Source organism: Arachis hypogaea, chromosome 9, assembly GCF_003086295.3.
Source record: "Arachis hypogaea cultivar Tifrunner chromosome 9, arahy.Tifrunner.gnm2.J5K5, whole genome shotgun sequence".
Classification (NCBI taxonomy): domain Eukaryota; kingdom Viridiplantae; phylum Streptophyta; class Magnoliopsida; order Fabales; family Fabaceae; genus Arachis; species Arachis hypogaea.
The window spans coordinates 78,745,428-78,817,516 of NC_092044.1; the positions used below are offsets into that span (position 1 = coordinate 78,745,428).

Consider the following 72,089-nt stretch of genomic DNA (forward strand, 5'->3'; position numbering starts at 1 on the left):
TGAAGGTGAATGATGAAAGTTTGGAATGTATTGATGTAGAAAATTATGGATCAAAGCAGGAAAGTTTGAAAAAATTTGAGGTAGAAAGCAAAGTCTCTCTCTCCCACCTTTCTGGCGTTAAACGCCCAGAATGGTATCCATTCTGGCGTTTAACGCCCAAATGTTGGCCAATTTGGGCGTTAAACGCCAGAAACCCCTTCATCACTGGGCGTTTTGCTAAACGCCCAGGATGCTGGACACCTGGCGTTAAACGCCCAGAATGGTGCCCATTTTGGCGTTTAACGCCAAAAATGGCACCTTTACTGGCGTTAAACGCCCAGAATGGTGCCCATTCTGGCATTTAACGCCCAAAGTACCCCTTACTGGCATTTTTTCGCCAGCAAGCTCTTTTTCTCTGCTTTTTGCACTGAATCCTTCTGTAACTCTGTGAATTCCTTCAATTTTGATGATTGGCCTTTGAGAATATGTATCAAACTTTGATTAAACAAAACAGATAACCTATGAATGACTGGGTTGCCTCCCAGCAAGCGCTTCTTTAATGTCTTTAGCTAGACCTTTACTGAGAATCATTCAAGCCTCAGTTTTAAGCTTTCTTGCTCAAAATTGCTTTCAAGATAATGCTTGATCCTCTGTCCATTAACAATGAACTTTTTATCAGAATCAGTATCCTGAAGCTCAACATATCCATATGGTGACACTCCTGTAATCACATACAGACCCCTCCACCGGGATTTAAGTTTTCCTAGGAACAGCCTGAGCCTAGAGTTGAAGAGCAGAACTTTTTGTCCTGGCTCAAAGACTCTGGATGACAACTTCTTGTCATGCCACTTCTTTGCCTTTTCCTTATAAATTTTTGCATTTTCAAAGGCACTGAGTCTAATTTCATCTAGCTCATTTAGCTGGAGTAATCTTTTTTCACTAGCTAACTTAACGTCCAGGTTTAGGAATCTGGTTGCCCAATAGGCTTTATGTTCCAGTTCCACGGGCAGATGACAGGCCTTGCCATACACAAGTTGGTATGGAGAGGTTCCTATTGGAGTCTTGAATGCTGTTCTGTATGCCCATAGAGCATCATCCAAGCTCTTTGCCCAATCCTTTCTACGGGCAATTACAGTCCGTTCTAGGATTCTTTTTAGCTCTCTGTTAGAGACTTCAGCTTGCCCATTTGTCTGTGGATGATATGGGGTTGCCACTTTGTGGCTAATTCCATATCGGACCATAGCAGAGTACAGCTGTTTATTGCAGAAATGAGTGCCCCCATCACTGATTAGTACTCTGGGAACACCAAACCTGCTGAAGATGTGTTTCTGGAGGAATTTCAGCACGGTCTTAGTATCATTAGTGGGTGTAGCAATTGCTTATACCCATTTAGATACATAGTCCACTGCCACCAGAATGTAAGTGTTTGAGTATGATGGTGGGAATGGACCCATAAAGTCAATGCCCCATACATCAAACAATTCAATCTCTAGGATCCCTTGTTGAGGCATGGCGTATTCATGAGGCAAGTTACCAGCTCTTTGGCAACTGTCACAGTTACGCACAAACTCTCGGGCATCTCTATAGAGAGTGGGCCAGTAGAAGCCACATTGGAGGACCTTAGTGGCTGTTCGCTCACTTCCGAAATGTCCCCCATATTGTGATCCATGGCAATGCCACAGGATCCTTTGTGCTTCCTCTCTGGGTACACATCTGCGGATCATTCCGTCTGCACATCTCTTAAAGAGATATGGCTCATCCCATAGGTAGTACTTGGCATCTGAAATTAATTTCTTTCTTTGCACCCTGCTGTACTCCTGGGGTATGAACATCACAGCTTTATAATTTGCAATATCTGCAAACCATGAAGCTTCCTGAATGGCAAAGAGTTGCTCATTTGGGAAAGTCTCAAAGATCTTAGTAGAAGGGAGGGACGCCCCAGCTACTGGTTCTATTCGGGACAGATGATCAGCTACTTGGTTCTCTGTCCCTTTTCTGTCTCTTATTTCTATATCAAACTCTTGTAGAAGCAACACCCATCTTATGAGCCTGGGTTTTGAATCCTGCTTTGTGAGTAAGTACTTAAGAGCAGCATGGTCAGTGTACACAATCACCTTTGATCCTACTAGATAGGATCTAAACTTGTCAATGGCATAGACCACTGCAAGTAACTCTTTTTCTGTGGTTGTGTAATTCTTCTGTGCATCATTTAGAACATGACTCGCATAATAAATGACGTGTAGAAGCTTGTTATGCCTCTGTCCCAACACTGCACCAATGGCATGGTCACTGGCATCACACATTAGTTCGAATGGCAATGTCCAGTCTGGTGCAGAGATGACTGGTGCTGTGACCAGCTTGGCTTTCAGGGTCTCAAATGCCTGCAAACACTGTGTGTCAAACACAAATGGTGTATCAGCAGCTAGCAGGTTGCTCAGAGGTTTTGCAATTTTCGAAAAATCCTTTATAAACCTTCTGTAGAATCCTGCATGCCCCAGAAAGCTTCTGATTGCCTTAACATTGGTAGGTGGTGGTAATTTTTCAATTACCTCTACCTTTGCCTTATCCACCTCTATTCCCTTACTTGAAATTTTGTGTCCAAGGACAATTCCTTCAGTCACCATAACGTGACATTTCTCCCAGTTTAACACCAGGATAGTCTCTTGGCACCTTTTCAGGACAAGTGCTAGATGGTTAAGACAGGAGCTGAATGAGTCTCCATATACTGAGAAGTCATCCATGAAGACTTCCAGGAATTTCTCCACCATATCAGAGAAGATGGATAGCATGCATATCTGAAAAGTTGCAGGAGCATTACGCAGACCAAAAGGCATTCTCCTATAGGCAAACACGCCAGAAGGGCAGGTGAATGCTGTTTTCTCTTGGTCCTGAGGATCTACTATAATTTGGTTGTAACCTGAATAGCCATCCAAAAAGCAGTAATAATCATGACAAGCTAGTCTTTCTAGCATTTGGTCTATGAATGGTAAAGGAAAATGATCCTTTATGGTGGCTGTATTGAGCCTTCTGTAGTCAATACACATACGCAACCCTGTAACTGTTCTTGTAGGAACCAGTTCATTTTTTTCATTATGAACCACTGTCATGCCTCCCTTCTTGGGGACAACTTGGACAGGGCTCACCCAGGGGCTATCAGAAATAGGATAAATAATCACAGCCTCTAGTAATTTAGTGACCTCTTTCTGCACCACCTCCTTCATGGCCGGATTTAGCCGCCTTTGTGGTTGAACCACTGGTTTGGCATTATCCTCCAATAGGATCTTGTGCATGCATCTTGCTGGACTAATGCCTTTAAGATCACTTATAGACCACCCAAGAGCTGTCTTGTGTGTCCTTAGCACTTCAATCAGTGCTTCCTCTTCCTGTGGGTTTAAAGCAGAGCTTATGATCACTGGAAAAGTGTCACCCTCTCCCAGAAATGCATACTTCAGGGATGGTGGTAGTGGTTTGAGCTCAGGTTTGGGAGGCTTATCCTCTTCCTGAGGAATTTTCAAAAATTCTTTTGTTTCCTCTGGTTCTTCCTGCTCAGGCTGAACATCCTTGAAGATGTCCTCTAGCTCTGATTCTAGACTTCCAGCCATATTGATCTCTTCCACCAAAGAGTCAATAATGTCAGCGCCCATGCAGTCATTTGGTGTGTCTGGATGCTACATAGCTTTTACAGCATTCAACTTGAACTCATCCTCATTGACTCTCAGGGTTACTTCCTCTTTTTGTACATCAATGAGAGTTCGTCCAGTTGCTAGGAAAGGTCTTCCTAGAATGAGAGTTGCACTCTTGTGCTCCTCCATTTCCAGCACTACAAAGTCAGTTGGAAAGGCAAATGGCCCAACCTTGACAATCATGTCCTCAATAATGCCTGATGGATATTTAATGGAGCCATCAGCAAGTTGGAGGCATATCCGGGTTGGTTTGACTTCTTCAGTCAACCCAAGCTTTCTGATAGTGGATGCAGGTATTAGATTGATACTTGCTCCAAGGTCACACAGGGCTGTCTTGGTGCAAGCACCTTCTAATGTGCATGGTATCATAAAGCTTCTTGGATCTTGAAGCTTTTCTGGTAAGCTTTTCAGAATGACTGCACTGCATTCTTCAGTGAGAAACACTTTTTCATTTTCTTTCCAATCCTTCTTATGACTTAAGATCTCTTTCATGAACATAGCATAAGAAGGTATTTGCTCAAGTGCCTCTGCAAACGGAATCTTTATTTCAAGATTCCTTAGATAGTCTGCAAAGCGGGCAAATTGCTTATCCTGTTCCACTTGGCGGAGTTTCTGAGGATAAGGCATCTTGGCTTTATATTCTTCAACCTTAGTTGCTGGAGGTTTATTCCTTACAGAGGTGGTTGAAGAAGCCTTTTTAGAGGGGTTACTACTAGCACTCTCAGGTGTCTGATTCCCTATTGGCGTTTGAACGCCAGGTTTGGGTGAAGAATGGGCGTTTAACGCCAACTTTTCCCCCTTTTCTGGCATTTGAACGCCAGAACTGGGCAGGGAATGGGCGTTTAACGCCAGCTTTTCCCCCCTTTTTGGCGTTTGGACGCCAAGAGTATTCCTCTCTGGGCTCTTACTGTCCTCAGAGGGATTTTGGACAGTGGTTTGGTTATCCTCTGTCAATTGTTCCTTTATTGGCTTTTTGCTACTTTGAGCAGTGTTATTCAATGTCTTCCCACTCCTCAGTTGAACTACTTGGCATTCTTCTGTTATCTGTTTAGATAACTGCTGTTTTGCCTGATTCAACTGTGATTCTATGTTCTTGTTAGCAATTTTAGTTTCTTGGAGCATCTCTTTAAATTCTGCTAACTGTTTTGTCATCAGGTGTAATTACTGATTAAGCTCAAACATCTGTTCTTGAGGATTAGGATCAGTGGCTACTGCCATAACTTTTTCTTTTGTAGAGGACTCATTGCTAAAGTACAAATGTTGATTTCTAGCAACAGTATCTATAAGCTCTTGAGCCTCCTCAATCGTCCTCCTCATCTGTATAGATCCACCAGCTGAGTGGTCTAGAGACATCTGAGCTTTTTCTGTAAGCCCATAGTAGAAGATGTCTAGCTGTACCCACTCTGAAAACATTTCAGGGGGGCATTTTCTTAGCATACCTCTATACCTCTCCCAGGCATCATAAAGGGATTCATTATCCTCTTGTTTAAAGCCTTGGATGTCCAGCCTTAGCTGTGTCATCCTTTTTGGAGGGTAAAATTGATTCAGGAATTTGTCTGATAACTGTCTCCATGTTTTTATGCTTGCTGTGGGTTGGTTATTCAACCACCTGTTAGCTTGATCTTTTACAGCAAATGGAAATAGTAATAATCTGTAGACATCCTGATCTACCTCTTTATCACATACTGTGTCAGCAATTTGTAAGAACTGTGCCAAAAACTCAGTAGGTTCTTCCTGTGGAAGACCGGAATACTGGCAATTTTGCTGCACCATGATAATGAGTTGAGGATTTAGCTCAAAGCTGCTTGCTTTAATGGGAGGTATACAGATGCTACTCCCATATGCAGCTGTAATGGGGTTAGCATATGACCCCAGAGTCTTTCTAGACTGGTCAATTCCACTTAGGTCCATGATGGAGAAAGGGAATATGATATGGATTCACAAGTAAAGAAAAATATTTTATTTTTTTTAACTAAAAGTGACCGAAAAAAAATTAAAATAAAATAAATGGAAAATAAAATAAAATTTCGAAAACTAAAAGAAAATAAGATCAAAACAAATTAAAAACTAAATCAATTAGTTAATTGAGAAGATTATGATTGAAAATTATTTTGAAAAAGATTTGATTTTTGAAAAGAGGAAAGAGAAAAACAACAAAATGACACCAAACTTAAAATTTTTAGAAAATCAAACACAAATTTTCGAAAACTTAAAGGAAAACACAAAGAAGACACCAAACTTAGAATTTTTAAGGATCAAGACAGGACTAAGGATATGCAAATTCGAAAAATAAAAGAAAACAAACGCATGCAATTGACGCCAAACTTAAAATATGAAATTAAACTCAAATAAAAGACTCTAAATCAACAAAAATAAAACAGTCCTAATCTAAGCAACAAGAAAAACCGTCAGTTGTCCAAACTCGAACAATCCCCGGCAACGGCGCCAAAAACTTGGTGCACAAAATTGCAATAACACTTTTGCAATTCCGCACAACTAACCAGCAAGTGCACTGGGTCGTCCAAGTAATACCTTACGTGAGTAAGGGTCGATCACACGGAGATTGTCGGCTTGAAGCAAGCTATGGTTATCTTGTAACTCTTAGTCAGGGTATCAATAATTGTCAGGGTTGATTGTGAAAAGTAAAAGAACATGAAATAAGTACTTGTTTTGCAGTAATGGAGAACAGGTTGAGGTTTTGGAGATGCTCTATCTTCTGAATCTCTGCTTTCCTACTGTCTTCTTCTTCATGCACGCAAGGCTTCTTCCATGGCAAGCTGTATGTAGGGTTTCACCGTTGTCAATGGCTACCTCCCATCCTCTCAGTGAAAATGTTCAACGCGCTTTGTCACAGCACGGCTAATCATCTGTCGGTTCTCAATCAGGTTGGAATAGAATCCAGTGATTCTTTTGCGTCTGTCACTAACGCCCAGCCTTCAGGAGTTTGAAGCTCGTCACAGTCATTCAATCCTTGAATCCTACTCAGAATACCACAGACAAGGTTTAGACCTTCCGGATTCTCTTGAATGCCGCCATCAGTTCTAGCTTATACCACGAAGATTCTGATTAAAGAATCCAAGAGATATCTACTCAATCTAAGGTAAAACGGAGGTGGTTGTCAGGCACACGTTCATAGGTGAGAATGATGATGAGTGTCACGGATCATCATATTCATCAAGTTTAGGAACAAATGATATCTTAGAATAGAAGCAAGCGTGATTGAATGAAATACAGTAGTAATTGCATTAATCCATCAAGACACAGCAGAGCTCCTCACCCCCAACCATGGGGTTTAGAGACTCATGCTGTAGAAGATACAATGAGAAACGTGTAAAGTGTCATTCCGTAGAGATACAATGTCAAAAGGTCCTATTAATAGTGAACTAGCAACCTAGGGTATACAGAAATGAGTAAATGACGTAAAAATCCACTTCCGGGGTCCACTTGGTGTGTGCTTGGGCTGAGCATTGAAGCTTTCTTGTGTAGAGACTTTTTTTGGAGTTAAACGCCAGCTTTTATGCCAGTTTGGGCGTTTAACTCCAATTTTTGTGCCAGTTCCGGCGTTAAACGCCGGGAATTCTGAAGCTGATTTGCAACGCCGGTTTGGGCCATCAAATCTCGGACAAAGTATAAACTATTATATATTGCTGGAAAGCCCAGGACGTCTACTTTCCAACGAAATTGAGAGCGTGCCAATTGAGTATCTGTAGCTCCAGAAAATCCACTTCGAGTGCAGGGAGGTCAGAATCCAACAGCATCTGCAGTCCTTTTCAGCCTCTGAATCAGATTTTTGCTCGGGTCCCTCAATTTCAGCCAGAAAATACCTGAAATCACAGAAAAACACACAAACTCATAGTAAATCCCAGAAAAGTGAATTTTAAGTAAAAACTAATAAAAATGTAATAAAAACTAACTAAAATATACTAAAAACATACTAAAAACAATGCCAAAAAGCGTATAAATTATCCGCTCATCACAACACCAAACTTAAATTGTTGCTTGTCCCCAAGCAACTGAAAATCAAAGTAGAATAAAAAGAAGAGAATATACTATAGACTCCAAAATATCAAAGAAACTTAGCTCTAATTTGATGAGCGGGACTAGTAGCTTTTTGCTTCTGAACAGTTTTGGCATCTCACTTTATTCTTTGAAGTTTAGAATGATTGGCATCTATAGGAACTCAGAACTCAGATAGTGTTATTGATTCTCCTAGTTAAGTATGATGATTCTTGAACATAGCTACTTTATGAGTCTTGGCTGTGGCCCAAAGCACTCTGTCTTCCAGTAGTACCACCGGATACATATATGCCACAGACACATACTTGGGTGAACCGTTTCAGATTGTGACTCAGCTTTGCTAAAGTCCCCAATTAGAGGTGTCCAGGGTTCTTAAGCACACTCTTTGCCTTGGATCACAACTTTATTATTTATTATTTTTTTTCGTTTTATTTTTTTTGTATTCACTGCTTTTTCTTGTTTCAAGAATCAATTTGATGATTTTTCAGATCCTCAATAACATTTCTCCTTTTACATCATTCTTTCAAGAGCCAACAATTTTATCATTCTTAAAACAACAAATTCAAAAGACATATGCACTGTTCAAGCATTCATTCAGAAAACAAATAGTATTGTCACCACATCAAACTAATTCAACTAGTTTCAAAGATGAATTCGAAATCCTGTACTTCTTGTTCTTTTGTGATTAAAGCATTTTTCATTTAAGAGAGGTGATGGATTCATGGGACATTCATAGCTTTAAGACATGAACCTTAAATTTTATTAATCATGAATTAAGAACAAAACTCAAAAATAGATATAAGATAAGACTAATAGTAATAGAAAACAAAAATTTAAATAGACTCCTAATGATAGAGGTTATCATAGAGTTAGGACTCAACAACCTTGATTTTGAGAAGTGGATACTCCCTTAACTTGTGGGGTATTTGACCCTTCAAGGGAGAGCTTTTGGTGCTTCAACTCCTGTAGCTCACGCCCCTACTTCTCTTGTTCCTTCAGCAATTTGCAGAGCATGCAGTTTTGATTCTGCTGTTCTTCCTTAATTTGTTCCATAGCTTTTTGCAGCTTGGCAACAGATGCTTCTAGACGAGTCCAATAATCAATTTCAGGAAGTTCATGGAGGAACTCCTGCGCCCTCCTTTTGATAGAGTTATCTTGCATTTGTCCTTCCATTGACCTCTTGGTGATTGGGTGCTCAATTGGGATGAATTCATCTACTCCCATCCTCACCCCAGCATCTTTACATAGCAAAGAGATTAAGCTTGGGTAAGCCAGTTTGGCTTCAGTGGAGTTCTTGTTTGCAATTGTATAAATCTCACAAGCAATCAGATGATGAATCTCCACTTCTTTTCCCAGCATAATACAATGAATCATCACTGCTCTCTTGATAGTAACCTCAGAATGGTTACTAGTGGGCAAGATAGAACGCCTTATGAAGTCCAACCAGCCTCTTGCAACTGGTTTGAGATCTCCCCTCTTGAGTTGGTTTGGGACACCTTTTGAATTGGTCATCCACTTGGTTCCAGGGAGGCATATGTCCTCTAGAACTTGATCCAACCCCTTATATACTCTCACCATTCTCCTATTAAAGGATTCAGGATCATCTTGTAGTTGAGGTAATTTGAAGACCACTCTTATTTTGTCCAGATGGAAGTAAATAATTCTCCCTCTGACCATGGTTCTGTAGGTATTGAAAGCAGTTCCAGTCATTCTCTGCTTATCTGTCAGCCACAGATTTGAGTAGAATTCCTGAACCATATTTCTTCCAACCTTTGTCTCAGGGTTGGTTAGAACTTCCCATCCTCTGTTTCGAATTTGCTCTTGGATCTCCGAATATTCATCTTCTTTCAGATCAAATTTAACTTCCGGGATCACTGACCTTAGACCCATTATTTTGTGGTAATGGTCTGCATGTTCTTTGGTTAAGAACTTCTCTTGACTCCAAAGGTCTTTTAGAGAATTCTCTTTCTTGCCTCTTGAATTGGTTTGTTTTCCTTTGGGGGCCATGATCTTGATGAGCCTTAACTTAGTAATCACGGAAAAACACACCAAACTTAGAGGTTTGCTGGTCCTCAAGCAAAAGAAAGGAAAGAGAAGAGATAGAAGGAGAGCAAATTCGAATGGTTTGGGCCACAGCCAAGACTCATAAAGTAGCTATGTTCAAGAATCATCATACTTAACTAGGAGAATCAATAACACTATCTGGATTCTGAGTTCCTATAGAAGCCCATCATTCTGAATTCAAAAGATAAAGTGAGATCCCAAAACTATTCAGAGGCAAAAAGCTAAAAGCCCCGCTCATCTAAGTAATACTGATCTTCATAGATGTTTTTGGAATTCATTGCATATTCTCTTCTTTTTATCTTATTTGATCTTCAGTTGCTTGAGGACAAGCAACAATTTAAGTTTGGTGTTCCGATGAGCGGATAATTTATACGCTTTTTGGCATTGTTTTTAGTATGTTTTTAGTATGTTTTAGTTAGTTTTTATTATATTTTTATTAGTTTTTAGTTAAAATTCACTTTTCTGGACCTTACTATGAGTTTGTGTGTTTTTCTGTGATTTCAGCTATTTTCTGGCTGAAATTGAGGGACCTGAGCAAAAATCTGATTCAGAGGCTGAAAAGGACTGCAGATGCTGTTGGATTCTGACCTCCTTGCACTCGAAGTGAATTTTCTGGAGCTACAAAAACCCAATTGGCACGCTCTCAACTGCGTTGGAAATTAGACTTGCTGGGCTTTCCAGCAATGTATAATAGTCCATACTTTTCCCGAGATTTGATGACCCAAACAGGCGTTCCAAGTCAGCTCAAGAATTCTGGCATAAAACGCCAGAACTGGCACAAGAATGGGAGTTAAACGCCCAAACTGGCACAAAAGCTGGCGTTTAACTCCAAGAAGAGTCTCTACACGAAAATGCTTTAATGCTCAGCCCAAGCACATACCAAGTGGGCCCGAAAGTAGATTTTTATGTCATTTACTCATTTCTGTAAACCCTAGCTACTAGTTCTCTATAAGTAGGACCTTTTGCTATTGTATTTTAATCTTTTGATCACTTTAGATCTTAGGATCATCTTTGGATGCCTAGTCCTTAGATCATGGAGGCTGGCCTCTTGGCCATGCCTAGACCTTGTTCTTATGTATTTTCAACGGTGGAGTTTCTACACACCATAGATTAAGGTGTGGAGCTCTGCTGTACCTCAAGTATTAATGCAATTACTATTGTTCTTCTATTCAATTCAGCTTATTCTTATTCTAAGATATCACTTGTTCCTCAACTTGATGAATGTAATGATCCGTGACACTCATCATCATTCTCACCTATGAACGTGTGCTTGACAACCACCTCCATTCTACCTTAGATTGAGTGGATGTCTCTTGGGTACCTTAATCAGAATCTTCGTGGTATAAGCTAGAATTGATGGCGGCATTCAAGAGAATCCGAAAGGTCTAAACCTTGTCTGTGGTATTCTGAGTAGGATTCAAGGATTGAATGACTGTGACGAGTTTCAAACTCGCGATTGTGGGGCGTTAGTGACAGACGCAAAAGAATCACTGGATTCTATTCCGACATGATCGAGAACTGACAGCTGAATAGCCGTGCTTTGACAGAGCGCGTTGAACATTTTCACTTTGAGGACGGGACTGTAGCCATTGACAACGGTGATGCCCAACATACAGCTTGCCATGGAAAGGAGTAAGAAGGATTGGATGAAGACAGTATGAAAGCAGAGAGACGGAAGGGACAAAGCATCTCCATACGCTTATCTAAAATTCTCACCAATGAATTGCATAAGTATCTCTATCTTTATTTTATGCTTTATTCATAAATCACCTATAACCATTTGAATCTGCCTGACTGAGATTTACAAGATGACTATAGCTTGCTTCATACCAACAATCTCTGTGGGATCGACCCTTACTCGCGTAAGGTTTATTACTTGGACGACCCAGTGCACTTGCTGGTTAGTTGTGCGAAGTTGTGATAAAGAGTTGAGATTGCAATTGAGCGTACCGTGTTGATGGCGCCATTGATGATCACAATTTCGTGCGCCTCACTTGCTCCTTGGCGTGCCAAAGTGTGGGGAGTGAGGGAGAGTAGCGCTCAGTTTGAAAAATGAACTGAGCTTCCCTTCTTTCCTTGTGTAGCGCCCCACCTTGGATTGTGATGCCTTGAGTTCGAACCTTGGGAGAGCCATTTTGGCTTATTTTCTTTGTACAAAGAGTAGCGCTCCTCCCTTGTTCTCCATGGAGCTCCCAGGTTCGAATCCTTGCTAATTCATCTTAGCTTATTTTCCTTGCAAGCTTGGTAGTGTGAGGTTCCTTGTTCGAACCTTGTGGGAATCTTTTTGGCCATTTTTGCTTGTTTTCCTTGCAAGGAGCGTTCCTTGCTTCTCTTGGATCATGAGTTCGAAACTTGGTGGCTTCATTTCTTGGGATTTTGCTTTGAATTTATTTTTGAAGAAGCCCGATAAAGCTCACTTAGTGAACTGAGCTTTATGCTCTTGCCTTGCTTTCTTGCATGCTCAGTTGACTAAGTTAACTTAGCTTTGTGCCTTGCATCCCCCCCTTTTTTTTATTCTTTGTAAAGCTCAGTTCACTCACCCAACCTAGCTTCCCTCTTTTCTCAATGATGCTACACTTTTTCTTCTTCTTTGGGCACGCTCCTTAGTTTGGTCATGGGCCACGCTTTTAAAAGCGTGACCTAAGGCTCCAAAGTGTGCTCCAATTTCAAAGTGTGCCCCAAAGCTCTTTTTTTCTCCTTTTTAACTTATTTTGTGCTTCTTTGCTTCTTTTTCTTCTTATTTTCTACAAGATTTATAAAATTAAAAGATCAAAGAAATATACCATTTAAGCACAAAAACATTCAATATTTAAGCACAAATCATCAATTTCTTGTATGAAAAAGTATAGAAAAACACGACATGGTGACATGTCATCACGCCCTATGGGTGGAAACGGAAGTAGACCAAGGCAGGATAATGGTAAACGATCCCAACAGGCACAGGTGAATACTGCATGTAAGCAGTATGGGAAAGATCATGGTAATAGACCTTGCTTGTTTGGAACATCCAAGTGTTATATTTGTAATGAACCAGGACATATGGCTAAGAATTGCTCAAAAAGGTTTTCTGAGAAATCCAATGCGAACCCAGCAACAAGGTCGAGTGTTTGCTATGACTGCTGATGATGCTATGCAATCAGACGCCCTGATCCAAGGTCAGTGTTATGTTAAAAATCGATTTCTAACTGTACTGTATGATTCGGGTGCATCGCATTCCTTTATTTCTTTAACTGTTGCTCGTGAGTTGGGACTAGATTTTTCTGAGTTGAACTTTGATCTAATTGTCCATACCCCTACATCCCAAAATGCTTTGACCAGTTTAGCGTGCCTCCAAGTACCATTCACTATTAGGAACAGGACTTTTACACATGATCTAATCTGTTTGCCTCTATGTGGTTTAGAAGTTATTCTAGGATTAGATTGGTTATCTAAGTATCATGTTTTCCTTGATTGCTATGAAAAAACTGCTGTTATTCTATCTAATGGTTTAGATATTAAACCATTTTTGTCTCATACTTTATATCTGAATTCTGTAAGAGTTACCTTAGACTGGAGTGATTGCGAGGGGTACGTTCTGTTAGCGGCTAGCTCAAATGACAGTGAATTAAGCTTAGAACGAATCCGAGTGGTGAAGGAATTTCCCGATGTTTTCCCGGATAACATACCTGAGTTTCCTCCTCAGCGAGAGATAGAATTCAGCATTGAACTAGTACCTGGAACTAGACTGATTTCCATAGCACCATACCGGATGTCACCATTGGAACTTGCATAGTTAAAGAAGTAGTTGGATGAGCTACTTGGAAAGAAATTTATTCGTCCCAGTGCATCACCTTGGGGAGCTCCGGTATTGCTAGTAAAGAAGAAGGATGGTGGAATGAGACTTTGCGTAGATTACCGACAGTTAAATAAAGTCACTATCAAGAACAAGTATCCACTTCCATGAATAGATGATTTGATGGATCAGTTGAAAGGTGCAATTGTGTTCTCGAAGATTGATTTGCGATCGGGCTATCACCAGATTTGAGTAAAAGAATCAGATATACCGAAGACTGCATTTAGAACTCGATATGGTCACTATGGGTATACGGTTATGTCGTTTGGACTAACTAATGCTCCTGTGATTTTCATGGATTACATGAATCGTATTTTCCGTCTGTACCTTGATCAGTTCGTAGTAGTTTTCATAGACGATATTCTCATCTATTCGAAGACAAAAAGAGAGCATGAAGAACATGTAAGGACTGTATTACAGATACTGAGGACTCGAAAGTTATATGCTAAACTATCAAAGTGTGAATTTTGGACAGATAAGGTGGCATTTTTGGGACATGTCATATCACAAGGAAGGGATTGATGGATTAAGCAACTTTAGTATGGTGATGAATTTAGTTAAGCTGATAGTTAATAATTTGAATAGAATTTGATCAAACAGCATGTAAATTACCAGAAATCTAAATTGCAGAATGTAAATTAACTAAAACTTAAATAGCAAGGAAGATAAATTGCTGAAACTTAAAATGCAAGAAACTAAAAGAGCTGAAACTTATATTGCAAGAAATGTAATTAACTGAATCTTAAAGTGCAAGAAAGTAAAATTGCAGAATCTAATTACAACGAAACTTAAATTGAATGAATTATAAAGGGAATTGGGTGCAGGGATCCAAATAGTCAGTCAAAACAAAGAAGGAATTTAAATTAGAGAAGTTAAAATTAAAGAAATTCAGAGAAAATGATTCATCAGGGAATGGAGATATTGTAATCCTTGATGAATCAGTTAGGTCTCAACTCATTTCTCAATCATGTTGATAGATCTATGGTAGATTGAAAGTGATTGGATACCAATTCCTTGGTAACCCAATCTCTCTAATTATAATCAACCTGCCAACTCCTTGATCTAGTGATCATGAGAAGAGGTTAACTACATATCTCTCATCTATGAGCCACATTACTTCCCAGGATCTCAATTCCTCCCGAATAGTGTTGATCCAGAGAGTAATGATGGATAGAGGTTTAGTTCAAATGAAGGTGATTCCCCTTCCAAGGCTCACACCCACATTCGCTGAATTAAACCTCCTTCTGGAGTGAATAATCCACGATCAAAGCAGAAGTTATCCAATAGCTACCAAATTGAATTGAGTAGAAGAAGAATTTCATTAATTCATGAGAATTAAATAGATCTCCTCCCTCTAATAAAATTGGGGTTTATTTCATCAATGCTCAAGTGAAATAAAAAAATAGAAAGTTGCAGAGAGGAAATGCAGAAGACAAAATACAAAGGAAAATGAATTCAGATCTATATCTCTAACTAACTTCCTGAAGAGCCAGCCTCCTCTCTTAATCAAATTCTTCTTTATTTATACACTTTCAATTGAGCCTTCAGGTTCTTGGATTGGGCCTCTTGATCCTTATTGGGGTTAATTGGGTTGGCGCCAAATGTGATGAGGAGAAGAGTGTGCCAACTATACATTTCTGAAGTTCAAGCTGGAGTCAACGTTTTCAGCCAAACGTTGAGTCAAACATCTTTGTGAAAAATTGGATTCTGGTTCTGTCATCAACATTTGACTCAACATTGGAGTGCCAATGCTCGCCTATCCAAGCGTACGCGTGCATCACGCATACGCGTGGATGGTGCAAAATACCATTCTATGCGTTTGCGTGACTTGCGCTTCTGCGTGCTTGGGGTCAGAATACTCATCCACGCATGTGCGTACTATACGTGTGCACGTGGATTCAAATCCCAATTTCCAAATTTTAAAAGCCTTGCAAGGGCGTTGGGCTCAGTGTTTGAGTGGCATCGTTCCCTCCAACATTGCTTCATCCACGCATGCGCGTCATGTACGCGTGCGTGTGGATTGTCAAAATATAAGCTTACGCGTACGCGTTGCATGCGCGTGCACGTCGTTAAACTTTTTTCAAAATTGAGATTTTTGGAGCTCAGATCGCGCATGTTGGCATCAGCTTTGGTCTCAACGTTGGAGTGCCAACGTTGCTCTAACCACGCGTGCGCGTAACGTGCGCACCTAGCGTGAGTACGCGTCGCTGCATTTTTTTCCACTTTCTAGAAAGAATTTTTACATGAACAACGTTGGGGGTACCTCCAACGTAGGCACCACCCTTTCAATTGCCTTTCACGTTTGAGGTAGCGTTGGTGGACCAACTTGGCCACCAACGTTACTTCTCCTGCTTGCTTCATCTTTTTCTTTTTCCTCTTCTTTCTTGCTCCTCTCTTGCCTCATTTTCTCCTAAAACCAATCAAACAAAATGCCTCAATGTTTGCTATAATCATGAGGTTCTTGCAATCATTCATAACATTCATCAAAAGTAGCTCAAAACCTTAGGAGATGACTATGTTTACTTGACTTAGGAGATGCATGAATTTCCAATCCAATTGCTTACTTCTTGCTTAAGAAAGTGCATAAAACCTACTAAAAACTAGTGAAAAATGCTTCTGAAACTAGCATAAGATGACTTGTCATTGCAACACCAAACTTAAATCTTGCTTCTCCCCAAGCAAGTAGTGAAATAAGAAAAAGGCATGAAAACAGAGAAGCATGTATGTCCTTATTAGTAAGTAATTGAATTTGGCTCATGGGGTTTTATGCAGACAGAATGCAAGCTCAATTATTACAACTTCTAGATTTAAAATGCTTCTTCAAGTGCTAACTAGAGTTGCTGTGATGAAACCTTTATTCTTTATTGATCCTTGTTAGAATTTTCTTTCATTCCTCTGCTTTAGAAACTTTTTTTTATTGTAGCTCAATGTCAAGTGTTGCAGCAGATTTTTAGCTCAATTTTCAATCAACACATCTTCACTTCAAACACTTATCTCACAAGTCTTCTTAAGAACATTGATGTCCAACACCTCTTTGGGTTACTAAATGTCTTGAAACTAGTTTGCTCTTGATAATGGACTTTTGGTTGATAATCCCGGGTTAGTTAACCAAGTTACAAAGTGTTAAAATACTCCTTAGAACCTAGTCATCCAAGCAGATCCTAGCACAGAGACACCATAGGCATGCGTCTTAAGGTCCAAGCTATTGGTGTCTAGCCTTTATTCTTTGTTTCTTTCATTCTTTCGTTGCCAATTCTTGGCGTTTCTTTCTTTCCTTCTTACCTTTTCTTCTCTTCCAAGGATATTATTTGTCAAAGGTTCACAATAGCACTTAAGCTTACACCAAAACGAGACATTCTATCCTGTAGCTTTATTCTTGAACTTGCTAAACTAGTCAAGCAATTACCACCACTGATCCTCATTCTTATTTCCACCATGTTGCACAATTACTTTATATTTCAACCATTTTCTCTTATTGAATCAAAAGCAAAAGGGACAAGACATAACATTTAGGTTGATGAAGATGAAAATAGCCAAACAACTAGAAAACTTATTTGATAAACCAAAGCAAGCAGAAAATAAAATGCAGACTACTTGAAGGTAGAATGAAGGCAGCAAAATTTGCACTAGTTGAACTAATCAGTAGGGTACAGAGAAACTTCCAATTTATAACATTTTAAAGAAAAGTGAATTAAGTGGCAATACAACCTCTTGGGAGTGTCTTCTAGCTTTCCTTTTGCCATCATCTTCCATAACTTCTGTATCTCCTTTAGTGATGATGTATGATTCTTTCAAGAGGCTGCATTCCCTCCTGCATAATCATTGGAAGTTGCTTGTTTCCCAAGAACTTAAGAAGATGGTTAGCATGCATGAATTTTTGTAGGTTCTTGAAATTACTTTGGTGTGGGAACACCAAACATAGTCCCCTACTACTGTCTATAATGAGATTAATCATATGCATGAAACCTTGTGCTTTATTAAATAAACTAGCAAACAATTGTCAAGAAATTTCCCTAGTTGCTTTGGAATTATGACTCCTGATGTTTTTCAAAGGGTTATAGTGTATTTCCATCAAATCTATGTGGGACACCAAACTTAAAATCACACATTTACGCCCTTTTTTTCTTTTGGTGTGCAACACCAAACTTAATTCCTTGCAATACAGGGGAACTCTTTAATCTTTATTGAAAATGCTTTGAAAAAACACTACCTCAGGTTGGGTTGCCTCCCAATAAGCACTTTTTTATCGTCATTAGCTTGACGTCCTTCATCCTTGTTCACCCCAGCTCATGAATGCTTTCTTCTTTGTTCCAAGATCCTCCCTGATAATGCTTCACTCTGTGACTATTTGCTGTGAATGTGTCATTTTTGGCTTCATTCAGAAGTTCAAGGTTTCCGTATGGAGAAACCTTGGTCACCAGATAAGGTCCAGTCCATTTAGATTTGAGTTTTCCAGGAAAAATCTTGAGCCTGGAGTTGTAGAACAGCACATGTTGCTCTGGTTCAAACTATTTTCTTGTGATCTTCTTGTCATGCCACTTTTTAGCTCTTTCCTTGTATATCTTTGCCTCCAATCTGAATTCATCTAGCTCATTGAGTTGCAATAACCTTTTCTCTCCTGCCGTTTGAGAGTCAAGATTGAGGAGCTTAGTGGCCCAGTAAGCTTTATGTTCTAGCTCCACAGGAAGGTGACATGATTTTGAAATGGTGACTTTCCAATTGTGGTTTTGACTGCGGTTCTATATGCCTACAAGGCATCATCCAATTTCAATTCCCTGCCCAGTCTTTGATGACAAGTCATCTTAGCCTAGTTTCACTAGTCTTTTTCCTTTGTTTTCAATAGGTTTTATGCACTTACTTGAGCCATAAGTAAGCCAATTGGGTAGAATTTTATGTTTCCTTTGATTCAATCAATCATGGATAAATTGATGCATTTTCATGAGATTTTGTGCTATAATTGTCATATATTATGAAAGAGAAATAATCTCATGATTTGGAGCATAGCTTTGATGCTTTTGATTGATTGATGATAGGTGAAAAAGTTTTGAAGAAGGTTGAAGAAAGAAGGAATGGCAAAGAGCAAAAGAGGACAAAAAGCTTGAGCTGAAGTTTGCCTCAAACTTTAGCTCAAACGTGAGGAAGAGCTTGATTTTACCCTGGAGGCATCAAAAGTTTGCGCCAACGTTTGCCTCAAACTTGAGGTCAAATGTTGGTACCATAAGAGCAAGAGAAGAAACACACTGGAGGCCAAAAGCTTGCGCCAACGTTTGCCTCAAACTTTGAGTCAAACGTTGGCGCCACAACAAGAAGACCCAGGGAGCAAAAAGCTTGCACCAACGTTTGCCTCAAACTTTGAGTCAAACGTTGGCGCCAATCTAGCAAGGAAGGGTACTCTGTTTGAAGCCTTGAACAAGCCAACGTTTGCGCCAATGTTTGCCTCAAACGTTGGGCCAAACGTTGGCCAAAAAAACTGCAAGGGAGGAGCCACATTTGAGTCCAAGTTTGAGGTCCAACTTGAGCTCAAACGTGGATAGCAGCACAAGAAGCAATATGCAACAAAAAGCTTTGACTCAAACTTTTATGGTTCATGGCCCGGTTCACAAGTGGGTTTCTCCCCAATACCAAGAGCAATCAACAGAGGCTATTGTCAACCCAATTTCATCAAGATCAAAGGCCCAATTCAAGGCTTGAAGACCATTTAAAGAGAGAGTATAAATAGTTGAGAATTTAAGTTTTTGGGAGAGCTTTTCTTTTAATTTTGCTGGGTAGTTTTGGAGAGCTTTTGTTTTTTTGAGTTATTTGGAGACTCTGAGTCTTGAGGAAGGAGAATTGAATTCTCTTCCTCTTAGTTTTCTTGTTTTCAATTTCATTTACACTTGTCTTGAGTCTTGGGTGTTGAAGAATTGAAGAAATTCTGTCTCAATCTCACCTTGAGATCTCTCTGTCTCACTTTACCGCAACTTTTGGAAATTGAATTTGGTTTTGCTTATTCTTCTGTTTGATCTTTAATCTTTCTTCAATTGAATTCTAAATTTGGATCTAGGAAGGCAGTGAGATCTAGACTTGGCTATCTAGTCTCTTGAGTCCTGAGATCTACATCTTTCAATTTCAATTTCCTTGTTTCATTGCTACACCAAGCTTATTTTCATTTTCATTTAAGATCCGGTTTAATTGAATCCATCTTTTACATTTCTGTTTGTTGAATTTTACTGTTCTTTGTTTAATTTCTGCAAATCACACTCCCAATTCCCTTTATAATTCAAGCCATTTATATTCTTTTCACTTTAAGTTTCTACAATTTACATCTCTTGCACTTTAAGTTTCTGCCATTTAATTTCTTGTTCTTTAAGATTCAGCACTTTATTTTCTGTTCTCTTAAATTTTCTGCAAATTACCCATTCCCTTTTACATTCTATGCAATTTAATTCTTGTCGAACACAAGTTCACCTAAATCAAGTTCTGTTTGCTTGACTAAATCAACCACTAAACTAAAATTGCTCAATCCTTCAATCCATGTGGGATCGACCTCACTCCCGTGAGTTTTATTACTTGATGCGACCCGGTGCACTTGCCGGTGAGTTTTGTGTCGGATCGTTTCTCGCACATCAAGTTTTTGGCGCCGTTGCCGGGGATTGAAATAGATTGACAATGATTAAGTGAAGTGGAGATCTAGATGAAGCATTTTTTTCCTTTTCTATTTCTTTAATTTTTGACTAACCCTCTAACTGTTTGAATTTTTGCTTAAGCTAACTAAAACTTCATTCTAGCAATGGATTGAAGTGTCACTGGTCGTGTGTTTCTCTTGTTTTGTTTGTATGTCAGGTACAGGGAGAGCTACTCCTATTTTATCTGAAGCTGACCAGAGAACTCTCAGGAGACTAAGAAGAGCTGAAAGAGGGAAAGGCATTGTTGGAGAGGAAAAGTCTGAGGAAGAATATCATGAGATGGAAGGAGATCTATCTAATCCCAATCCACCAGGGGGAGCAGCTAACAATAACAACAATCCACCACAGAGGAGAGTTTTGGCCTCCTACACATTTGCAAATCCCAAACACTATGGAAGCAGCATCTTAACTCCAAATGTAAATGCAAACAACTTCGAACTAAAGCCACAACTCATCACCTTGGTTCAAAATAATTGCTCTTATGGAGGAGGACCACTTGAAGACCCCAACCAACACTTGTCCACCTTCTTGAGGATTTGTGACACTGTCAAAACTAATGGTGTGCCTCCTGACAGCTACAAACTACTGCTATTCCCATTCTCTCTCAGAGACAAAGCCACTCAATGGTTGGAATCCTTCCCAAGAGACAGCATCAACAATTGGGATGATTTGGTAACCAAGTTCCTTGCCAAATTTTACCCACCTCAAAGGGTCATTAGGTTGAAAACTGAGGTACAAACATTCACACAAATGGAGGCTGAACCCATCTATGAGGCATGGGAGAGATACAAGGCTCTAATCAGGAAGTGTCCTCCTGAAATGTTCACTGAATGGGATAGGTTGCAGAATTTTTATGAAGGCTTAACATTGAAATCCCATGAAGCATTGGATCACTTAGCTGGAGGCTCTTTACAACTCATGAAAACTGCAGAGGAAGCCCAGAATCTCATTGATATGGTGGCCAACAACCAGTACTTCTTTGCTCACCAAAGGCAACGTCAACCATCACAAAGGAAAGGAGTGATGGAGTTGGAAGGAGTGGATTCAATCCTAGCTCAAAACAAAATGATGCAACAGCAGATCCAACAACAATTTGAGCAAATGACCAAGAGGATTGACAATCTCCAAGTTGCAGCAGTCAACACGAGCCAACCATCAACCACTTGGGGGCACAATGAAGAAATTCAAGAGGAGCAACAGCAAGAACAAGTTCAGTATATGCACATTCAGAATTCTGGATCAAATGAAGTCTATGGTGATACTTACAATCCCTCTTGGAAAAACCATCCCAACCTCAGATGGGGAGACAACCACAATCAAACTCAGCAGTTATGGCAAAGGAACTCAACTCAAAACAATTGGGAAAACACAAACCACAACAACCAGCCGAATAATAACCAAACCACATACAGAAAACCCCAAAACAATTACCCCAACTCCAACCATTATCCATCCAATAACTAACTCACTAACCAAAATACTTACCATCAATCATCAAACACCCCACAACCAACCAATCTCACAAGACTCTCAGAGAATCACTAATCTGGAGATGCTCATGGAGAAGATGATGAAGAACCAAGAATTGACCACAAAGAACTAAGAAGCCTCCATGAAGAGCCTAGAGAGGCAGATTGGGCAAATCTCCAAGCAGATTTCTGTTGAGAGGCCGTCAAGCTCACTACCAAGTGACACAATTCCAAATCCTAAGGAAGAGTGCAAGGCGATACAGTTAAGAAGTGGGAGAACATTGACAAGCAACAATGACACTACAAAGAAGCAAGTGGAAAACAACAAGAGGCCAATAGAGGAGGAAGGTGACAAGACACAAGCTGAAGGAAAGGAAACCAATGATAAGGATGTAACAGCAAGCAAGCAAACTCGCAATCAGGCTCAAGAGAAGGATAAGCAACCACGCAACTCAAAGGAAGCAATGAAAGAATCAACCAAGGATCACAGGCAGGGAGTGAACTTCACACCTCCATTGCCTTATCCTCAAAGGTTCAGCAAAGAGACTAAGGACCAACACTTTCATAAGTTCCTTGAAACTTTCAAGAAACTGGAGATCAACATTCCCTTGGCTGAAGCACTTGAGCAAATGCCCCTATATGCCAAGTTCTTGAAGGAGCTTATCAACAAGAAAAGGAGTTGGCTTGAGAAAGAAACTGTGTTGCTCACCGAGGAATGTAGTGCGGTGATTCAAAGGGGCATTCCACCAAAACTTAAGGATCCAGGAAGCTTTGTACTCTCATGCACCATTGGCAGAATAATTCTCAACAAAGCTCTCTGTGACCTTGGTGCCAGTATCAACTTAATGCCCCTCTCAATGATGAGAAAGCTTGCCATAGAAGAACTTAAACCCACCAGAATGTCATTGGTCATGGCTGAGAGATCAATCAAAACACCCAATGAAATTGTGGAGAATCTGTTGGTGAAGGTTGGGAAGTTTATTTTCCCAGTGAATTTTGTGATTTTGGATACTGAAGAGGAAGGAAACAATTCAATCATTTTGGGAAGGCCATTTCTAGCCACAGCAAGAGCCATCATTGATGTAGAAAAAGGAGAGATGATCTTCAGGGTCCATAATGAACAAATGGTCATAAACGTTTTTAAGTCAATGCAACACACTCCTGAGCAAGAAGATTACATGAGAGTGGATATGATAGAGAGTTTAGTGGAAGAAATGTTGGAAGATAATCTTCAAGAGCAAGAAGGAAATCAAGAGGCAACAGAGGAACAAGTAGCCAAGATTTCTATTGAACAAGAGGAAAAACAAGACAAGAAGGAAGAAGTACGAAAACAAGAACTGAAGCCATTACCTACCCACCTCAAATATGCATTCCTGGGCACATCAGAGAGCTTCTCAGTGATCATCAATTCATCCCTGACAAAAAAGGAAGAAGGAGAACTTCTTGACCTACTCAAAGCTCACAAAGATGCTTTAGGATGGACCATTGACGACCTGAAAGGCATCAGCCCTGCAGTGTGTATGCATAAGATCCTCTTAGAGGACAACTCCAAACCAGTGGTTCAACCTCAAAGAAGGCTAAATCCCACAATGAAGGAAGTTGTCCAGAAGGAAGTAATGAAGTTGTGGAATGCAGGGATAATCTTTCCAATATCTGACAGCTCATGGGTGAGCCCGGTCCAAGTTGTACCAAAGAAAGGAGGAATGACAGTCATCACCAATGAGAAGAATGAGTTAATCTCTACTAGAACAGTGACTGGGTAGAGGATGTGCATAGACTATAGAAGATTGAATGATGCCACCAGGAAAGATCACTTTCCTCTCCCATTCATTGATCAGATGCTGGAAAGATTGGCCGGCCATGCCTATTATTGCTTCTTGGATGGATATTCTAGGTACAATCAAATCATGGTGGACCCCAAAGACCAAGAGAAGACTGCCTTCACATGTCCATTTGTAGTTTTTGCATACAGAAGGATGCCATTTGGGCTATGCAATGCCCCAGCCACATTTCAGAGGTGTATGCTCTCCATTTTCTCTGATATGGTCGAAAAGTTTTTAGAGGTCTTCATGGACGATTTTTCTGTTTTCGGTGACAATTTCAACGCTTGCCTGAAACATCTAACTCTTGTCTTGAAATGGTGCCAAGAAACTAATTTGGTTTTGAACTGGGAGAAGTGCCATTTCATGGTACCCGAAGGGATTGTTCTTGGTCATAAAGTTTCAAGAAAAGGGATAGAGGTTGACAAGGCAAAGGTTGAGATCATAGAAAAACTCCCTCCACCAACTAATGTGAAATCTGTTAGAAGTTTCTTGGGGCATGCAGGATTTTATAGAAGGTTTATCATGGATTTCTCTAAAATAGCCAAACCTTTGAGTAATCTACTGATGATTGATAATCCTTTTGTCTTTGATGAAACTTGCCATCATGCCTTTGAAACTCTAAAAAACAGACTCACAACAGCACCAATCATCACACTCCCGAAATGGGAACTACCGTTTGAACTTATGTGTGATGCAAGTGACATTGCAATTGGTGCCGTACTTGGACAAAAGAAGGGAAACTTGCATCATGTCATATATTATGCAAGTAAGGTTTTGAATTAGGCTCAAAAAAATTACACCACAACAAAAAAGGAGTTGCTGGCTGTAGTTTATGCATTTGATAAGTTTAGATCATACTTGATAGGATCCAAAATTGTAGTTTATACTGACCATGCTGCTCTTAAGTATTTAATGACAAAACAGGATGCTAAACCTAGACTCATTAGGTGGATATTGCTCCTACAAGAGTTTGATATTGAAATTAAAGACAGAAAGGGCAATGAAAATCAAGTTGCTGATCACTTGTTAAGGCTGCCACAAGAAACAATTCAAGAAGCATCTCATCCAGTGAATGAAAGTTTTCCAGATGAACACCTCTTGCAGATTTAACAAGCTCCTTGGTTTGCAGACATTGCAAACTATAAGGTTGGAAGAAAAATCCCTAAGAAATTCACCAAGCAACAAACAAAGAAGTTACTCAATGAAGCAAAGAAATTTCTATGGGATGAACCATTTTTATTCAGAAGGTGTTCAGATGGAGTGATAAGGAAATGTGTCCCTGAGAGTGAAATGAGCAACATTTTGTGGCACTGTCACGGTTCATCCTTTGGAGGACATTTTAGACCTAAAAGAACAGCAGCCAAGGTGCTTCAAAGTGGATTTTATTGGCCGACCATCTTTAAGAATGCCAGAGAGTTTGTTCATCAATGTAACGAATGCCAAAAAGCTGGGGGTCTGACAAGAAGGAACGAGATGCCTCAAAACTATATCTTGGAAGTGGAGCTATTTGATCTCTGGGGCATTGATTTCATGGGCCCATTCCATTCCTCTTACTCTTTCAAGTACATCTTGGTAGCAGTAGAATACGTCTCAAAATGGGTAGAAGCCATAGCCACGACCACGTGTGATGCACAAGTTGTCCTTCAATTCCTAAAGAAACACATATTCATTAGGTATGGAGTACCTAGGGGACTGGTGAGTGATGGTGGTAGCCACTTTTGCAATAAAAAGATGGAGAAACTACTTCATAAGTATGGAGTGATACATAAAGTAGCTACACCTTATCACCCCCAGACCAATAGTCAGGCAGAACTTGCCAATAGGGAGCTGAAACAGATTCTGGAGAAGACAGTAGGGGCTACTAGAAAAGATTGGGCTAGAAAGCTAGAAGATGCACTTTGGGCATACAGAACAGCATTCAAGACACCTATTGGGAAATCCCCCTTTCAACTACTGTATGGCAAATCTTGTCACCTCCCTGTAGAGCTTGAACATAAAGCTTTTTGGGCCACTAAACTCCTCAACCTTGATTCCCAGGCTGCAGGAGAGAAAAGGTTGTTACAACTGAATGAGTTGGATGAATTCAGGCTAGAAGCTTATGAGAGTGCTAAGATACACAAGGAAAGAGCTAAGAGGTGGCATGATAAGAAGATCATAAAGAAGGAGTTCAAGCCAAGACAGCAAGTACTCCTGTATAACTCAAGGCTTAAAATCTTTCCTGGGAAACTTAAGTCTAAATGGACCGGCCCATATTTGGTGACAAAGGTTTTTCCTTATGGAAGCCTTGAATTGCAAGATGAAACAACAAAGAGTCATTTCATGGCAAATGGTCACAGAGCAAAGCCTTACTTAGGAGGACAATGGGACAAGGAGAAGGAAGTCCAGAATCTGAGCTAAACAAGCATAGAGAATGTCAAGCTAGTGACAATAAAGAAGTGCTTGTTGGGAGGCAACCCAACCTAAGGTAATTTTCTTTTCATAGTTTTTCAATAAAAATGTTGAATAATTAAGTATGTATTGCAAGAAGCTAAGTCTGGTGTTGCACACCAAAATAATTTAAGGGAGAATGAAGGATTCTAAGTTTGGTGTTCCACCAAAATCTCATTTAAAAGCATACTCTCACCTCATGCATAACGCTAGCTCCAAGCAATCAGACAAATTATTCAACAAGTTAATTGCTTTTTAGTTTTAGTTCCATAACCTTTAGCAAGGCCAAAAGAATTCATAAATGTACAACCTGTTGCATTAGAGACAATGGTAAGGAATTAAGTTTGGTGCTCCCACACCAAATTAAATCCAAAATCCACACTCAATTCATGCATACTAACCAGTCACCTAAGGGCTTGAGAAGCAAGCAACTTTCGAGAATTGTGCAGGAAACTAATCACCATTTAAAGACATTATGCATCATAACTCAAAAGGAGCACAACAAAAGAACTGCAAACCAATAGGTTGTATCTATACTTAACTCTTGCGGTTGAGAAATGCTTTGACTTATGTCTTGCTAAAGTGTTCATCTAGTACAAGTAGAATCACTCTTTGCAATAAGTAAGCTAGCCTAAGTGTATGCTTGTGTGTTTACTTTCACTTAACTAAAAGCATGCTCTGTCCCCTGCATCTTTAATTCAGTAAAAGAAATGTTTGAAATGTGAAGTAAGATAGTTCTTTGTTAACTGGAAGTACAATAAGGGTAAGTGGTGGTATGAATGTGTGATTGTATGATAGCTCACTTTTAGTGAATAAAAGAACTAGACTGTCTCCTTTTAAGTAGAAAGTAGCTCACTGTCTATGAATCTCAATCAAATAAAAGTCCTTGGTTAGAAAGAAAAACAAAAAGAGAAAAGAAAAGAGCCAAAGGTGGCAGCAGAACAAAAGAAAAAAAAAAGAAATAAAACTGGACACCAATAGCTTGAACCTTAGAATATATGCCTGTGGTGTCTTTGTACTAGGATCTGCTTGGATTATTAAGTTCTTTGGAGTGCATCAACACTTGATAACTTGGGTTAACTAACCCGGGATTATCAACTGAAAGTCCACTATCAAGAGCGACCTAACTACAAGGCATTTAGTAACCCAAAGAGGTGTTGGGCATCAATGTTCTAAGAAGAAATATGAGCCAAGTGTCTATAGTGAATAATGTGTCAAGCATAAATAAAGAAAAGAGCTTGTTACACATGACACTGAACAAAAGCTTATAGAAAAAAATAGTGACCAAGGACAAAGGAATAATGAGAGGTCATAGCAGTGTGTTGCTTGATGCTTGGAGGAGACTTTCTAGGCCTAAATGTCAATAAGAAGTGAGTATTTACATATCTACATAAAACCCCATGAGCTACCAATAATACTCTGCTAGCATAAACATCCTCTTCCATTTCATTCTTTCTTCTCAATAAATGCAGTACTTGCTTGGGGACAAGCAAGCTTTAAGTTTGGTGTTGTGATGACAAGTCATCTTAGCCTAGTTTCACTAGTCTTTTTCCTTTGTTTTCAATAGGTTTTATGCACTTTCTTGAGCCATAAGTAAGCCAATTGGGTAGAATTTCATGTTTCCTTTGATTCAATCAATCATGGATAAATTGATGCATTTTCATGAGATTTTGTGCTATAATTGTCATATATTATGAAAGAGAAATAATCTCATGATTTGGAGCATAGCTTTGATGCTTTTGATTGATTGATAATAGGTGAAAAAGTTTTGAAGAAGGTTAAAGAAAGAGGGAATGGCAAAGAGCAAAAGAGGACAAAAAGCTTGAGCTAAAGTTTGCCTCAAACTTTAGCTCAAACGTGAGGAAGAGCTTGATTTTACCCTGGAGGCATCAAAAGTTTGCGCCAACGTTTGCCTCAAACTTGAGGTCAAACGTTGGCACCATAAGAGCAAGAGAAGAAACACCCTGGAGGCCAAAAGCTTGCGCCAACGTTTGCCTCAAACTTTGAGTCAAACGTTGGCGCCACAACAAGAAGACCTAGGGAGCAAAAAGCTTGCGCCAACGTCTGCCTCAAACTTTGAGTCAAACATTGGCGCCAATCTAGCAAGGAAGGGTACTCTGTTTGAAGCCTTGAACAAGCCAACGTTTGAGCCAATGTTTGCCTCAAACGTTGGGCCAAACGTTGGCAAAAAAAACTGCAAGGGAGGAGCCATGTTTGAGTCCAAGTTTGAGGTCCAACTTGAGCTCAAACGTGGATAGCAGCACAAGAAGCAATCTGCAACAAAAAGCTTGAGTCAAAGTTTGCCTCAAACTTTGACTCAAACTTTTATGGTTCATGGCCCGGTTCACAAGTGGGTTTCTCCCCAATACCAAGAGAAATCAACAGAGGCTATTGTCAACCTAATTTCATCAAGATCAAAGGCCCAATTCAAGGCTTGAAGATCATTTGAAGAGAGTGTATAAATAGTTGAGAATTTAAGTTTTCGCGAGAGCTTTTCTTTTAATTTTGCTGGGTAGTTTTGGAGAGCTTTTGTTTTTTTGAGTTATTTGGAGACTCTGAGTCTTGAGGAAGGAGAACTGAATTCTCTTCCTCTTAGTTTTCTTGTTTTTAATTTCATTTACACTTGTCTTGAGTCTTGGGTGTTGAAGAATTGAGGAAATTCTGTCTCAATCTCACCTTGAGATCTCTCTGTCTCACTTTACCGCAACTTTTGGAAATTGAATTTGGTTTTGCTTATTCTTCTGTTTGATCTTTAATCTTTCTTCAATTGAATTCTAAATTTGGATCTAGGAAGGCAGTGAGATCTAGACTTGGCTATCTAGTCTCTTGAGTCCTGAGATCTACATCTTTCAATTTCAATTTCCTTTTTTCATTGCTACACCAAGCTTATTTTCATTTTCATTTAAGATCCGGTTTAATTGAATCCATCTTTTACATTTCTGTTTGTTGAATTTTACTGTTCTTTGTTTAATTTCTGCAAATCACACTCCCAATTCCCTTTATAATTCAAGCCATTTATATTCTTTGCACTTTAAGTTTCTGCAATTTACATTTCTTGCACTTTAAGTTTCTGCCATTTAATTTCTTATTCTTTAAGATTCAGCACTTTATTTTCTGTTCTCTTAAATTTTCTGCAAATTACCCATTCCTTTTTACATTCTATGCAATTTAATTCTTGTCGAACACAAGTTCACCTAAATCAAGTTCTGTTTGCTTGACTAAATCAAGCACTAAACTAAAATTGCTCAATCCTTCAAACCCTGTGGGATCGACCTCACTCCCGTGAGTTTATTAATTGATGCGACCCGGTGCACTTGCCGGTGAGTTTTGTGTCGGATCGTTTTCCGCACATCAAGTTTTTGGCGCCGTTGCCGGGGATTGAAATAGATTGACAATGATTAAGTGAAGTGGAGATCTAGATCAAGAATTTTTTTTTTCCTTTTCTATTTCTTTAATTTTTTACTAACCCTCTAACTGTTTGAATTTTTGCTTAAGCTAACTAAAACTTCATTCTAGCAATAGATTGAAGTGTCACTGGTTGTGTGTTTCTCTTGTTTTGTTTATATGGTGTGGCCACTTTGTGAATTACTCCATATTTGTAGAGTAATTTTTCCATTTGTTTGTTACAAAAATGGCTGCCACCATCACTGATAAGGCCTTTAGGCACTCCATATCTAGTGAAGATGTGTCTTTTAAGGAACTGAAGAATAATTGGTGCATCACAAGTAGTTATTGTGATAGCCTCTACCCACTTGGATACATATTCTACTGCTACTAGAATGTATTTGAAAGAATAGGATGGGGGAAAAGGGCCCATGAAATCCACACTCCATAGATCTAAGTGCATAAATGAGAGGTTTCTTAACTCATGTATGCCTCACAAATGGATCATTCAACACGTGATTTATTTTTAACATTCGCTTTAATATATTCAAGTACATAAAGCAACGTAACATGTAAGCATAGAGTGGCAGCCATAAGATTAAGATTAAATGACTAAGAGCATTGAATTAAAGTTATACCTCTCAAATGGGTATATCCATTGATATTGGACTGGGCCTCCCACTCTTGCTTCATACGGAAGATGAATGGGCAAATGCTCCATGCAGTTAAAATATCCTGGAGGAAAAATTTGCTCCAACTTACATGTGGTGGTGATAATATTTTGCTCCATCAACAATAAGTCATCGGCGTATAAAATTGTGGAGCACAAATCCTTGAAAAAATTTCTTAATTCAGCTATAGGCTTCTAGATTTGAAGTTGAAGATTGGCAAAGGCAATTGGTAACAAACATTCCATAAAGACATGATAGTCATGGCTTTTCATCCTAAACAGTTTCCCTTCTTGAATATTTATGCATCTACGCAAATTAGAAGCATATCCATCTCGCATTTTAATCTCACTAACCCATTTATAGACTACCCTTTTTTGTTTCATAGAGAGAGTGAATTTTGCTTTAGGTTTCATGTATTTTCCATTCGGTAACAATTGCAACTCTAAATCCTTCCATCGGCAAAGTTCTTTCAAATCCATTCTTGCCTTCACATTGTCTTTAGTCTTGTCTTTAAATCCAATACTGTATTAAAGATATTATCAAAGACATTTTTCTCAATGTGCATCACATCAAGGTTATGTCTTAACAAATTGTCTTTCCAATATGGTAACTCCCAAAATATACTTCATTTTGTCCAATTATGAGAAATACCAAAACCAAGACATGAACAAGATTGACCTTCTGTCCTTCTTGGAAGATTGCAAACACTTCGCCAAACCTCCTCGCCTGACAATCTAACTGGAGCTCGAGCTGTCACAACTCGATTTTACAAGAATGAAACCTTATTTCTTCGATATGAATGATCCAAGGAAAAAAATTGACGATGGCTATCGAACCAAGAGCATTTACCACCATGTTTTAAAGTAAAAGCAATTAATTGATTCATACAACACGGATATGCTAATTTACCTGCAGTGCTCCAACCCGATAACATGCGATATGTAGGAAAATTGTTTATAGTCCACATAAGTGCAGCTTTCGTCCAAAAATTCTTCTTTTGGGATATGTCATATATAATGACACCTCCATTCCATAACAGCTTCAACTCATCTATCAACAATTGCAAATAAACGTCTATTTTTCCCTTAAGATTATAGGGTGCTTGAATTATTAAGGTCAGGAACATATATGGTGTGTTCATGCATAGTTCTGGTGGAAGATTGTAGGGAGTCACAATCACAGGCCATCAAGAGTAAGGGGTAGTTGATTGATTATAGGGGGAAAATCTATCAGCACATAAACCTAATCTCACATTCCTTAGTTCAGCTGCAATGTCCGAATCCTTGAGATCAAATTGCTTCCATGCTTCCCCGTCCGATGGGTGACATAGTACTCCTGGTTCTCTCTATTGTGCACGGTGCCAACTCATATGTGGAGCAGAACTCAAAGAAGCATATAATCATTTTAATCTAGGAATAAGAGGCAAGTAGTGCATCCTCTCCTTGTGTCTTCTATTCACTTTTTTTGCATCATACCGTGGTGCACCAAAAAACTTGCATTCCTTTAAATCTTTGCAATCTTTTGCATAGAACAACATGCAACCATTAACGCAACAATCAATCTTTACTGAAGTTAACCCAAGTTTAGAAAGTATTTTTTTAGTTTCATAGAAGTTTTTTGGAATTACAATATCTTTCGGATGGGTCTCTCTCATGAGTTGAAGCAGTTCATCGATAGATCGCTGAGAAATATTCTCTTTAGATTTAATTGTCATTAATCTAACAGTAAATGAAAGTTCAGTGTGGTTTTCACATCTTGGCCATAAAGGCTTTTTTGATGCATGCAACAAGTCATAGAAATTCTTAGCATTGGCATTTGGAGACTCCTCGTCCTCAGAATCACCGTGGCCTTCAAACTCAAATCCAGTAAAAACTTCATAAATTAGCACCTCTATCCTATTAGGGTGTGCACTACTCCCAGCTCCCCCGTCCTATTAGGATCTCACATAAGGTTGGGTAGTTTTCTCCATAACTTGTCCAAAGCCAATAATCAAGAACAAATCCTTCCCTATATAGATGGATTATTACATCTTCAGACTTCATATAAAGGTTATTTTTACACCTAGAACAAGGGCATCTAATTTGTCCACTTAACAAATCTGCTGATCTCTTAGCAAAGGAAATAAATTCTTCTACCCCTTTTGTAAATTCACTAGTTAAATCTTTTTGACCAGGTCATAGTCTATTATACATCTAATTGCGACTCTGACTCATATTCAAAACTTGTCTCATTGTAATAGTGTATCTTAACTAAATGCATGAACAAATCACGTTTTAAGAACAACAATAAAACATTAATTGATAAACAATTAAGTAAATAAAAATAAAGTACCTTAACTCGTTGGATGTCCTCACACAATTACAAAGCTTGAAAATAGAATGGAAGCTACGCAATTAACTTCAAACCTAAACAAAAAAATAAAATAGAACCTACTTAAATTTATTATAAATAAATAGATGCTGGAAAAGCTTTTTATTATAAATAAATAAATTCAAACTTTATACATAATACATGTGAGAAATAGGATAAGGAGAAACTGAACTAAACCTAGTTAAATCAAATGCTTCTTCGGTTACATGGGTTTGGATTTTATTCCTTTTTACACTGCCTCAATTATTATTACTATTATTATTCTTATTATATGAGACCAATTAATTTATGTGTCACAAAATAAAAAATAGAATATTAGGCTAATCAAGATCTAGCATTAACTTTTGGAGTTGCTAAAGGCTCAAGTCACGGCAAGAAGCTCAATAACCAAAGCATGATAGCTGCAATAATTAATTAGATTCTATAACCTGTTTAATCAAATCTTCTTATGTTGATTTACATATATATGACTATGCTTAGCAGTTAACATCAACAACTAAGCAACCTCCAACAAGAACAAAACAATATAAGTTCACATATGAAGAACAAAATTAGCTAAAAATAAGAAGAAAAAAAGAGAACAAAAATAAATGGGAAAGATGTGACATGTTGATATATATTAAATTGCTGAGATTAATATTATTATTCTAATTTCAGAATACATATTAGTTTCCATTTAATATATACTTGTTAATTATTGTATAGATTAATATTATTATTTTGATTTTCGTTGCAATTATTATATATGTCAGCATCAATCACATGCCATACAAATAAAGGCACAAGAAGCTAAGCAATATATGTCTATATAAGCTCGTTCACGTTCCTAAGCTAAAATTGCAATCTCAGTTAATTGAGCAAGCACACAATTCTTAACCTTCAGATAAAATACGTTAACTTACTGATTCTGACGGGAAAAATGGGCAAGACTTCCTTCGCAGAAACCTCTGGTGCAAGGAAATGCCTCAATCTGAAGGTATTTTTTGCTGTATTCTAAAAACAATTAACGGAACAATTGAGCTGAAGCTGCAAAAAACGAAGATAAAATCACCATAAAAGTGCAACCAAACTAGAATAAGGCCATGATATTCAATCTACACTTACACAACAAAGTGAAATTCAACCAGGTGGCATTCATCCATAATCCATATTCCATGTAAGGAAAGATAATCGCAGGTAAAAGAATGGAGCATAAGCTTCACAGAGAAAGTTTCAATATTATTTTTATTATTTATTTATGTATTATTATTATTATTGAAAGCTTATAAGGACATAGAATCAGTGAAAAACAAAGCAACTGAAGATATATGTGGATAATCACAGGAACAGGGGAGATCAAACCCAACAGGCTCCTCTTCGAAAAAGCCAGAGTCTTTGATGGCAGAACAAACCGTGCCATTTCCCGAACCCCTAAATTGAGACCTCATGAATTTTCCAATCAGAAAGACAAACAAGCACACACAAAAACCTTAAAACGCTAATAAAAGATAGAAGAAGAAAGTTCGACAGTATCGCATGAAATTAAGTATATGTATGCCTACCATACACAAAGTTATTATGTATGCCTTATATATATGTATGCCTACCATTCCCTGCTTCAGATTGCCTTTTTCTTTTTGTTCTTCATACCCAAAGTCCCTTATATATATGCATGCCTGCCATAAAAGGTGTCAAAAAGTGGTTGCTAACAAGAACAAATAGGAAGCAAGAGTTGAAAAAGAATATCAATGGCAAGATCTAAAGCTACATTAAAGTTCAGACTTGTAGTTTATCCACGAAATTCCAGGCATCTTATAGTTATATTATAAGATGAATCAGCAACTAAAATTGAAATTGGCCACTTGAAATTATCAAAAAAACAGAGAACACTGTTTCATACGATGAAAAGCTAAACTTTAAGCAACAATTTAATCACATCCTCCCCCAGCAAATAAAAATACTTTATTGTGAAATCCTAATAGTGAAGAATAATGAAGGGAGCCCAACAAATGAAAAGAACCAAAAAGGGGAAGGGGGAGCAGTGATGTTTGAAGAGTTAAATAATAACCTTTGTATTAAACCAACAAACACTTGGTGTGCGTGCTGTTTCAATGCCAGCAAAAGACTCTTTCTGCTTTGTTTCTTCTATGATGCTTTGCCAGCAAAAGAGATGTACAAATGTGTGCATAAGTGAAAAGTCCTTATATGCATTATCCTTTACTGTGAGATGATGATAAAAAAGAACGACATGCAGTCAGCTATTTTCAAAGACCACGAGGGTTTACTGTTGGCATTCATCATCGATTGAATTCAGTTATTAAAACTCACAATACATGCAACATGATTATTGATGAGTCCATATTTTTCGATATATTTTAGCTTGATTTGAATGGATTACATCACATAAATTCACACTTAAGCACCAAAATAGCATACATTTGTGTTTTGTCCTTAATTTGATCATGAATGTGAAAACATGCAATTTTATGCTTGAAATGAGCAATTTAATTCTACTTCTATTCCATTCGATGTCGTGATATGTTTTGTGAGTGATTTCAGGTCATTTAGGCAAGAATGGATGGCCAAAAGTAGAAGGAAGCATGTACAAGGGAGAAAACATGAAGAAAACAAGGAAAATCACACATAGCGAAGTGTGCGTGCGCACAACCCTGCGTGCGTGCGCACAAGAAAGAATTTCCATATGTGCGTGCGCACAAGCACCTGGGCGTACGCACAGGTCAACTTTCAGCCAAGTGTGAGGACGCACACATATGTGCGTCCGCATAGGTCCCAACACTTGATTGCATTAATGAAACACATGCTGCATGAATTTTGAAGGCTCTTGGCCCATTTTGGAAGGCTGGAATGCTCTTTTGGAGTGCTATAAAAAGGAGAATTCAACACATATCAAGGGGGGACACATTGGAACTAATTTACATAGTTTTTCATAGTTTTAGGAGTAGGAGTAGTGTAGAGTAGATTGCTCTCTTAGGGTTTCATTTACATTTCTATTGTAGCATTTTATAGCAAGTTCTGATCTTTGATTTTGCTTCTTTAATTGTAAGTACTCTCCATTTCCTTTTAATTAAAGCACTTTAATTTTTCTTTGGTTCAAGTTACTTTGTTCATAGTTGCAATTTTGTGTTTCTTGAAGTTTTGATCAATGAATTTTATGCTTCATGCTTCCTTTATGTTTGATTGCTTGTTTATGTTTGGTTTTGTTGATAGTTGGTTATAGTTCTCTAATTTTCCTTGCAATTTTTCATGTTTTACTTTTATGCACTCAAGGTGTTTGTGAAAATGCCAACTTTAGATTTTGAGTAGATTTTCGTACCTTGGCTTGAGATTTGAGTTCCTAGGATACTAGAGTCATAATGTCCGACATTTAGTGGTAATTCTTGGGGAGTTAGTTGATTCTTGTTTCCATTAAAGCTAACCTTTTATCAACTAGTTTGGTAAGTTAGTTAGGACTATGGATTAAGGCCAATTATGCTTGCTCTACTTACTCCTCGATGTTTGGGGTTAACTAAGCGAGACTAACTCATGATAATTACCATAGTTGTGGTTATGGCAATGATAGATTTCTTGGATCCTCATTCTCAAGTCAAGGCTCTTTCATGCATTTATACCATTTTCATTAGTTTTGATTCTACTTCCTTTTTGCTTGCATCAATTTCCAATTTTGAGCATTCCTTAGTTCGTTTAATCTTTTGTTCCTTGATTTTGCAAAACCTCTTTTCCCTCACAACCGAAAGCATATAACACTTCAATTGCATTCCTAGGGAGAACGACCCAAGATTTAACTACTCCCAGTTTAAATAGAAATTGTAAACTTTGATCAAGCGTTACTTGTTGGTTGAGATCTATACTTGCAACGAGGTTATCTCTCCTTTAATGAGAAGGAATTCTTAACCGACAACTTTTCTCGCATCAATTATCAAATGCAGTAATAACATAAGTGATGAGCGGATAATTTATACGCTTTTTGGCGTTGTTTTTACATAGTTTTTAGTATGTTTTAGTTTCTTTTTAGTATATTTTTATTAGTTTTTATGCAAAAATCACATTTTTGGACTTTACTATGATTTTGTGTGTTTTTCTGTGATTTCAGATATTTTCTGGCTGAAATTGAGGGACCTGAGCAAAAATCTGATTCAGAGGCTGAGAAAGGACTGAAGATGCTGTTGGATTCTGACCTCCTTGCACTCGAAGTGGATTTTCTGGAGCTACAGAAGCCCAATTTCTGCGCTCTCAATTGTGTTGGAACGTAGACATCTTGGGCTTTCCAGCAATGTATAATAGTCTATACTTTGCTCGAGCTTTGATGGCCCAAACTGGCGTCCAAATGCCCACCAGAGATCCTTTTCTGGCGTAAAACGTCAGAACTAGCACCAAAGCTGGAGTTAAATGCCCAAACTGGCACCAAAACTGGCATTTAAACTCCAAGAAGAGGCTATGCACGTGAAAGCATCAATGCTCAGCCCAAGCACACACCAAGTGGGCCCCAAAAGTGGATTTCTGCACTACCTGCACTTAGTTATTCATTTTCTGTAAACCTAATTCATTAGTTTAGTATAAATAGCACTTTTTACTATTGTATTCATATCTTTGGACCACTTTTTGATCTTTAGATCAGGTCTCTGAACCCTATTTCGATTGTATTATGCCATTTGGGAGGCTGGCCATTTGGCCATGCCTAGACCTTGTTCTTATGTATTTTCCAACGGTAGAGTTTCTACACCTCACAGATTAAGGTGAGGAGCTCTGCTGTTCCTCAAATATTAATGCAAGTATTATTATTTTTTTCTATTCAATTCACGCCTACTTCTCCAAGATATACTCTCGTACTTAATTCAATTAAGTCAGGATGAAGGGGTGACACGTGACAATCACCCAATCTTCATTACTCGCTTAGCCAAGATTCGCGTGCCTGACAACCACAAAGTGGTCTACATGATGTTCAACGTAGTCATTAGATGATAGCTGGAGTATATTCTCTTTGCTCTCTGACTCACGGATCTGAATCACCTCTCCTGACAACAGAGCATTCGAATCCGTGACGTTAGAACCTTCGTGGTATAAGCTAGAATCAATTGGCAGCATTCTTGAGATCCAGAAAGTCTAAACCTTGTCTATGGTATTCCGAGTAGGATTTGGGATGGGATGACTGTGACGAGCTTCAAACTCGTGACTGTTGGGCGTAGTGACAGTATGCAAAAGAATAAATGTATTCTATTCCGACAAGATTGAGAACCGATAGCTGATTAGCCATGCAGAAAACTGTAGAGGATATGTTTTCACTGAGAGGACGGATGGTAGCCATTGACAACGGTGATCCACCAACATATAGCTTGCCATGGAAGGGAGTACGCATGATTGGATGAGGACAATAGGAAAGCATAGGTTCAGAGGCAACAAAGCATCTCCAAACGCTTATCTAAAATTTCCACCAAGGAACTACAAAAGTAACTTTATTTTATTTTCCATTTTATTTATCTTTTAATTATCAAAACCTCATAACCTTTTGAATATTCTTGACTGAGATTTACAAGATGTCCATAGCTTGCTTCAAGCCGTCAATCTCTGTGGGATCCACCCTTACTCACGTAAGGTATTACTTGGACGACCCAGTGCACTTGCTGATCAGCTATGCAGAGTTGTGAAAAGTGTGAATCACAATTTCACATACAAATAAGCTATTCAAAATGCAGTGAGTTGCATAACATAAGAGCACTCTCTGCAACGGATATATCATTGAAATCCATTTTGTTAATTATATATACATATATTATACTAATACTACTATATATATCTATTTACCTACAGAGAAGGACTATGAGGTTATGAGAATAACTTGAAGTAAATAAAAGTAATCAAGTGAAGTCTCTTGCAGGTAAGAACAAAACCAAGGAAACTCATAATATTCATTCTTCTACAACAATTCTTTTTAGAACTCTTTACAAAATCCACCTCAATTGGTACCATGCTCATCTAACGCTGCAAAAAATCATCATATCCAAAGAATAATAGCAAAGTATCAATCAAGAGTCAAGACCAACAAATGTAGCATAAATCGATCATAAAAAACAAAAAAGAAGAAAGAAAACCTTGGCTGGAGCATTAGCAACTCTGTAAGCTTTTGCGGTTTCCCCTACTAACCATAAGCTAGGGAAAACACACTGATAATTCTACACAAGAAACTCAGATGAAGATGAAGGTGAAAATAGAAACAACAAGAGGAGAAATACAAAGTACATCTAGTTGTTTTGAAAACAGTGAAAAAAATCTGAAAATAGATCTGATTTGAGAGAAACAGCATTTTTATTTACCTATTTGAAACAGATATGATTTGCTTGTTCCTCCGTGATAGACCTCAGGAAATGGTGCTGCGACTGGAGAAGACGACGCGACGGGACCGCAGGAGACGGCGGTGATGGGGAAAAATCGTCGGTAAAGATTTTCACAAAAATAATCGCGTTGCAAGTATAGTTCTAAACCGACAATTCAACCTCAATCAAATTTAATATGTTTGTCACTTAAGCAAACCAAATAAAATTAACTAAAGTATTAAACCTCGGGTCATCTCTCAAGAAATTGCAGGGAAGTGTTTTTCCTATTAGTTATGGAAAAGTATCTTTTTGGGTTTTTAAAATAAGGAACAAGGAAATATAATTTGCAAGAAGAATAAACTAATAATTAAGTAAGCACTTAGCAAGGAAAGAAAATTAGAAGTCCTATCCTAATTATCATTATCAATTGTGACGGTATTGGCCTTTTGTTTTCACTTAGTTAGCCTCTAATAATGAAGGTAAGTCAAGTGAGCAAAATCAACTTAGATTCACAAGTCCTAATAAAAGACTAGATTTAGTGAAGCCTAAGCCAACTAGCAAGTCTTAATTACCAATCAACAAAAGACTTTTGATAACTCAAGAGTCTCTAAATAATCAATCCAGGTTAAGAACATAAAAATCTTAATTAAAATCCTCCCAAACATTTTATTAAACACTTGGAAGGCACAAAATAAAAACATGAAAAACTAACAAGGGAATGTAAAATCTAAGACCAATAATTGCAAGGAATTAATAATAACAAATGGAGAGAAAAGCAATAAACATGAAATACCTCAAATTACATTGAAAAGGAAATTGAAACTAACATAGAGAATTCATAAACTAAATTGAAAAAAAATAGAGAAATCAATAAGAGGAATAGATGAAGTAAAGTACTAGAATAAATAAAAGTAGAGGAAAAATTAAATTAAAGCATAATTGAAATCTGAAATTGAGAAAGACTAAACCTAAGGACCCTAAAACCTAGAGAGAGGAGAGAGCCTATCTCTCTAGAAAACTACATCTAAACCTAAAATTATGAATAATGAGAAGTGTCCCCCTGAGTCCCCCACTCTGCAGTCTCTAATCTGTATTTCGGATTTGGAACTGGGCCAAAAAGAGCCCAGAAATCGCCCCCAATGAGTTCTGATATTTGCAACAAGTGACGCTTTATCACGCGTACACGTCGCCCACACGTACACACTGCTCGTCTTCTGCGCCAGTGGTGCACGAAATTGCAATCACACTTTTGCAATTCCGCACAACTAACCAGCAAGTGCACTGGGTCGTCCAAGTAATACCTTACGTGAGTAAAGGTCGATCCCACGGAGATTGTTAGCTTGAAGCAAGCTATGGTTATCTTGTAACTCTTAGTCAGGATATCAATAATTCTCAGGTTTAATTGTGAAAAGTAAAAGAACATGAAATAAATACTTGTTTTGTAGTAATGGAGAGAACAGGTTGAGGTTTTAGAGATGCTCTATCTTCTGAATTTTTGCTTTCCTACTGTCTTCTTCTTCATGCATGCAAGGCTCCTTCCATGGCAAGCTGTATGTAGGGTTTTACCGTTGTCAATGGCTACCTCCCATCCTCTCAGTGAAAATGTTCAACGCGCTCTGTCACAGCACGACTAATCATCTGTCGGTTCTCAATCAGGTTGGAATAGAATCCAGTGATTCTTTTGCGTCTGTCACTAACACCCAGCCCTCAGGAGTTTGAAGCTCGTCACAGTCATTCAATCCTTGAATCCTACTCAGAATACCACAGACAAGGTTTAGACCTTCCGGATTCTCTTGAATGCCGCCATCAATTCTAGCATATACCACGAAGATTCTGATTAAGGAATCCAAGAGATATTCACTCAATCTAAAGTAGAACAGAGGTGGTTGTCAGGCACACGTTCATAGGTGAGAATGATGATGAGTGTCACAGATCATCACATTCATCAAGTTGAGGAACAAGTGATATCTTAGAATAGAAGCAAGCGTGATTGAATGAAAAACAGTAGTAATTGCATTAATCCATCAAGACACAGCAGAGCTCCTCACCCCCAACCATGGGGTTTAGAGACTCATGCCATAGAAGATACTATAAGAAACGTGTAATGTGTCATGAGGTGAAGATACAATGTCCAAAATATCCTATTTATAGTGAACTAGTAACCTAGGATATACAGAAATGAGTAAATGACGTAAAAATCCACTTCTGGGGTCCACTTGGTGTGTGCTTGGGCTGAGCATTGAAGCTTTCATGTGTAGAGACTTTTTCTGGAGTTAAACGCCAGCTTTTGTGCCAGTTTGGGTGTTTAACTCCAATTTTTGTGCCAGTCCCGGCGTTAAACGCCGGGAATTCTGAAGCTGATTTGCAACGCCGGTTTGGTCCATCAAATCTCGGGCAAAGTATGGACTATTATACATTTCTGGAAAGCCCAGAATGTCTACTTTCCAACGCAGTTGAGAACGCGCTAATTGGGCTTCTGTAACTCCAGAAAATCCACTTTGAGTGCAGGGAGGTCAGAATCCAACAGCATCTGCAGTCCTTTTCAGCCTCTGAATCAGATTTTTGCTCAGGTCCCTCAATTTCAGCTAGAAAATACTTGAAATCACAGAAAAACACACAAACTCATAGTAAAGTCCAGAAAAGTGAATTTTAACTAAAAACTAATAAAGATATAATAAAAACTAACTAAAACATACTAAAAATATACTAAAAACAATGCCAAAAAGCATATAAATTATCCGCTCATCACAACACCAAACTTAAATTGTTGCTTGTCCCCAAGCAACTGAAAATCAAATAGGATAAAAAGAAGAGAATATACTATAGACTCCAAAATATCAATGAAACTTAGTTCCAATTAGATGAGCGGGACTAGTAGCTTTTTGCCTCTGAACAGTTTTGGCATCTCACTTTATCCTTTGAAGTTTAGAATGATTGGCATCTATAAGAACTCAGAATTATAATGTTACTGATTCTCCTAGTTATGTATGTTAATTCTTGAACACAGCTACTTTATGAGTCTTGGCCATGGCCCAAAGCACTCTGTTTTCCAGTATTTTCACCGGATACATACATGCCACAGACACATAACTGGGTGAACCTTTTCAGATTGTGACTCAGCTTTGCTAGAGTCCCCAATTAGAGGTGTCCAGGGTTCTTAAGCACACTCTTTTTGCTTTGGATCATGACTTTAATCGCTCAGTCTCAAGTTTTCACTTGACACCTTCACGCCACAAGCATATGGTTAGGGACAGCTTGGTTTAGCCGCTTAGGCCAGGATATTATTCTTGTAGGCCCTCCTATCCACTGATGCTCAAAACCTTGGATCCTTTTTATTTTTACCCTTGCCTTTTGGTTTAAAAGGCTATTGGCTTTTTCTGCTTGCTTTTTCTTTTTTTTTTATTTTCATTCTTTTTTTTGTATTCACTGCTTTTTCTTGCTTCAAGAATCAATTTGATGATTTTTCAGATCCTCAATAACATTTCTCCTTTTTCATCATTCTTTCAAGAGCCAACAATTTTAACATTTTTAAAACAACAAATTCAAAAGACATATGCACTGTTCAAGCATTCATTCAGAAAACAAAAAGTATTGTCACCACATCAAACTAATTCAACTAGTTTCAAAGATGAATTCGAAATCCTGTACTTCTTGTTCTTTTGTGATTAAAAACATTTTTCATCTAAGAAAAGTGATGGATTCATAGGACATTTATAAATTTAAGGCATAGACACTAAGACACTAATGATCATGTAATAACAACACAAACATAGATAAACATAAAGCATAAAAATTTGAAAAACAGAAAATAAAGAACAAGGAAATTAAAGAACGGGTCCACCTTAGTGATGGCAGCTTGTTCTTCCTCTTGAAGATCTTATGGAGTGCTTTTGAGCTCGTCTATGTCTCTTCCTTGTCTTTGTTGCTCTTCCCTCATAGCTTTTTGATCTTTTCTAATCTCATGGTGGATGATGGAATGCTCTTGGTGCTCCATCCTTAGTTGTCCCATGTTAGAGCTTAATTTTCCTAGGGGAGGTGTTGATTTGCTCCCAATAGTTTTGTGGAGAGAAGTGCATCCCTTGAGGCATCTCAGGGATTTCATGATGAGAAATTTGCTCAAGCTCTTGTTTGCTCCATCCTTTTCTTAGTGATGAGCTTTTGAGATGAATCTCTCCATCTCCCAGACTCAGAGGTGGAAGCTTTTGCCTTCTCTTTCCTCTTTCTAGAGGTTTCTCTGGCCTTAAGTGTCATACATGCTTATGGAAAAACAAAAAGCAATGCTTTTACCACACCAAACTTAGAAGGTTTGCTCGTCCTCGAGCAAAAGAAAAGAAGAAGGAGTGGAAGAAGAGGAAATAAAGGAGATGGAGGGGGGTTATGTGTTTCGGCCAAGGGGGAGAAGTAGTGTTTAGGTTGTGTGAAAATGAAGGAGTGAAGATGGGTTTATATAGGAGTGGTGAGAGGAGTAGGGTTCGGCCATTATGGGTGGGGTTTGGGAGGGAAAGTGGTTTGAATTTGGATGGTGGGGTAGGTGGGGATCCTGTGGGGTCCATAGATCCTGAGGTGTCAAGGATAGCTCATCCCTGCACCAAGTGGCGTGTAAAAACGCCCCTTCTGCCAATCCTGGCATTAAACGCCGCGCTGTTGCCCCTTTCTGGCATTAAACGCCAGTCTGGTGCCCCTTTCTGGCGTTAAACGCCAGTCTGGTGCCCCTTTCTGGCGTTAAACGCCCAGAATGGTGCCAGACTGGGCGTTAAACGCCCATTTGCTGCCTTTACTGGCGTTTAAACGCCGGCAAGCTTTTCCTCCAAGGTGTGCTATTTTTTTTCTATTTTTCATTCTATTTTTGCTTTTTCAATTATTTTTGTGACTTCACATGATCATCAACCTATAGAAAACATAAAATAACAATAGAAAATAGATAAATATGACATTGGGTTACCTCCCAACAAGCGCCTCTTTAATGTCAGTAGCTTGACAGTGGACTCTCATGGAGCCTCACAGATACTCAGAGCAATGTTGGAACCTCCCAACACCAAACTTAGAGTTTGACTATGGGGGTTCAACACCAAACTTAGAATTTGGTTGTGGCCTCCCAACACCAAACTTAGACTTTGACTGTGGGGGCTCTGTTTGACTCTGTTTTGAGAGAAGCTTTTCATGCTTCTTCCCTTTCCTGTCTGCAAACCATGGTACTTCCTGAATGGCGAAGAGTTGCTCATCCGGAAAGGTTTCAGAGATCTCAGTAGGAGGGTGGGACGCTCCTGCTAGTGGTTCTATCTGGGATAGGTGATCAGCTACTTGATTCTCTGTCCCTTTTCTGTCTCTTATTTCTATATCAAACTCTTGCAGAAGCAACACCCATCTTATGAGCCTGGGTTTTGAATCCTACTTTGTGAGTAGATATTTAAGAGCAGTATGGTCAGTGTACACAATCACTTTTGATCCTACTAGATAGGATCTAAACTTGTCAATGGTATAAACCACTGCAAGTAACTCTTTTTCTGTGGTTGTGTAATTCTTCTGTGCATCATTTAAAACATGGCTAGCATAATAAATGACGTGCAGAAGCTTGTTATGCCTCTATCCTAACACTACACCTATGGTGTGGTCACTGGCATCACACATTAGTTCAAATGGTAATGTCTAGTCTGGTGCAGAGATGACTGGTGCTGTGACCAGCTTAGCTTTCAGAGTCTCAAACGCCTGTAGACACTCCTTATCAAAGATAAATGGCGTGTCAGCAGCTAGCAGATTACTCAGAGGTATGGCAATTTTTGAAAAATCCTTTATAATCCTTCTGTAGAATCCTGCATGCCCCAGAAAGCTTCTGATTGCCTTAACATTGGCAGGTGGTGGTAATTTTTCAATTACCTCCACCTTAGCTTGATCCACCTCTATTCCTTTGTTCAAAATTTTGTGCCCAAGGACAATTCCTTCAGTCACCATAAAGTGACATTTTTCCCAGTTTAAGACCAGGTTAGTCTCTTGGCACCTTTTCAGGATAAGTGCTAAATGATCAAGAAAGGAGCTGAATGAGTCTCCAAATACTGAGATGTCATCCATGAAGACTTCCAGGAACTTCTCTACCATATCAGAGAAGATAGAGAGCATGCACCTCTAAAAGGTTGCAGGTGCATTACATAGACCAAAGGGCATCCTTCTGTAGGCAAATACTCCAGAAGGACATGTGAATGCTGTTTTCTCTTGGTCCTGAGGATCTACTGCAATTTGGTTGTAACCTGAATAGCCATCCAAAAAGCAGTAGTATTCATGACCTGCTAGTCTCTCTAGCATCTGGTCTATGAATGGTAAAGGAAAATGATCCTTTCTGGTGGCTGTATTGAGCCTTCTGTAGTCAATACACATACGCCACCCTGTAACTGTTCTTGTAGGAACCAGTTCATTCTTTTCATTATAAACCACTGTCATGCCTCCCTTTTTGGGGACAACGTGGACAGGGCTCACCCAGGGGCTATCAGAAATAGGATAAATAATCCCAGCCTCTAGTAACTTAGTGACCTCTTTTTGCACCACCTCCTTCATGGCTGGATTTAGCCGCCTCTGTGGTTGAACCACTGGCTTAGCATCATCCTCCAATAGGATCTTGTGCATGCATCTTACTGGGCTAATGCCCTTAAGATCACTTATGGACCACCCAAGAGCTGTCTTGTGTGTCCTTAGCACTTGAATTAGTGCTTCCTCTTCCTGTGGATTTAAAGCAGAGTTTATGATCACTGGAAAAGTGTCACCTTCTCCCAGAAATGCATATTTCAGGGATGGTGGTAGTGGCTTGAGCTCGGGTTTAGGAGGCTTATCCTCTTGAGGAATTTTTAGAATTTCTTTTATTTCCTTTAGTTCCTCTAGATCAGGCTGAACATCTTTAAAGATGTCCTCTAGCTCAGATTCGAGACTTTCAGTCATATTGACCTCCTCCACCAAAGAGTCAATAATATCAGTGCTCATGCAGTCATTTGATGTGTCTGGATGCTGTATAGCTTTGACAACATTCAACTTGAACTCATCCTCATTGACTCTCAGGGTTAATTCCCCTTTTTGGACGTCAATGAGGGTTCATCTAGTTGCTAGGAATGGTCTTCCTAGAATGAGAGTTGCACTCTTGTGCTCCTCCATTTCCAGCACTACAAAGTCAGTGGAAAAGGCAAATGGCCCAACCTCGACAATCATGTCCTCAATTATGCCTGATTGATATTTAATGGAGCCATCAGCAAGTTGGAGGCATAGTCGGGTTGGTTTGACTTCTTCAGTCAAGCCAAGCTTTCTGATAGTGGATGCAGGTATTAGGTTGATACTTGCCCCAAGATCACATAGAGCTTTCTTGGTACAAGTACCCTCTAATGTGCATGGTATCATAAAGCTTCCAGGATCTTTAAGCTTCTCTGGTAAGTTCTTTAAAATGACTGCACTGCATTGTTCAGTGAGAAAAACTTTTTTCAGTTTCTCTCCAATCCTTCTTATGACTTAAGATCTCTTTCATGAACTTAGCATAAGAGGGTATTTGCTCAAGTGCCTCTGCAAACGGAATCTTTATTTCAAGAGTCCTGAGATAGTCTCCAAAGCGGGCAAATTGCTTATCATGTTCCGCTTGGCGGAGTTTCTGAGGATAAGGCATCTTGGCTTTATACTCTTCAACATTAGTTACTGCAGGTTTATTTCCTACAGAAGTGGTTGGAGAAGCCTGCTTAAGGGGGTTGTTATCAGCACTTGCAAGTGTCTGACCCCTTTCTGGCGTTTGAACGCCAGAATTGGCTACCCATTGGGCGTTTAACGCCACTTTCTTACCCTTTTCTGGCATTTGAACACCATAATCATTCCTCTCTGGGCTCTTACTGTCCTCAGAGGGATTTTCGGTAGTTGGTTGGTCATCCTCTGTCAGTTGTTCCTTTGTTAGCTTTCTACTGCTTTGAGTTGATACATTCAATGTCTTCCCACTCCTTAATTTAACAGCTTGGCATTCTTCTGTTATCTGTTTAGATAGTTGCTGTCTTGTCTGATTCAATTGTGCTTTCATATTCTTGTTAGCATTTTTAGTGTCTTGGAGCATCTCTTTAAATTCTGCTAATTTTTTTGTCATAAGGAGTAATTGTTGATTAAGCTCAACAATCTGTTCTTGAGGATTAGGATCAGTAGTTACTGCCATAGCTTCTTCTTTTGTACAGGACTCACTGCTTGAGTATAGATGTTGATTTCTAGCAACAGTATCTATAAGCTCTTGAGCTTCTTCAATCATCTTCTTCATATGTATAGATCCACCAGCTGAGTGGTCTAGAGACATTTGAGCTTTTTCTGTAAGCCCATAGTAGAAGATGTCTAACTGTACCCACTTTGAAAACATTTCAGAGGGGCATTTTCTTAGCATACCTCTGTACCTCTCCCAGGCATTATAAAGAGATTCATTATCCTCTTGTTTAAAGCCTTGGATGTCCAGCCTTAGCTGTGTCATCCTTTTTGGAGGGTAAAATTGATTCAGGAATTTGTCTGATAACTGTCTCCATGTTTTTATGCTTGCTGTGGGTTGGTTATTCAACCACCTCTTAGCTTGATCTTTTACAGCAAATGGAAACAGTAATAATCTGTAGACATCCTGATCCACCTCTTTATCACGTACTGTGTTAGCAATTTGTAAGAACTGTGCCAAAAACTCAGTAGGTTCTTCTTGTGGAAGACCAGAATACTGGCAATTTTGCTGCACCATGATAATGAGTCGAGGATTTAGCTCAAAGCTGCTTGCTTTAATGGGAGGTATACAGATGCTACTCCCATATGCAGCTGTAATGGGGTTAGCATATGGCCCCAGAGTCCTTCTGGACTGCTCAATTCCACTTAGGTCCATGATGGAGAAAGGGAAATGATATGGATTCACAAGTAAAGTATAAAATACTTTTTTTTTTGAATGAACGAAAATAATAAAATAAAATAGAAAAAAAAATAAAATAAAATTTCGAAAACTAAAAGAAAATAAAATCAAAGCAAATTGAAAACTAGATTAAAAAGATTTTGGAATTAACAATTAAAAAGATATGGTTGAAAATTGTTTTGAAAAAGATATGAGTGAAAAGATATGATTTTGAAAATTAATGCAAATTTTCGAAGAATTAAAGGAGAATACAAAGAAGACACCAAACTTAGAATTTTTAAAGATCAAGAAGGGACTAAGAACATGCAAATTCGAAAAATTAAAAGAAAACAAAAGCATGCAATTGACACCAAACTTAAAATATGAAACTAAACTCAAATAAAAGACTCTAAACCAACAAAAAGAAAACAGTCCTAATCTAAGCAACAAGATAAACCGTTAGTTGTCCAAACTCGAACAATCCCCGGTAACGGCGCCAAAAAATTGGTGCACGAAATTGCAATCACACTTTTGCAATTCCGCACAACTAACTAGCAAGTGCACTGGGTCGTCCAAGTAATACCTTACGTGAGTAAGGGTCGATCCCACGGAGATTGTTGGCTTGAAGCAAGCTATGGTTATCTTGTAACTCTTAGTCAGGATATCAATAATTCTCAGGTTTTAATTGTGAAAAGTAAAAGAACATGAAATAAATACTTGTTTTGCAGTAATGGAGAACAGGTTGAGGTTTTAGATATGCTCTATCTTATGAATTTCTGCTTTCCTACTGTCTTCTTCTTCATGCACGCAAGGCTCCTTCCATGGCAAGCTGTATGTAGGGTTTTATCGTTGTCAATGGCTACCTCCCATCCTCCCAGTGAAAGTGTTCAACGCGCTCTGTCACAGCACGGCTAATCATTTGTCAGTTCTCAATCAGGTTGGAATAGAATCCAGTGATTCTTTTGCGTCTGTCACTAACGCCCAGCCCTCAGGAGTTTGAAGCTCGTCACAGTCATTCAATCCTTGAATCCTACTCAGAATACCACAGACAAGGTTTAGACCTTCCGGATTCTCTTGAATGCCGCCATTAATTCTAGCTTATACCACAAAGATTCTGATTAAGGAATCCAAGAGATATTCACTCAATCTAAAGTAGAACAGAGGTGGTTGTCAGGCACACGTTCATAGGTGAGAATGATGATGAGTGTCACGGATCATCACATTCATCAAGTTGTGCCAGTCCCGGCGTTAAATGCCGAGAATTCTGAAGCTGATTTGCAACGCCGGTTTGGGCCATCAAATATCGGGAAAAGTATGGACTATTATACATTGCTGGAAAGCCCAGGATGTCTACTTTCCAACGCAATTGAGAACGCGCTAATTGGGCTTCTGTAGCTCCAGAAAATCCACTTCGTGTTCAGGGAGGTCAGAATCCAACAGCATCTGCAGTCTTTTTCAGCCTCTGAATCAGATTTTTGCTCAGCTCCCTCAATTTCAGCCAGAAAATACCTGAAATCACAGAAAAATACACAAACTCATAGTAAAGTCCAGAAAAGTGAATTTTAACTAAAAACTAATAAAGATATAATAAAAACTAACTAAAACATACTAAAAATATACTAAAAACAATGCCAAAAAGCGTATAAATTATCCGCTCATCAGCCAGCCATGCGTATGCATCGTCCATGCGTGCGCCTTGCTAACATCTTCTCAAAACTTCAATTTCTTGTGTTCATTCCACTTTTTGCATGCTTCCTTTCCATCCTCTAAGCCATTCCTGCCCTTATAAACCTTGAAAGCACTCTGCAAGCATATTGATAAACCCCGGTTTTAGGGTTTATCTTGTGTTGAATTTAGAGCATTTTGATAACCTTTCCTCACATTTATTCATTGAATTAGCATAGTTTTGTGATTGTCTCCTTATTAGTGCTTAGATGTGAAAGCATGCAAAGTGGAGAAATCATGAAAAGCCAAAGAATTGGAAAACGCTATGGGCGTGCGCGCGCACTGCACGCCTCCGCGCGGATTGTAAACTGGCTCATGGATGTGCACGCATACTGTGCGTGTCCGCGCCGAAGGCCGCACATGATTTTTAAATAGAAAATGTGCCCAGCGATTTCTGGGAAGCTGTGGGGCCAAGTTGCAACCAATTTTGGCGCCAAAATACTTTAAAGGATCAAGGATTGAAGGGGAAATCATCATTCTACCATTCTAGCATCTTTAGTTCATTCATACACATTGGGATTAGTTTTAGAGAGAGAAGTGATGCACAAAAACTTGTCTCTCAACAAATTTTCCTTCGACAAGTATACCGAATTGTCGTCAAGTAAAAACTCACAATAGAGTGAGGTCGAATCCACAGGGATTAATGGATTAAGCAATCAATGGTTAATTGATTATCCTAGTTAGACGAATCATATTGGAGTGATAAGTAACAAGGAAGTGTAAATGGCATAAAAGTAAAGAAAGCAATAAAATGCAGAAAAGTAAAATGGCAAGAAAAGTAAATGTAAGAACTAAAAATAAAATGAACATTGGGATCAAGAGATATTGCAATCCTCCAGATCAAGTTCATTCTCATCTCTTCCTCAATCAATGCATTCATTGATCTCCTTGGCAATCTTAAGTGATTGGATCCCAATTCCTTGACAATCCAATCTCTCTAAGCTTGAACAATTTCCCAATTCCTTGAATTAATTGCCCATGGGAAGAGATGAAGTTTGGTCACTGATTATACCACACACATTCATAAATCAAAGTATTGGTAGGATTAAATGTCACAATATTCATCCAACCCCCAACCTAATCCAATGTGAGAGAGCATTTCTAGCATGATTTCCTCATTCCTCTTCCAAGGTTCAGAGGAAATCCAAGTATGAGCAATTTCTTTTCCGAGACAATTACCCAATTAGAAGAAGATCGAAAGCTCTCTAGTAAAATCAAGAGAAGAGAAAGAAGAAGAAGAATAAGAACTACAATTGATCTATTGAATCACAATAGAGCTCTCTAACCCAATGAAAAGAGTTAGTTGATCATTCCTCTTCCAAAATAAAAAAGAAAGAAAGTGCAGAAAAGTAAAGATGAAGATTAAAACTAAAATTGAAACTTCAAAATTCATAAATGAAAAGTACAAAGAAAAGAAAGAGAAGGAAAAGTGTGTGAGGGGAGGGAGTCTGAAGACCCCTCTTCAATCCCCAATTTCGGGCATAAATTGAATGTACAAACTAAGGCATTTATATAGGCTCTCCTAAATTACAAAAGGAAATTAAAAGTAAATTATAATTAAATGAAAATTCCTATTCCAGATGCTTCTTGTGGCCTTGATTGGTTGACACTTGTGGGCTTGCTTCCTTAAGGTTGGGTGGTCCTTGAAAGAGAAGTGAATCAAGTTGAGGTACAGGTGCTAATGTTAGTGCTACCATTAGCCACACTAACGCTACAAGTGTGGCGTTAGTGCTGAAGTTAGTGTGGCTAACGTCACACTTGCTACCCAGTTGGTGTTTTTTAGGCTTAAAATATCTCTATTGTTTGTGCTCCAATTTCATGCCCAGTATAGATCAATATATATCGTTGGAAAGCTCTAAATGTAAGCTTTCTAATGCAACTGGAATCACCTCAATTGGACCTCTGTAACTCAAGTTATGCTCCTTTGAAGGGGACAGGGTTGCTGGCATAGTCGCTGGCGTTATTGGAAAAAGTGAGTGCCAATAACATCAGCATTCAGGGGATTAATATTGCTAGATTTTAGAGCTCAAACTTAATTTACACCCCATACTATTATATATTGTTGGAAATCCCTGGATGTCTACTTTCCAATGCTTTTGGAAGCGCAACATTTGGAGCTCTACAGCTCGAGTTACACTTCTTGGAAGATGAAAAGGTTAGCTTGCCTTACTACAGGTTGATACCATGTTCATCTTTGCACTTTCAGGGAAGGTTTTCTCCCTCAAATTTAGTGTCTACCATGTAATGCCATATAATCTTGGAAAGATCTGGAATCCTACTTTCCAATGCCACTGGAATCACCTCATTTGGAGCTTTGTGGCTCAAGTTATTATTGTTTGAAGAAGGCATGGTCAGGTTGTCGGGTGAGATTTTTTCCCATGTTAGTGTAACTAATGTGGCCACTAACGTGGGTGTTCTTGGCTTCGCAAACGTTAGTGGCGTTCACCTTTTCCACTAATGTTGGAGTTTCCCTTTCCTTCCACGTTAGTTCCCACGTTAATGTAACTAACGTGGCAACTAACGTGGGTCTTCTTGCCCTTTGCTAATGTTAGTGGCGTTCACTTTTACCACTAACGTTGGAGTTTCTCTTCTCTTCCACGTTAGTTCCTACGTTAATGTAACTAACGTGGGAACTAACGTGGGTCTTCTTGCCCTTTGCTAACGTTAGTGGCGTTCACTTATACCACTAACGTTCCAAACTTTCCTTCCTTCCACGTTAGTGGTACTAACGTAGCCACTAACGTGGCTCTTCTCTGCTTCTTGTTACCTGAAATCAATCAAACAAAGTGCATCAAAGTCTTGCTTTTAATCATGAGATCATGCATCATCCATTTTATCATTCAATTCATGCATAATTCTCATGAAATCATTCAAAATTCACAATGTTTGCTTGAATCATGGTATGATTGCATTTTCAACCAAATGCTTGCTTATTTCCTAAGAAAATGCATGAAACCAACCTAAAGCATACAAAAAATGGCTAGTAAAACTAGACAAAATGCCCTGGCTTATTTGAATATATGTGAATATTGTGAATTGTTTGCTTGTTTGATTTAGTAGCTAGATTTTATCCCCTTGTTTTTATCTTTGCTATCATGAATTCTCACTTTGGCTATGAGTTTGGTTCTAATTGTGTTGTAGGAAATGTGAACTTCAATGACCACATGAATCAAGGATGGAACCCACAAGGATGGGAGGAGCCTTGAGGAATTGATCACTCCTATTGGCAACAACCTCCGTGTAACGACCCAATTTCTGGTACATCATGATCATACTAGAAACTGAGCGCTACCAACTTGTCTTCCTAATTATTATATATTATTTATTATATGAGCCTTATTCGTTGTTAAAGCATAGTTATTTTTTGAGATACTTTTTTAAAACGTTTAGGATTAATAAACAGAATCATTCATAATCAATTCACAAATAATAATAGGTAAAACAGTTACAAACAACCACACATAAATACATCTCAAGCAGTTGATAACTTTTTGTGAACCAGCCTTTATTAGAGTAAAGATCTTTAGTTAGAATGCCCCTAGATATAGCTAAATAATATCTATATACATATATATACATACAACATCCCAGGCCCTGACCTGTTCAAGAAGTCCCTAAGCTGGCACCCAGGCTAGCCTAAACTCTATATTCACGTAGTCCCTCTAAACTACTAAAGTGAGGGAAAATACGTTCTAAGCCTTCAAAACTCAAGTCAGGTGGAACGTCATCAAAAGGTAGAACATAATCTACTACTCCTCTGCACGATCGGACATTGCTATAGGATGTCTCTCTGGTACCTCATCAAGTAGCCACACAACAGGAGTCTCATACACAGGATTTTTAGGTTAAAGTTCACATACAAACGGGGTGTAGACAGTGGCTGGTCTTATAGTATATACATACAAATAGAGAACGAGATTCACCCTAGACTCAGAAGACTACCTAGAGCGGAATCCTCTTCTTGTGAACGGTCGTCAGCGAACTATGGAAGGGTACTCATGCTTCCATCTGAAGGGGGAAGGGAGAGAGAAGGGGTAAGAACTGGGGAGTTCTTAGTAGGGTCGGGGTTATTAGTCAAGTTCATTAATTCTGTGTTGTTTGGCAGACGAATAACAGAATATAGAGAAGTTGTAAACAAAAGACAGATAAATAGAGAAAATAGAGAAAATAGAAAGCAGAACACAGACAAAAGAATACAAGAAAATAAAACACAGAAATAACATACAAGCAGACAAACATAAAGAAATAGAACACACACAAAGAGAAATGCAACAGAGAATGATGCGCAAACAACAATGATGCATGTCTAGCCCTAGTACAGGCCATGAGCTCATGTGTCGGTTGGCTGCCCGCAATCCCGACATTTATCCGGTCACGAGTAATCCCGATTTTCCGGATACGACTTTCCGTTCCTAAATAAATGCATATATAATATAGCCGCTCATTTGAGACAGCCTCTGCTTACTGCAGGAAAATATATATATACTCTGCTCTGCTCTAGGGAAGCGGAAAACGGCTGTAGGTAACTTAGTTTCCTTACAGAAAGTCTGGGTTGCTTCAAGCAACTAATATATAGATAAATATTGCTCTGGGTTGCATCAAGCAAATAATATATATATATATATATATATATATATATATATATATATATATATATATATATATATATATATAGCTCTGGGTTGCATCAAGCAACTAATATATACATAAATATTTTTTTATTATATTACTCTTCTCTTTATATCTCTTTACTCTGTTCTAGTTTCTCTTTTCTCTGTATCTCTTTACTCTGTTCTCTGTATCTCTTTACTCTACTTTGGTTACTCTGTTCTCTGTATCTCTTTATTTTTCTCTGATTACTCTTCCTCTGTATCTATATTTACTCTTTTTCTTTCTATCTCTTTACTTTTCTCTAGTTATTTTGTTCTCTGTGTTTCTCTATTCTGCTCTGATTTCTCTGCTTAACGTATGTATTTAAAGCTTATGTAAATTTCGGTATGAATAGTTATTCTGCCCCAAGTATAGGTTCATTAAGTCTATACTGAAATAGTTTAACCTTTCTTATAATACCTAACCCTAGTCACAACTCAAGGACTAACTATGTTGCCCTAGTTCGTTCACTAATTTCTGTCTGTTTTTCAGTCCTTAAAACTTTACAGACTTTTCTTTGGTTTTTTATCTTTTCTCTAACTTTTTATCTTTCATTTATCTTTGCTTCACTAATATGTTCTTTCCACTCCCTAAGTGTTTTATGAAGGTAATTATGAGATTCTGCGCTTAAAATTGTCTTTCTAGAACTTTTACAGAAAACTGCCTTTTCCACATTATTTTATTATTTTTATTAAAATATTATTTTTAATTAAATATTATTATTTAATATTTTATTATTATTTATTATTTTATTATTAATTTTCGAAAATTTACTTACCTTTTACTTTTAACCTTTAAAATTCACTTTTTAGCACCCGTAACTTTTAATATTTCTACTTTAACCACCCTAACTTTCAGAAATAACTAAATAACCCCTTAAACACCAAAATTTTTACTTTCTTGCCCTTTTAAGGATCTAAAGCATGTTCTTCATTGTTCTTCATCACACTCAAAGTGTTCTTCATGTTCTTCATAAATTGTTCAGATTCTTTCTCTCTTTTTACCCGTTTTTTAGTCTTTTCAGCAACCGATTTTTACTATAATTCATAATAAATTCCTAGCCACTAAAACCCTATCTTTTCTACATGTTTTAAACATAAATTGAACCCCAATTTAAACTCTAGGGTTCGTTTTTCCAGCAGCCACAAGAACACACATTCATAGATTGAATTTCATCAAATTTCATCAAATTTTCACCAAAATTTCAACAAGAATTACTCATACAAACAATCAATTTCAAGCACAGACAAACCATATCATAATCACACAACTCAAACACAATCAATCAAGATTAAATTCGTCAAACCCTACCTTGATTTGCTGCTCCAAATCCGGTTACTCTTTTAAGTGTTCTTAAAGCACTTTTTCCTCCTAAATCACATCAAGAACAACTTTAAATCCACAAACCCTCAACTGACCAAATCTCTCTCAGCACGTTAGGAAGGGATATCTCACCTTAGACTTGCTGGAAATTAACATTTCTTGGCCCTCAAGTCAAGTTAAGCATGATTCCTAAGGAAGAACATCAAGAAAATACATGTTTAAGCATGTTTCCTTGAAAACCGAATTGAAAGAGAGATGGTGCAGCCAACTCACCTTGATTCCAGCCTTGATAAGTCATATGATCATGTAGAGAAAGAAGAGAGGATCATTTTGGTCAGATTAGAATTTTGATTTGAGTTTTAGTTCAGCAGAAATCAAGCTTTGAAGATTAAGTGTTCATGAAAGTTTCTCTCTTTTCTCTCTTGTTATTTTCAGCCAAAAGGGAGTAAATGACCAGCCTTGGAGTGTCTTGGGGGTGTAAGGTGAGTTGTGATTGGTTGGCTTAGAGGTGGATTAAAATAATATTAAAATATCTCAGGTGTATAACTACTAAAACAAGATGTATCGGAACACTTGCAAAAACATCTCTAAAAATTATTTTCTGAGCTACTAGCATAAATGACACTAGTAACATATTTATTGTGAGAATAAAGGGAAAAAGGTTGATATTAAAGGAGCTTGCGAAGAGGTGGAGATAGTCAAAGAAGAGCATAAAGAAGTCGACCTTGCATTGTCTAAGTGTGGGGAGGCTCCCCTTCCCAAGTCCCCATCCTACACAACATTCAAGTGGGTATAATTCTTATCTTCAAGCTTTACTTTCTCACTTGAATACGGGTTGATTAAAACGGATGGACAACTTAGAGCTCTTTACAGAACTAAAAGTAAGAAGGAGTTGTGTAGTGGTTGGAAATTTGGTATTAGGCTCGTTAAGGTCAATGTCTCAAGGTATAGGAACCATGATTGGAAAAATGTCACTTTTCATGGGTCTAGAAGGAAAGCTTGGTTTGTTAAAGAGAATTCTATGTGCCAACCACCCGGAAAGAAAAATCATGAAGATCAACTTGAAGACGGGTGCGAAAATAAGATATGGGATCCCGGATCGAAGCATGACGACCAACTATGGGAGCCCATGTCTTGGGTGAAACTTCACTCAAGCTTGGTGAAGATGGTTGGAAATTCTGTCAACCAATTGAAAAGCAAAGATCCTTGGAGATTCAAGGATGAGTACAAGTATAAGCCACCATGACAATAAGCTTCCCAAGATTCCAACTTAAGGACTTAAACTAAAAGAGTTAGGTGGGAGACACTCCCCCATGGTACACTTTTTCCACTCTCTTGTAGATTTTATTAATAAGTGATTTGAGTTACCATTATACGTAGTTTTCCATTTCATTTTAGTTGCATTAATAAATTGATTGTTAGCATTTTAACATGCGTGTTGTGCTTGTTTGTAGTTTAATAAATTTTAAACCAATATGAATTTTTGTGAATTGTATACATTTTGATTGGCTAGGAGCTGTAGGGAATGTTAGGGAAATTTTGACTTGTTTTGGCAATTCAGAAAAAGAAAAAAAAGGGGGGGAGGACGCGTGCGCACGCTGTACACGCACGCGCCAATTAGCGGATGCAGCCCATACATTTTCCAGAGAGTTAGACCTCTCTTGTGTGTACGTTAAGCTTTTAGCCCAACTCGTCTCGCGCGGACGCGCAAAGCACGCGTGCGCGTCCATGCACCCTTATGCGACAGCACACGAACGCGCACATCGCACTTGCGCATCGATGGACCAAATGGCCAGGCACCCAGACGCGCAATTGCCGCGCACGCACCCCTGGGCTGCTTGCACCAACCCATATATTTTCTAGAGAGTTGTGCTGGCATTGGGCCGACACTAAGCCTTTAGCACCACTCGAGGTACGCGGATGCGCACAGTACATGCACGCGTCTTTGCAAGATTACCCCAGCTACGCGTGAGCGCACAGCACGCTCCCGTGTCCATCCTTGAACTCCTCAATGTACGCGGACGCGCACCGTCTACACCCGCATCAATTCAAAAATCACTTATCCTAAGCATGCGATAATCATCGCGCAGACGCACCCATCCACCCCAACGTCTCCTCCTCTTCTCCCTCTCACTCCATCCCACTCCCTACAACCACCACTCGCTGGCATCCAACCACCGCCGTCGCTCCTCTCTTCTCTAACTATCACCCTCATTCCTTCCCTCTCTCTCTCGTTCACACACGCTCCCTCTTTTTCTCTCATCACCCCCATCTCTGCTCTCTGTCTGCCGCGGTCACCCCGTCACCGCCGACAAACCTCACAGCTACCGCCCAACCCTCCCCTTATCCCCTTTCCCTCTTCCACTGTCTCCCTCTCCTTATCACTCACACTCACTACCCAACTTTACCACTGCCACACTTTTCTGCACCCAGCGCCACTGCGGAATTCACCGGCCGCAACAAATCCAGGGGCAGTGACCTACTTCTCTTCCCCCTGTCCATTCCCAATTCCACTACTACTTCTACTCCCAGGTTACCCCTGCCCATTGCTTTGTTGCTCCTTTACTACTTTCATAAATTTTAATATGCTTAGATTAAATGATTAGTTGAATAATTCTGCATGTTTGGATAGATAGAAATAACTGCAGTTAGGTATTAGGTTATGGTTAGAGGATTCTAGGCCTGATAATTACTCCGTTTGTGTTCATTCTCTGCTCCAATGCTTGTCTGCTGAGTGTTGTTTTGAGCTGTTCTGTATCCATACTAATACTGCCTTGCTGCTATATCACTGCTACTGTGCTTGATTAATGCTGCCTAAGTCATGTGAATTCCCTGCTTGCTTGATATGTGAACTCATACGACTATTTTTGCTATATTTGCTATCCGGGAACGTCCAAATTACTACTGGAATGCAGCCCGAATTTCTGAAAATCCCTGTTTTGTAACTTGTTATTTAAGAATTGAGCTTGGTACCTTTCGTAATGAGTTTTACAGAATACATCAAGTTCAATTCTGAGGTAACTTTGGGTTGGTTTTTCCGTGTTTCATATGTTCCCCGTGGTTTGCTTTGAACTATTGCATGGTTTCACCCTTCAAGTTAATCAAATGCCCTTGATTTGTGTTATTTTCACCAATTGACTTAACTTGACGATCTCTTTGAAGCATGGTTCATTCTTTTCCAATAACTAGTGGCCATGACATTGATGACTTCCTTTTAATCAATTGCCCTTTTTGCAATTCCATATTTCATCATCAATGACTGCATTTCCCTTTTGGATGTGAGCATGCTTGTTCCCTAAGCTTTGTGAACTTCACTTGATTAAGGCAATGACCTTCATACCCCTAACCTTTAAACTAGACTTTCTAACTTCTAACTTGCTCACCTAGCTAACTTTTCTCTTGGTTTTAAACTAACCATTGACCATTCTTTTGGGTATGATGCCCGTTGGGCTTAATAAACAAGCATGATATGTCTAATGCTTGAATTCTTGGTTTGTGACTTGACTTTATTTTCTAGCTTATGGTCACTTGCAATCCAAGTTTTCATTCTTTTAACTCACTTCATGAGTGTATAATTCCATGTTTGCTATCCCTCTACTTGGCTAAGTGCTTATATGTCACATTTGTTTTTCAGGATGTCAGATAAGGAAAAAGGCAAAGCCAAGGCTACTACCTTTAGGAAGAGGAAAGCACCTCAAGCCCTTACACTGTCCCCTTATGCTCATTATGCCAAGAACCCACTGAATGAAGTGGATAAAGAGAATCAATAACTATAGGCCACTGATACGGCCAAATTCCCCAACCTATATTGTGAACTCTGGTTCTCCAACTTCCGGAAGAAGGGCATGAACATGGAAAAGAGGCTATCTCTCCCCAATGATGTAAGACACTCCATTGAGACCCGAATTCAGGAACTAGGCCTCTATTTTATTGATAGAGATCTGGAGAGAATAAACACCTCATGGGTCAGAGAGTTCTATTGCAACTTCTTCCGATCTACCCTCGACTCGGTTCACCTGCGAGGTGGGAAAATATTGATCACTGAGGCTGCCATTGAGGATGCACTCCATTGTCCGCGCCGGACTGGAGCCATAGATGTGTGTGACCAAGCAGAGATAGCGATACACACTATGACCTTTGACTATGATGCGCTGAAACACGTTATCGCTACTCCAGACGCTATCTGGGTGATGGATTATGGAAACAAGAGGCCGAAGGGAATGTTATTCACTTATCTGACTAGAGAGGCTCAGACTTGGCAGCATATATTTGCTTGTTATGTCATGCTTACGACGCACTTTACAGAGATCCCTGTGGATATGCTCGTCTTGATAGGATGTGTGATGGAAGGGAATGAGGTATACTTCCCTAAATTGATCAGGAGATCTATGTGGCGAGCACATATCCAGAGCCTACTACCATTTCCATCGATTGTTACTAGGATGATTGAGCTGGCTGGCGTCCCCTGGAGGGATGATGATGAGACACCACCATTCTCAGCTGACGATGACAAGAAAGATGTTATTCCTTGGGGTGGGTGGGTACATGAGAAGCCCCCTTCCAGACGCCGCTCTCGAGCTAGAGCAGCCATAGAGGCACCTGGACCCTCTTCAGCACCTATACTACTGATGACTTGCATCATCTACCCTTTTTTCTTGCATAAAGAAGACCATAAAAGAGCACAAATCTGATTTGATCAGTACGATTCATGAATTATTTGTTGAATATTATGGTACACTACTTTGAGATGAGTTGTGTTCAATTTCAGGTGAAAAAGGCATCAAGAGTGGGAAGAAGACAAACAAGAAGCTGGGCGTGTGAAACTGGCGTGCCACTTGGGGGCAAACGCCACAAAAATGCACTGGCGTGGCACGCCAGGAGCTAAGCGTGGCACGCCAGTACTAAATTTCAGAAGGGAGATCCAAGCATGCATGTGGGCGTGTCACACCAAGGACTGGGTGTGGCACACTAATACAAAATTCCAGAGAGCAAAATGGAGGACACAAAAGGGGCGTGGCACGCCTGACCCATCAACTACTATGGGTGTGCCACTTGAGCAAAGGGGCATGGCACGCCAACTCACTATCTCAAGAAGAACCACCACTACGGCGTGCAACTTGGTGTCGAAGGCGTGGTACACCAGCTCCAAAAAGTCACTTTGGTGTGCCACTTGAAGACCAAGGCGTGGCACGCCAAGCTTGAAGAGTGCACAAATACATGGGCGTGCCACTTGAGCAGCATGGTGTGGCACACTGGTACACTAATCCAGATAAGAGGCTGAAGGCAATTGAAGACTGGGCATGCCACTTGAAGTCGAAGGTGTGGCACGCCAACCCCTCAACCTCACTTCGGCGTGCCACTTGAGCAACCAGGCGTGTACGCCAATGCACAAGATAATACGAGCAAGGACTGGGCGTGCCACTTGGTGTCGAAGGCGTGGCACGCCAATTCGAGCATGTCACTTAGGCGTGCCACTTGAAGGTCAAGGCGTGGCACGCCAATTACTGGAGCAAGAAAAGATCATGGGCATGGCACACCAACCTTTAGGCGTGGCACGCTGGTATAAGTTTCCAGAAAGGGTAGAAGAGGCCAATTACATGGGGCGTGCCACTTGGTATCGAAGGCGTGGCACGCAATTCACTATTCCTCACTTAGGTGTGCCACTTGAGCAACCAAGCGTGACACGCTAGTTCATTCAGAGGAACCACTCAGTCACAAAGGGGCGTGGCACGCCAGACCCTAAGCGTGCCACGCTAGTGCAACTTTCTAGAGGAGCTTAGCCAAGCACACAACAAGGGCGTGGCACGCCAGACCCTGGGCGTGCCACGCTAGTTAAAGTTTCCAAAGGCAAAGAAAAGTTGAAAAAGCAAAGGGTGTGCCACTTGAGTTCGAAGGCGTGCCACTTAAAGGGACGAGCGTGCCACTTGAAGGATTGAGCGTGGCACGCCAAGCTATTTTGAAGGGCACGTGACATGCCGGTGAAGCGCCAGCCACATGCCAGCTAAGGAGTCACGCTTATTGAGTGTTTTCTTTCCCTCCAAAATGTAATTTTCCCTTTTTCACTTTTGTAATTCTTTTAATTTTACTAGGAGTAGTATAAATACACCCAAGGAGTACTGAAGAGGGGTTAAGCAGTTAGTTCTAAATCCACTTTTGAGTACATTTCAAGCTATGAGTAGCTAACTTTCCTCTCATTGAGAGAGGGAGCTTTGTTGTACTTGATGGATTAATGATAGTGAAATTCTTCTTCTCTTCATCTTCTCTTTGATTTGCTAGAAGGAATTTTGCTCTTAATGCTAAGTGTTCAGTTATCTTGGGAAAGAGATTGAATGCAATTGGGTTTCATGGGAACATTGGGAAAGGAAACATAAAACCATTCTTGAAATCCCTTCTCACACTTGAGTAGATTCTGGGTTTTGAAGATGGGATACATGACATATAATCCCCCCTCTACCTGGACCTATAAGGGTGTGTGGTATAATCAGGGACCAAGCATATCTCTCTTCATGAGCAATTAAACCAAGAAATTGGCTATTGATCAAGATTTAAGAGATTGAGTCACCAAGGGATTGGGGCTCAATCAATCATGACTGCCAAGAGGTCAATGAGTTGGATGATTGAAGAGGATATAAGCTAGATTTTATCCAAAGAGACAACATCTCCCAATCTCAATGAATTCCCCCATTCTTATCTATCCATTTCTTTACAGCTTAATTTTATATTCAGCAATTTCCCACTCCCATTTACATTCAAGTCATTTATGATTCAGCACTTTACATTCTGCAATTTCTATTTCTGCACTTTATTGTTTTTCTTTACATTCTAGTCATTTACATTTGTGCCATTTACAATTCTTTACTTCACAATCTTATTGACCCGCTTGACTAATTCATTAGTCAATTAAAACTGCTCGGATTTGCCAATCTCTGTGGATACGATCCCACTCCACTGTGGGTTATTACTTGGCAATAATTTTGGTGCGCTTGCCAAAAGAACTAATTCACTAATTTTTGAAAGGGGTAGTGAGTTTTGGTCATCAAGTTTAATGGCGCCATTGCCGGGAATTGGCTTAAATTTAATAGTGATTAAATTGATTGGAGAGCTAGATTAAGCAATTTAATTTTCTTGTTATTTTAATTTCTTTTATTTAGCAATTTTTTATTTTATTTTGAGCTCTATTTCATTCTTCTTTGATTATCCATAGTTCAACTCTTCTAACTGTTTGATCAATTGCACCACTCACACTAACAACTGCTCTAACAATAGTAATTTCTTCATCCACTTTCTTTCTTACTTTTTGCCTTGATTTGGTTGTATGACAGGTAGGAGAAGCGGAGCTTCAACTTCCTTTGATTCTGAACCTGAGAGGACCTTCCTTAGATTAAGGAGGGAAGCAAGAGGGAAGAGAGTCGTTGGTGCTGAGGAGGAGGAAGAGTATTTTGAAACAAACATGGAGGAGAATATGGAGAATCATCATGAGGAAGAAGTTCATAATCTTGCCAGAGGAGGCCTAGTCAATCATGATGGGCAAGAAAGGAGAATCTTAGGCTCCTACATCTACCGAAATCCAGGGAATTGTGGTAGCAGCATCCTAAAGCCAACAATTCATGCTAATAATTTTGAGCTGAAGCCTCAGCTCATTACACTTGTTCAAAATAATTGCTCATATGGAGGGAGTGCCCAAGAAGATCTCAATCAACATCTCAGCACATTCTTGAGGATATGTGATACTGTAAAGTCCAACGGGGTACACCCTGACATCTACAAACTACTCTTGTTTCCTTTCTCACTCAGAGATAAGGCAACAAAGTGGTTGGAATCATTCCCCAAGGATAGCCTAACTACATGGGAGGAAGTCGTGAACAGATTCCTTGTGAGATTTTACCCTCCACAAAGAATCAATAGGCTAAGAGCTGAAGTGCAAACTTTCAGACAACAAGATGGAGAAACACTCTATGAGGCCTGGAAGAGATTCAAATAGCTGACAAGAAAATGCCCACCGGAAATGTTCAATGAGTGGGTACAACTACAAATCTTTTATGAGGGACTATCCTATGAAGCAAAGAAGGCAGTGGATCATTCTTCAGGGGGCTCACTCAACAAAAAGAAAACCATTGAAGAGGCCATAGATTTCATTGAGACTATAGCTGAAAATGAGTATTTCTATGCCTCAGAAAGAACTCAGAAGAAGGGAGTGCTAGAACTCAACTCTGTTGATGCTTTGTTAGCTCAGAACAAGGCAATTGCAGCTCAAATAGCAGCCTTAACCAAGAGGATGGAGGCTAACCAAGCTTCAGTCATTCAAGACCAAACTCCTCAACAAGAAGGTAATGCAATAGAATCCGAAGGTGACTGGGAACAAGTTAATTATGTGAATAATTCATCCAGAGCACCATATGACCCACACTCTAAGATATACAATCCAGGTTGGAAGAACCACCCAAACTTTGGATGGGAAAATCAACAAAACCACAAACAGGACCACAAAAAGCCTTATCCATCAAATCAGCATCCCAACCACAATCCCAATCATCAAACTGGGAATCATAGACCCTATTATAACTCACAAAACACATCATACCATAACAACCAACCCATACACAACAACCTCAATAAAGATACACCATCCTTAACTATGCAACCATGCGAAATCAAGAGCAACTTTGAGAGGATGGAGGCTGCAATAGCACAACTGTCATCCCAGATTTCAGGGGCAGTCTCCTCCCTCATGGACAGACAAGCACAAACTGACAAAAGGATAGATGCTAATCAAGAGGAATACAGGTCAAATCTGAAAAATCAAGGTGTAGCAATCTCAAAGTTGGAAGCACAAGTGGGGATTTTGTCCAAGCAAATTCCACTTTCCACGCACACATTTCCCAGTGATACCATGGCTAACTCAAGAGGGGAATGCAAAGCCATAACTCTAAGAAGTGGGAAGGTTGTAGAGGAAGGAACCCCAAGCAAAGATAATCAGGAAGAGGTTGCACCAAAATGTGGGAATAAGGATGAATGGGAGATTCCAGCTTCACGTCCACCAAAAACCAGTTTTGAAGCCCTATGTGCCAAAGGCACCATACCTACAAAGACTGAGAAAAGATGGGAAGGATGGCCAGTTCTCCAAGTTCCTAGAGATCTTTAAGAGGCTCCAAATCAACATACCATTTGCTGAGGCATTAGAATAAATGCCACTCTATGCCAAGTTCTTGAAGGAGCTTATAACCAAAAAGAGGAACTGGGTGGCAAAAAAAACCATAGTATTGACTGAGGAGTGCAGCGCCATCATACAGAAGAAGTTACCTTAAAAGCTGAAAGACCCAGGGAGTTTTCAAATCCCCTGCATCATAGGGGACATCACTATTGAGAAAGCTTTGTGTGATTTGGGAGCTAGCATAAATCTTATGTCCCTAACCATGATGAGAAGGATGAAGATTGAGAAAGCCAAGCCAACAAGAATGGCACTCCAATTGGCTGACAGAACATTTAATTTTCCACATAGGGTGGTGGAAGACTTGCTAGTGAAAGTGGGAGAGTTCATTTTCCCTGCTGATTTTGTTGTGCTAGACATGGAAGAAGAGGCCAACACATCAATTATCATAGGAAGACCATTTCTAGCTACTGCTGGAGCCATCATTGATGTGCAAAAAGGGGAACTAGTCTTGAGATTGCATGAAGAGAAATGGTCTTCAACGTCTTTAAAGAAATAAGTTACCCCAAGGAACCCATAGGAGAATGCATGCTGGTAGACACCATGGAACAGATAGTTCAAGAAGTCATGGGAGAAGAACAATGTGAAGAAAACATTGAGCTGGAGCAAGCACCAGATGGAAAACTACCACAAGCAACCATAAGGAACTCAATCATGCCAACTACCAAAGATGCAGAGTCACCAAAATTAGAGCTGAAAGCTTTACCACCCAGCTTGAAGTATGCATATTTGGGTGCTAACAACACTTACCCAGTAATCATAAATTCAAGTCTGAGTAAGGAACAAGAAGAGGAACTTATCCAAGTGTTAAGACAACACAAGGATGCCATAGGATGGACACTTTCAGATTTAAAGGGGATCAGTCCTTCAATGTTTATGTATAAAATCTTATTTGAAGAGGATGTCAAACCATCAAGACAGCAACAAAGGAGGCTAAACCTAACTATGAATGAAGTGGTTTAGAAAGAAGTGTTGAAATTGTGGCAAGCAGGGGTGATCTACCCCATCAAGACAGCAACATTCCAAAGGTGCATGCTCTCAATTTTTTCAGATATGATTGAGAAGTTCATAGAAGTATTTATGGATGACTTTTCTGTGTTTGGGGACTCATATTGTGATTGTCTATACCATCTTTCTCTTGTGCCAAAAAGGTGTCAAGAAACCAACCTTGTTTTAAACTAGGAGAAGTGCCATTTTATGGTAACTGAAGGGGTGGTTCTTGGTCACAAGATTTCAAAAGATGGCATAGAAGTAGATAGAGCAAAAGTGGAAGTAATTGAAAAATTACCTCCACCTTGCAATGTTAAAGCAATCAGAAGCTTTTTGGGATACGCTGGGTTCTATAGGAGGTTTATTAAAGATTTTTCAAAGATTGCAAAACCCCTTAGCAACCTACTTGTCTCAAATACTCCCTTTGTCGTTGATAGAGAATGCATGGTAGCCTTTGATGAACTCAAAAAGAAACTCTCCTCTGCACCTATTATAGCACCACCAAGCTGGGATCTTCCCTTTGAGCTAATGTGTGATGCATCTGATTTTGCTGTTGGTGCTGTTCTAGGACAGAGGAAAGACAAGCTAGTACATGTTATTTACTATGCTAGCAAGGTCCTTAATGAGAATCAAAGGAACTATACCACCACAGAGAAAGAACTTTTAGCCAAAGTTTTTGCTTTTGATAAGTTTAGATCATATCTTATTAGCTCAAAAGTAATTGTGTTCACTGATCATGTAGCACTCAAATACTTGCTTACCAAACAAGAATCCAAGCCCAGACTAATAAGGTGGATCTTTCTGCTCCAAGAATTTGATATTGAGATTAAATATAGGAGCGGAGAAGAGAACAAGGTAGCTGACCACCTCTCAAGGATCCCACAAGAAGAAGAAATGCAGCAAGTAGCAGTAAATGAAGGCTTTCCTGATGAACAATTGATGACGATTCAAGTGGCTCCTTGGTTCGTAGACATAGCCAACTTCAATGCTATTGGGGAGCTACAAACTAACATCAATAAACATATGAAGAGGAAACTAATCAAGGATGCCAAACACTACATCTGGGATGATCCCTATTTGTTCAAAAAATGTACTGATGGTGTCCTAAGAAAGTGTATATCTCATGAAGAAGGACAGGAAGTATTATGGCAGTGCCATAGATCAGCTTATGGAGGTCACTTCAGCGGAGAAAGGACAGCAGCAAAAGTGCTCCAATCCAGATTTTACTGGCCGACAGTGTTTAAGGATGCCAAGGAAATGGTGTCAAGGTGTGATGAATGTCAAAGAGCTGGTAATCTAACCAAGAGGAATGAAATACCACAGTAATACATACTAGCACTGGAACTATTTGATGTATAGGGAATAGATTTCATGGGACCCTTCCCAACCTCCTACTCAAATAGCTACATATTAGTGGCTGTTGATTATGTTTCAAGATGGGTAGAGGCCATAGCTACTGCAACAAATGACAACAAGGTTATGATAAGCTTTTTGAGAAGGAACATCTTCAGCAGATTTGGAGTTCCCAGACCTCTCATTAGTGATGGAGGGTCGCACTTCTGCAACAAACAACTGGAAGCACTCCTTCTCAGATATGGATTAAAGCACAAAGTGGCAACTCCATACCACCCACAGACCAACGGGCAAGCTGAGATCTCCAACAGAAAGCTGAAACGAATACTTGAAAAAACTGTTGGAAGCTCAGCAAAGGATTGGTCTAGGAAGCTAGACGATGCTCTATGGGTCTACAGGACAGCCTTCAAGACCCCCACTGGGATGTCACCATACCAACTAGTATTTGGCAAGGCTTGTCACTTGCCAGTTGAACTAAAGCATAGAGCCTTCTGGGCTCTGAAGCTACTGAATTTTGATGAGCAAGCTACTGGAGAAAAGAGATTGATGCAACTTAATAAACTGAAAGAGTTTAGAAATCAAGCATATGAGAATGCAAAAATCTACAAAGAGAACACAAAAAGGTGGCATGACCAAAAAATAGCAAGAAGGGAGTTCACTGAAGGACAGAAGGTGTTACTCTACAACTCAAGACTCAAGTTCTTCCCTGAAAAACTTAAGTCTCAATGGTCAGGACCTTTCACCATACTCAAAGTGTTTCCCTATGGTCATGTGGAGCTCATGGAAGACAAGACTCAGAGAACTTTTTCCGTCAATGGCCATAGACTCAAACACTACTTAGGAGGCTCCGTAGAGGAGCAGAGAGTGAGCTACAAGCTCAGCTAAAGATGAAGAAGTGTCAAGCTAATGACAATAAAGAAGCACTAGTTGGGAGGCACCCCAACACTTTATCCTTTTGATTTAATTGCTTTTCCTATAAGTAGTTTAAATTCTGTTGATAGTTTAATTTTTAGTAATTAGAATCAGTTGCAATTGTAGATTAGGAAGTTTGATGTTAGCTTTTATAGTTAGATTCTCTTTACATTCTCTTATTTCTTTCTATTTGGGAATTGCAACTTGATGAATTCATAACTAATGATGAGTGAATGGGCTGAGAACTAGCTAAAGTGCTAAGTTTGGTGTGGCCTCTTACCCACTTAATCTAGGCTTACAAACAATTAATAGTTTGAGTTTGAAGAGTAAGCCCAGAGATTAAGTTTGGTGTGGCCACCACCAATGATCACATAGCAGCCCAAGTCACCCAATTTGAAAGCACTTAATGCTTTGGGTAAGAATATGAACGTAATTTAATGAGTTTAGAGGAGTTGGAATCAAAAGAAAATGAAAAGATTGATGTTATTCCACTCTTATAAACTCATTAAATACACAATGATGAAACCAATTTATTAAGATGCCAAAGAATTAAGTTTGGTGTCCCAAGGGACACCCATCAGTTGCAGCCCAATTTATTCTTGATAAGAAGGAATGTGAAGGGGTTATTTTATCATCACTAATGGGTTCAATTTCAATTTCAGGAGAGAAGATGGGGCCCACATGGTAAACAACTCACAAAATAAGGAAGTCAAAGTGTACTTGCACTTTGGAACTCAATACACGCAGAAGACACTGTGAGAAAAGAGTTGGCACCTCTTCCCACGCTAGGCACCACTTCCCAAAGTGGAAAAACATTTAATCTCTTTTATTTCCCACCTTCGAACCACATCACTCACCCATTATAAAAGCTTCACTCCCCATCTCCCCTCCCACTTCAACACCCCCAAAACCACTCACCTTCACTTCTCTTTTCATCTTCTATCCCATACTTTCTTCTTTTTCTTGATTGGGACAATCAAGTCCTAAGTTTGGTGTTGGAGCAAAACCTTCTTTTGCCTTCTCTTTCTTTCAATCCCCCTTTTTTTCACCCTCTCCCAACCTAATGGCACCACCAAAAAGCTCATCCTCAAAGAAAAGAAAAACCAAGGAACCAACCTCTGGATCCTCAAGCTCTTTTAATACCTACAAGTTCCTCTCAGCATTCAACCAAAATCAATTTTATGATTGGGTGAGTGAGAGGGAAATCATTCCAGAAGTTGGGTTTCAACTAGGGAGGAATGAGCACATTAAAATCAACATTGAGATTGAACAGAGGGGTTGGTCACTTCTATGCAACCCACCAAGGAAAATGGTAGAGAGCTTGGTGAGAGAATTCTATGCCAACATAGTACCTCAACCAGGGCAACAATATGGCTACATTGGCTATGTAAGGGGGAAGTCCATTGACTACAGCCCCTCTAGCATAGAAAGAATGCTAATGGTAAAGAGGACAAGCTCCACTCAGAGCTATGAAGAGAGAATCAAGCAACAAGACCCTAGGTTTGAGGAAATTCTGAGTGAAATCTGTGTGATGAATGTGCAGTGGATAAATGACAAGGATGAGATACCCAACTGATGAGCGGATAATTTATATGCTTTTTGGCATTGTTTTTAGATAGTTTTTAGTAGGATCTAGCTACTTTTAGGGATGTTTTCATTAGTTTTTATGATAAATTCACATTTCTGGACTTTACTATGAGTTTGTGTGTTTTTCTGTGATTTCAGGTATTTTCTGGCTGAAATTGAGGGACCTGAGCAAAACTTTGATAAGAAGGCTGACAAAGGACTGCTGATGCTGTTGGATTCTGACCTCCCTGCACTCGAAATAAATTTTCTAGAGCTACAGAACTTCAAATGGCGCGCTCTCCACAGCGTTGGAAAGTAGACATCTAGAGCTTTCCAGCAATATATAATAGTCCATAATTTATTCGAGATTAGACGACGTAAACTGGCGCTCAACGCCAGTTTCATGTTGTATTCTGGAGTTAAACGCCAAAAATATGTCATAAACCCGAGTTAAATGCCAAAAATATGTCATAAACCCGAGTTAAATGCCAAAAACACGTTACAACTTGGCGTTTAACTCCAAAAGAAGCCTCTGCACGTGTAAAGCTCAAGCTCAGCCCAAGCACACACCAAGTGGGCCCCGGAAGTTGATTTATGCATCAATTACTTATTTCTGTAAACCCTAGTAGCTAGTCTAGTATAAATAGGACATTTTACTATTGTATTAGACATCTCTGGATTGTATTTTGATCCTTTGATCACGTTTTGGAGGCTGGCCTCTCGACCATGCCTGGACCATCACCTATGTATTTTCAACGGTGGAGTTTCTACACACCATAGATTAAGGGTGTGGAGCTCTGCTGTACCTCGAGTTTTAATGCAATTACTACTATTTTCTATTCAATTCAGCTTATTCTTGTTCTAAGATATTTGTTGCACTTCAACATGATGAATGTGATGATCTGTGACACTCATCATCATTCTCACTTATGAACGCGTGACCGACAACCACTTCCGTTCTACCTTAGACCGAGCGAGTATCTCTTGGATTCCTTAATCAGAATCTTCGTGGTATAAGCTAGAATTGATGGCGGTATTGATGAGAATCCGGAAAGTCTAAACCTTGTCTGTGGTATTCTGAGTAGGATTCAGGGATTGAATGACTGTGACGAGCTTCAAACTCGCGATTGTTGGGCGTGATGACAAACGCAAAAGAATCAATGGATTCTATTCCGGCATGATCGAGAACTGACAGATGATTAGCCGTGCTGTGACAAGAGCATTTGGACCTTTTTCACTGAAAGGATGGGAAGTAGCCATTGACAACGGTGATGCCCTACATACAGCTTGCCATGGAAAGGAGTAAGAAGGATTGGATGAAAGCAGTAGGAAAGCAAAGATTCAGAAGGAACACAGCATCTCCATACACTTATCTGAAATTCCCACCATTAATTACATGAGTAACTCTATCTTTATTTTATGCTTTATTTTATTATTATTTTCGAAAAACCATTATAACCATTTGAATCCGCCTGACTGAGATTTACAAGATGACCATAGTTTGCTTCATACCAACAATCTCCGTGGGATCGACCCTTACTCACGTAAGGTATTACTTAGACGACCCAGTGCACTTGCTGGTTAGTTGTGCGGATTTGTGACTAAGTGTGATTCACATTTGAGAGCGCTACCAAGTCTTTGGCGCCATTGTTGATGATCACAATTTCGTGCACCAAGTTTTTGGCGCCATTGCCGGGGATTGTTCGAGTTTGGACAACTGACGGTTCATCTTGTTGCTCAGATTAGGTAATTTTATTTTCAAAAAAAAAGTTTTCTAAAATCTTTCAAAAAATTTTTTCTCTTTTTCATTTTTCTAAAGATTATTTTCGAAAAATAAAAAAAATTTATAAAATCAAAAAAACCAAAAATATTTTTTGTTTCTTATTTGAGTCTTGAGTCAACTTTTAAGTTTGGTGTCAATTGCATATTTTTAAAATTTTATGCATTTTTCGAAAATTCATGTGTTCTTCATGATCTTCAAGTTGTTCTTGGTAAGTCTTCTTGTTTGATCTTTAACTTTTCTTGTTTTGTGTCTTTTGTTATTTTTCATGTGCATTTTTGCATTCATGGTGTCTAAGCATTAAAAATTTCTAAGTTTGGTGTCTTGCATGCTTTTCTTTTCTTGAAAATTTTCAAAAATAAATCTTGATGTTCATCTTGACATTCAAAGTGTTCTTGGTGTTCATCTTGACATTCATAGTGTTCTTGCATGCATCATGTGTTTTAATTCATAATTTTTATGTTGTGAGTCATATTTATGTTTTTCTCTCTCATCATTAAAAATTCAAAACTCAAAAATATCTTTTCCTTATTTCTCTCAAAAATTCGAAATTTTGGGCTAACTTAGTCAAAAAAATTTTAAAATAAGTTGTTTCTTGTTAGTCAAGTCAAAATTTCAATTTTAAAAATCTTATCTTTTCAAAAACTTTTTCAAAAATCAAATCTTTTTCTTTTTTTTATGATTTTCAAAAATTTGAAAACATTTTTCAAAATCCTTCTCTTAATTTTATTTCAAATTTTCGAAACTTTACTAACAATTAATGTGATTGGTCCAAAAATTTGAAGTTTGTTACTTTCTTGTTAAGAAAGGTTCAATCTTTAAATTCTAGAATCATATCTTGTAGTTTCTTGTTAATCAAGTAATCAATTTTTATTTTAAAAATCAATTCTTTTTTATCTTTTCTATCATATCTTCTTCAAAAATTTGATTTCAAAAATCTTTTCTAACTTCTTATCTTTTCAAAATTGATTTTCAAATCTTTTTCAACCAACTAATTGACTTTTTGTTTGTTTCTTATCTTTTTCAAAACCAC

The 72,089-nt window shown here is 39.0% G+C and overlaps 2 long non-coding RNA genes across 2 annotated transcripts; one reads left to right on the plus strand and one right to left on the minus strand.

Moving 5' to 3' along the window:
* Positions 1 to 6,858: 6,858 nt before the first annotated feature.
* LOC140174979 (uncharacterized) lies at positions 6,859 to 33,838 on the minus strand. Its single transcript, XR_011865142.1, has 4 exons — positions 33,706 to 33,838; positions 33,287 to 33,410; positions 32,346 to 32,419; positions 6,859 to 7,486 (listed from the first exon to the last, which is right to left on the minus strand). It is a non-coding gene; the product is annotated as an uncharacterized lncRNA (long non-coding RNA).
* On the plus strand, positions 33,405 to 33,984 carry LOC112713004 (uncharacterized). Its single transcript, XR_003158031.3, has 2 exons — positions 33,405 to 33,560; positions 33,708 to 33,984. It is a non-coding gene; the product is annotated as an uncharacterized lncRNA (long non-coding RNA).
* The last annotated feature ends 38,105 nt before the right edge of the window (positions 33,985 to 72,089 follow it).